Source organism: Benincasa hispida, chromosome 5, assembly GCF_027475165.1.
Source record: "Benincasa hispida cultivar pf3 chromosome 5, pf3_genome.v1.1, whole genome shotgun sequence".
NCBI classification, from domain to species: Eukaryota; Viridiplantae; Streptophyta; class Magnoliopsida; order Cucurbitales; family Cucurbitaceae; genus Benincasa; species Benincasa hispida.
The window spans coordinates 54,251,933-54,324,021 of NC_143482.1; the positions used below are offsets into that span (position 1 = coordinate 54,251,933).

The 72,089-nt window shown below is 37.5% G+C and overlaps 2 protein-coding genes across 3 annotated transcripts; one reads left to right on the top strand and one right to left on the bottom strand.

Annotated features, from left to right (window-relative positions):
- Nucleotides 1-5,803: 5,803 nt before the first annotated feature.
- On the top strand, nucleotides 5,804-8,866 carry LOC120078458 (OPA3-like protein). The gene is made up of 4 exons (XM_039032726.2): nucleotides 5,804-6,476; nucleotides 7,005-7,139; nucleotides 7,556-7,642; nucleotides 8,405-8,866. Exons 1-4 carry the CDS (start codon nucleotides 6,348-6,350, stop codon nucleotides 8,561-8,563), a joined length of 510 nt encoding a protein of 169 aa, XP_038888654.1. The 5' UTR covers nucleotides 5,804-6,347; the 3' UTR covers nucleotides 8,564-8,866.
- Nucleotides 8,867-9,312: 446 nt separating this feature from the next.
- Nucleotides 9,313-11,428, bottom strand: LOC120078456 (cyanidin 3-O-galactoside 2''-O-xylosyltransferase FGGT1-like). Of its 2 annotated transcripts, none has more exons than XM_039032724.2 (2): nucleotides 11,289-11,428; nucleotides 9,313-10,896 (listed from the first exon to the last, which is right to left on the bottom strand). In XM_039032724.2, exon 2 carries the CDS (start codon nucleotides 10,863-10,865, stop codon nucleotides 9,483-9,485), a length of 1,383 nt encoding a protein of 460 aa, XP_038888652.2. In that variant the 5' UTR covers nucleotides 10,866-10,896; nucleotides 11,289-11,428; the 3' UTR covers nucleotides 9,313-9,482. The 2 variants fall into 2 exon arrangements, with proteins under 2 accessions (XP_038888652.2, XP_038888653.2); XM_039032725.2 differs by having other exon boundaries at nucleotides 9,313-10,892; nucleotides 11,289-11,426.
- Nucleotides 11,429-72,089: the final 60,661 nt, after the last annotated feature.

The window sequence follows — 72,089 nt, forward strand, 5'->3', positions numbered from 1 at the left end:
GTCCTAAAACTCGTGGTTTGTAAGCAATAAAACTTGTTCTGAAAAATTCAATAAGTTGTTATTAAATATATGAATTGCTTATTTTATTTTAGAAATAAATCCAATAAACTAAAAGATCCATGACTATTACATGAATATTTGAACTCTATGTGGAGACATAAAAGTGGATCAGATTCAAGTAAAATAGTCAAAATGGTCTATAGTGTATGAATAAGGTTGGGTGTCTTATTCTAGTAACACTATTAGATGCAGCCTACTCTGTAGTTGTTACAAAGAGTTGTAAAGTGCTATAGACGAAGTGATCCTAATTCGTACATGTCATGACATGAGGAATGGGGGCGTCTTGTGCAATGAGTTTGTACACGATCGGACCACGAAATAAGCCACTCTTACTTTATAACGTTGTTTACTATTTAAGACTAACTATTTCAAAGCGATGACTTATGTAACTTGACCTTAATCCCGAGCTAACTATGAACTCTTGCTTATTCGGGATTATCCTTAGATTTGTATAGGTGAGGGTTGGGTCAACAACACCGACTCAATAAACATTCATTTCAGGGGTAAGACTGGGTAAATAGCTAGGGACATAAGGTGCAAGATGGAATTCACTCCTACTCGCATTTAGGATAGTACAGAGGTTGTTCCTTTAAGTGCTGACTCTAAGTCTTGAATAAAGGGCCTCACCCTCTCGTTGGTTCGAGAGGGACTCAGTTTGATGATCAGATCACAAACGAACTGTTCATTAGAGGACCAGCGGGATTTAAAGAACAAGAGATAATCTTGGGGGTAAAACAACCATTTGACCCAGTTGTTATTACAGATAACCTGTGAAGGGTTAACTTACTGATCATGGTCATATCGAGTGGACATAATATATCTACAGTGAGGGGAGTGCAACTCTGGGCTTTAGTGGAGTGACCCAGTAGTTAACGAATGAGGGTTAATTCAGTGTAAAGAGTTTAGCCAATTAATCTTGGATCGTTGGAATCCATGATCTGTAGGTCCGCGAGGTCCCCCTACTAGCTCACAAATGGATTAGCCTTAGAGTAAAGTGATAAGTTAATTTGAAACGTTCAAATTAGAATAAGGGAATTAGTAATTATATGTGATTTAATTACGCATTTAATTTGGAATTAAACGAAATTGGAGAATCAATCAATATTTAAATATGATTTAAATATTAAATTCATGAATAGGGATTCATGGTAGTGGAATTGGCGATTAATTAATTTAGAATTAATTAAATTATTAATTTTATTAGAAAAATTAATTTTGAATTAATTTTTGTAAAACATATTATTTCAATTTTAATTAATGAATTAAAAATTAAAATTAAGATTTAATTTGAAAAAGAATTTCAAATTAAAAAGAAAAAGAAGAAAATTGGAAAAATCCCAATTAGGATTTTCCCACTTTAAGCAAAAAGGTGAATCACCTTCTTACTCATAATTCTATTAACATTCAACATGATCTTCAAGCTAGAGTTGTAATTCATGCAAAAAAATGTTCTTCGTGCATTATATACTTCAGATTTGAGATAAATTCAGGTATGCAAAGGGTTGCATTTGGCTGAAAAATTGCTGTGAAGAAGTGTTCTTCACAATGTCTTAAACCAACGATCTTCTTCTCCTTTTTTCCTTAATCCAAACTTGTTTTGAGTCCCACAACTCAATCTAAGATACCAAGAAGATAGTAGGGAAGACCTTGAGGTGGTTCACAAGCCGATTTGGAGAAGATTTGCAACTAGAATTCGAGTTTCAAGTGTTTGTTCAAAGGTATATAATGAAACCCTCTTATTAGTTTATAAGCATGCTTAATTTAAAGAAAAAATTAATGAATTAGAATGCATAATGGTCTGTTTTAATTTCGCTGTATATTTTCTAACTCTAACACTCATACTAGAATCAAACATGCAGAGCTCACTACACGAAAAATGTTGACAAAAAAGGCATTGTTGGTCGGTAAAAGTCTACAGATGCAGAGAGTATTTATATTTATTTGATAAACAAAAACAAGTTAATCTTCATGGATCATTCAAGCCCAAATCAAAACAAACTAATAAGATTTGCTTCAAGTAGTACAACAGAGACATTCACTATATATAAACAATATAGATTTCCTTTTTCAAAAACAAAAAACAACAGAAATTATACCTATATCGCTTTCCAACAACAGAGTTCGCCATATTTATACACCTTAAACCTCCATCAAATGGACCAACTCTCACGAAACGAGGACTGAAACTGCACGAGAACGAACAGTAGGACGATCAGTGCAACTATGCCCTACGACGAGCTTCCTTCGGGCGGGAGGTGATGCGTGTGATGGCGATAGTCCCAAGGCAAGGAAGAAAAGAAGCTCGGATCGACAGAGAAGAGGACTAGAACAAGAACGATGAAGAGAATTGGTGTTGCAAAAAGAATCCAGTTAATCTAATCCTCGACAACCTCAATGGCAGACTCGTAGGAGAGCCACCAGCAAGTGCCAAGGAAGATGGAGACGGCAGCGAGAAGGAGGAGGATGGGATACGATAGAGGATTAATGAAAAATGTCGACTATTGGTGTGGCTATCGTCGAACTTCGATCAATGGCGTCTGGTTCCAGAGGAAGTGGAGCAACATTTTCACGAGGAAGAAGAACCTAGGAATGCCAAATCTGAAATGAAAGAGAATAGAGGGTTTTCAAGGAGAAAAGAGGGTTTGTAAGACAAGTGAAAAAGGAGAGACAAGAAAGGTAGTGAAATGAAAGAGAGAGATTTTTTTACTAAAGTTAAAAAAAAAAAAATGGGGATATTTAGTGTCGGTTTTAAACCGACATTGTGGCCTATCTTCAATGTCGATTTAAAACCAACATTAAAGATCTGTTTTTTATTTTTTAAACTGACATTATACATCCGGTTTCACTTTTTCCAACCGACATTAAAGCTCAAAATTCTTATATTCCTTTTCATAGTAGAAAATAATATAGAATAATATAAAATATAAACAAATGGTTCCATAAGCAAACTCCTCTAAATTCGCTAAAATTTTAAAAAGAATGAATGAAAATGGAAACCAGCATAAAATAGCCCAAGTGTACAAGCAGGTTAATGATATTGCCACATCGTTTCCAGAATAAAACAATCCAAAAAATTCTTGATCGGAAATACACCGTTGAAGTCACACCTTTAAATTGATTTGCTCGGGAAATCGAAAAAAACAAGATAGAAGTAATTATGAGAGATTTCACTGTGAAGAGAATGAGTGATCTGATAAAAAAAATGTTGAGAGTTGCACCTTTTATAAGATAAAAAAAAAAAAAAAAGCACGAAATTGTCAGAGAAGGGAATGGCAGAAGACTAACGGTTACTCCTCGCCTGTTCAAACACAATATATCTCCTCACCCCTCTAAAACATAGGTATCTCTCGGGGTCCAGACCCAAAGTCCAACATAGGAGTATAAAAAGGAGAGTGCATTCCCCAACTTAACCAATGTGAGATTCTCAAAAGCTAATTTTGTTTTAAAAAGAAAAAAACGAAAAAGTACCATTTGTAAAGTGAAGGATGGGATTGGAAAGAAAAAATGAATATGAGTGGTTGAGAAATAATTTTTACACCTTAGTATATTTCTGTGCCCATTTTCTACCATAGGAACAAGGTTGTACACACGATGATATGTATCGGAACTAAGGCAAAACAATTCAACTCATGGTTATGAATCGCAGATTCCATGTACCGTACGATTTAGAGTTGAATTGGAATGTTCCGATTCATCTTTTTAGAAAAAAAAAAACCATTTTCGAGTTGTATCATGTTAGAGAAGATGAATTTTCTTGCTCGAGGTCTTCTCTTCGAGTTGCAGTGTGTCGGATGGAAGGAGAGAGTTGAATCTTTGAGTTGTGCGTGCTAGACTGGATAGTGGAGAAGCCCGATTTTTGGACTTGGGGATATATGTGAAAACCCAAAGGAAGAGATATAAACTAAAAAAGATGTGCCAGTTAGGGTTGGCAATGGGGCCAGGGCGGGGCTCCCCATCCCCATCCTAGAAGGGGGTATTTCACCCTATCCTCGCCCCCACCCCCGCCAATTGAAGGCAGGGGACGAGGATTCCTTGCTGGGGAAACGGGTCCTCGCGGGGACCCATCCCTTTTTTTTTTTTCTTTAAAAAAAAATTAATCGGGGACGGGGTGGGGATACCCTCCCCATCCCCACCCAGTCCCCGATCGAGGACCTAGTTAGGATCCCCAGTTTGACCCCATCCCAGATCAAATCGGAAATTTTTCACCTCGATCGAAGGGATTTTTGCCAACCTTAGTGTTAGTCGAATGTTTCTTTTCATTTTCCTTTTTTTTTTAAAAAATAATATAATCTTTTGAAATTCTTTTGAAAATATAAGAACAATTAATGAATGTCTGATGGCAGGACCTATCCACATGTTTTTCATTATTATTTTTTTAATTTTTAAAATAAAATTAACTTTTCATTTATTTTGGATTAATTTTTTTTTTGAAAAAATATTTTGAATTAATCTAATACATGGCTATTTATTTTTCCTAATTTAAGCTTTTATATATATATATATATATAGTGTCTTCTTATTGTCTAGATGAATTTGTCCCGTGGGTTTCTCTATAGTTGAAGTCTTTTTTAAGTTTTTTAAACTAAAGTTGGAGTCATGGTGCAGAATATTAATCTATACTAACTAATTGAAACCAAATATTTCTCAAAATTTCAAAATTAGCAGGGATAAAATAATCCACGAGAAAATCTAAACAAAATCCTTTTTTTTTTTTTTTTTTGAAATATCTAGAAACGGGAGATGTGGCATTTAGTTAGAAGGTAAAAATGGAAAATAAAATAAATGAATCACCCCCAATCGATAGACATTTTTCCACTAAAAACAAAAAATAGATATTTTTCAAGATCACACTCTCCTTTTAGAAATATATTGCAATTTCTCTAATTCATTCTCCACCATTCATCCAACTTCGATCGTGATCGACCAGCTTTGAAAAGAAAAATATTTTTAGTATATAACAAACTAAACAAATATATATATAAATACTTTTATGAAACAGTTGTCAAATATATGTATTTTTATTTTAAAGAGTTTTTTTAAATAAAAAATGTTTAAATAAAAATGAATTTTTGAAAAACAGTTTTTTTTAAATCATTCCAAATAAGTCCTTAGTTTAATTGTAATAATGCTTTTTAAAATATAATTTTTCTTTTTTCTAATTTTTTTCATTTGGAGTTTTTCTTTTTAATTATTGTTATTTATTAGATTAACCTTTTTAATTCTCTCTTTTCTTCTTTGTTTATATCTTTCCTTTATTTGAGAATATTACATTTATTTTCTTCTATTTCTCCTAGCGGTAAATCAATCACTTCAAAAAACATTTTTTATATACTTCGTTTTGTATTATTATTATTATTGAATAGTAAGGAGAGCTAAAAAGAAAATTAGAGTAGATTTTTGTCTAAAACAATAGCCCATAGACTGCAATTGTATAATTAACTATATTTATTTAAGATACATTTGTAGAAAATCCAAATTTAATTAGATAAAATGACAAAAATCTATATAACATTTTATTTTAAAACCTAGTAAAATCAAAATATAAAATTATTAAAATAATAAATTAAGTAAATTTATAATTTTAGTCAAATCTCTATTCTAAAATTTAAAAAAAAAACACTTTTAAAATTTTTAGATTATTTTAATATTAACTATATTAAAATAACTAAGATGACAAATTTAAACTAACATAAAATTCAACCACTAATTAGATATAACGAAATATTCCACGAACTCAAGAGATATAATTCTCTACTCTATTCCTAAGTTCTCCAAACACATGTTTCGACTTTCTAAATCTACACCCAAACACATATCTTTTTAATATCTGTATTTTATGCCAAACTCCTAAATTTTTTATTTTGAGACTTGTCATTCCAAACATCCAAACGTCGGGTTTTTAGGCGGCCAGATTAGAAGGTTGAGTTAGGGCTCATAGGCCCATCGTCTCTAACCCGTAATTTTGTGGAATCAGTTGCAGATTGTAATGGCGGAACGAATCGAATTCTCGATTGTTCGGACTGGGATCCATCCACATCCGTCTGCATTTGATTTCTTCCCGTCGATTCGAATTTTCTCTCTTTTTTCTGTCTTTTCTTTTTCAATCCTCTTTCTTCTTCCCCACGCAATTATGTTTGCGGAATCGGCTACCCGGTCAACAGTGACCAAGTACACCAATCAACTTTTCTATTTCTTCCCCACCACTTTAATTTCCATCAGTTCTATGTTCTAAACCTCGACTCAAGTTTGTGTTCACCTCTTGGAAAAAAAGGGTGCGTTGGCTAGAAATGATCCTCCCTGTTGTCAAGTTGGGGGCCCTTGCTTTGAAAACCATCTGCAAACCCATCGCCAATCGCCTCAAGAAGGAGGCTGGATTGCATCCAAAGTTTAGGCAGTGTATTATCAACATCGCACAGGTTTCGTATCATTTCATGGATTTACATTCCTTTTAATGTAATTATTTGATCGTTTGTTTTCTTTAATTCTTTTATGATTCATTTTGCACAAATGGGTTGTTTATGAGAGTTGAAATCAAGTGAAATTATCATTGTCCATCGTTTATGTTGTGCTGTTGGTCTATTTTCTTTGTATAATTGTATGGTTTACGTTTGTATGTTCCATGAGTTGTAGCCCTTAGGAGAAAGTCGAAATGTAAACTTTACTGTTATAAAATTCTGCAGTTTAAGTCTTGTGCCAAGTAATGAACATGTTTATATATCTAAGCTTGTGAAATCAGTTGTTTCAAATTTGATGCACATGCATCCCAATGCTTTGATTACCCTTTTTCTAGAGACATGTACATCATATACATAGGTTAGGTGTTCATGGAATGCAGATAAGTTTATTGCTCATAAACCTTATAGTTTGATTTGTTAGCACGAATTCTTCCTTGTGGGATGGATTGTAAGATGTTGTCATCTTGTTCTTTCTTAATATTGAACCAGGCAAATCATCGGTTTTCAACGAATGTGCAACGAAGAATATATGGTCATGCAACAGATGTTGCCATTCGGCCCCTGAATGAAGAGAAAGCTGTCCAAGCGGCTGCAGATCTTCTCGGGGAGCTCTTTGTATTCTCGGTAAAATGATTTCATCTCTCTCATCTTTTTAGAAAAATTGTCTCAGCATATGTCTTTATGCTGCTTTGTAAAGAAGGATTTTGTTGTGCTTCTACTGGGATATCTTGATTTCTAGAAGTATATCTCTTTCACATTGAAATATAAAGATTACAATAGAAGTTGATTTACAATGTCCACCAATTCTGGTTTGTTACAATTGCACAAACTAGTTTTCCTTGTTTTACCTTTAGTGAGCTATGATAATGGACTTAAAAGTTAAAAATGTGAACTATCCTTTTGAAAAAGCACCATGTTATCCAGTGTGCCAAAAAAAAAAAAAAAAAAAAAAAATTTAGAGATCGATATACTTATGATCATATTGCTTCGTTAGAAGTGTACATTTCCCAGTTTTAATATCAGCTGTACTCTGCCCATAGGTTGCTGGAGCTGCTGTTATTTTTGAGGTTCAAAGAAGTTCGAGATCAGAAGCAAGAAAGGAGGAGCTCCGCAGGCAAGAATTGGAGGTATTTGGAAATTTTCTTCCTTTTTCTCGTTTCCTTTATTTGTTTCCTTATTCAAAAGAATTGTCTTTTTAACAGTGTGAATTCCTTCTGGTATATTTTTTTTTATAATCTTCCCTCCTCTAAATGCATAGTGCTTCTTTTGTTGGGGGTGAGGTGGGGGGGGGCTATAACTTTGTAATTTATGTTCATGACCTTCTTGGACGTAGTGCGTTCCGAATACCTGTATTCTCCTCAGGGTATATTCTACATATGCCTCCTTTCCCGGGGGAGGGAAGTGGTGGTGGGGAACATGACAAAGAAGCTGGAGTTATGGAGGTATATAGATTTAGATTAGGTGTTTGTAGAGTGACCGTTTAAAGTTTATTGTTGAACTAGGGCAAGATAGCTGGTCCAGATTTGGAAGTTATATTTTATACAATTTTCGTGCATTTGCTTCACTAGAACGGCAAGAAAAATAAAGTTAGATATTGATTTTAGTTTAGCTGATCTCTGTATGTTGTTTGGTATTTCCGAAATTAGGGAAAGACCCACCAACGACAATGCAATTTGTTCCACCAGAAGTTCTTGTTATCGTATTCTCTTGTATTATGTGCAGGCATTCTTTTCATTTTCTTTTGTTCTCATGTGCTGATTGAAAAATACTGAAAATTGGTCTCATTGCTTCACATATAAGTGCTTTTGATCTGACTTGAATTTAAACTAATGTTTAAGCATACTTTGTTCTTCTTCCAAATATCTTTACATGTTTGTTATTGTCTATAGGCGATGAAGCAAAGGGATGAAGATATAGCTCGAGAAATAGAAATTCTTAAACAGAAGATCGAAAATCTGGAACAGTTGTCCAAGGGACGAGGTCTAACTGGCTTACTTCATTTCAGGCATCCACATACTGCTGAAGCTGAACAGGCGAAACACTCTTGATCATCAATAAGATCTAGTAAGCCATGGATTAACTGAGCATTTTATTATCGGTTGATTGAAATTCAATATTTCTTACAGAGGCTGTTAATAAAGGCTTTTGTCGCGAAAGAAATTGCAGCCTTGTTAATATTTTGTCCATCTCTGGAATGTTGAAATGAAATTGAAAGAAAATTGATTAACTGATAATCCAAATCTCTAGATGATTGGCATGTATATGTCCAGAAATATGGACATCTTTATTATATGGCAATGTTTGTTTTGTATAGAAACTATATAATTTGAATAACTTGTTTGTTTTTGCAAGACTGGTGTATGAACATACACATGAAAATGGGTTGTCGGGACCTTGCTCTAGCATTAATTGTGCCCTTCCATATTGAGACATCTCATACCTTCTCGACCCTGTAGCTTTTTCAAACATCATTACGTGTACATTTTTCTAGGTGGCCTTTCGACAGAGTTTTCAGACCCACGTAATAAAAAACGGAGAAAATTTAACCTTGGAAGGCTTATTATGAGTCGGACATGAGAAATTACTGCACAAGAACATAGAAACTAATAAGACTCGAGTATAATCGATAATATGGACGTATTTCAGAGTCCGTTCGTACACGGGAACGTAAATTAGACATTATAAAATTTTATTTAACATTTTGCAAGTTCGTGGGATTGGTCCGATGAAACAAGTAAGTGATTAAATGCTTTCTAAAACTCTTCAACCTCCTTCCATGTATGTTGTGGCACATAGATGAGTAAATACTAATAACATACAATATGTCAATTTGAATGTAGTTCAGTAGGTAAAGCACTAGTCATTGTCTCGAAGATCGGAGGTTCGATCTCATTTTTATTAATATACAATCTAACTCGGTTTTGATCAACAACCAAACGCACACAAAACAGCCTGTTTCCTTGTTTCTCATCCAACTAAAGCTTGGAGATAGTTGATGAAATTGCCGATATAGGACTCCTCCAAATCTCTATCAAGCAATAACTCTCTTAACTTTGCACGGTTTGCTCTGATCTCTTTCCCAGTTTCATTCTCTTCATCCATCACTGTCTTCACTGCCTTACACACACTTTCTTTGTTAAAGAATCCATCTTCTTCCCTCTTCTCCACCTCTACACCAACCTTCAAACAACTACTCACTGTTCTTGCTCTAAAAAAATGGTCACTAACATGAGGCAACAATACTAACTGACACTTCTTCACCAATGCCTCAGATAAAGACCCTGCCCCACAATGTGTAACAAAGCATCCAATTGATGGATGCTCCAAAATGTGCTGTTGTTGAACCCATCCTCCATGCACCACCCCTCTCCCCTCAATTCTCTCTTCAAATCCTTCAGGCAAGCCAGCGGCCACTGTGTCAACCCCGAGCGGCGGTTTGAGTGCAGCGAAAAATGGTAAATTTGTAAGCTCAAATCCCAATACTAATTCTTGGAATTGGTCTTTTGTTAAGGTACATTCACTTCCAAATGCACAGTATATGACTGAACCAGCATTGAACCTTGATAACCATTCAGCCCATCTGTGTTCTAAAGTTGTCGTTGGTTCTTGTATGCTCCCATCAGGTCCTGAAAGTAAAACAGGCTTTTTGAATTCACTTATGAAATAATCTACAAAAGGCCCTTCAATCTCCCTACATGACTTGAATGCTATAGCATCAGACTCGCAAAGACCGGTGAAATGGCGATGAAAGAAACGGATATCACTGCCAAATATCATATTAGCCATGCATGCAATATTTTTGGCTTCATGAGTATGAAGCTTGACTGTGGAACTTGGGAAGCCAAGAGGTGGCTGCATAAAATCATCTTCAGTGAAATCATGTCCACAGAGTTGCCTTGATGGGGCGAAAATATAAGCAAATGTTGTTGCACTAATCACACTATAATAAATAGACTTAATGCCCAATTGAGATGCCAATTTTGGCATAAAGAAGGTGAAATCAAAGAAGATGACATGGGGTTTTATGTGTTGGAGAATGCATTTGATTTGTGGTTGGGTGAGATCCATTGCAGTCATGATGAGATTGAACTGTTGAAGAGTAGAAACATCAGCAGTAGTTTCAGTACCTTCAGGGAGACCATCAACATGAGGAACAATGATGGGGACAAAGGTAATGAGATGTGGAAAGTGATTGAAAGGCTGCAATTTGGCTTGAGTTTTTGATGGGATGAAGAAGGAGATTTTATGGCCTTTTTTGGCTAACTTGTTTGCAATTTGGAGATATGGAGTTAAGTGGCCAAAAGCAAACCAAGGGTACATTGCTATGTGCAGGCTGGAAGTGGCAGCCATTGCTAACACCTCTTTCTTTCCTCTTTCCTAGCTTTCAAGAGATAAAGAAAAAAACAGAGTAACATATCAAATTTATAGTGATAATCAAAAGGGGTTTAGTAACAGAGTTCTCATCTTGATCCTATGCAAACACATGACAAGTTGTTACCTCTTAGAGAAAATGAAAGAAAATGTAAGTTGAAGGATAACAAATGGTTTTGTTGAAGCAAAAGGGAAACGTAAGGATGAGCTACATGGATGAATTGATTGTTCCAAAATGTTCATGATAGTTTGAAAAGCACAACAAAGGAAACAAATGTTCATTTGGAATCAGATGCAAGTTAATTATTTTAGGGTTAGTCTCTGTGAATATTTGTAATTTTTTTTTTCCCAGAAGAAAAGAAGAAAATGGTTGAACAAAGAAATAAAGGTAAGCAAACATACCTGGAGCCTGGAAGGTTTTAAGTGGGAAGTTGCAGCAAAGAATTGTGAGATGAAGAGGAAAAAGCTTACAATTTAACAAGTAGTGTAAAAATTGATTGAGGAAGGCATGAGAATTGAAATCCCAAGACAGTCATGAGAATAAGACAAGGAGCTATGGCAATGAGTAATCAAAAGTAGCACATAGAGACAGATTTGTTGTTTTGTATTTCTTTTTGTGTTGGTACAATGAATGGACATTGATGGCCAAGTGAAGGGGAGAGAGGAAGAAAGGTGTCTCAAGAGCTGGAGGGGAAACTGAGTTAGATGTACTAATTCTCTTATCTACCATGTTTTTTTAGTACTACAAAATATATATATATAGACACATAGATGTAAGTCATAATAAATCTTTCATTATTTAGGGTGTGTTTGGTACGTGATAAAAATAGAAAATAGAAAGTTGAGTTGTATGCATAATGAATACCAACCATTGCCTTATTATCCAATCATTATTTTTTTTATTGACAATTATTGTTATTATTATTAAGATAAAATACACTCTTGGTTTATGAGATTCTCATTTGATGTCTATTTAATCTCTCAAATTTTGAAATAAACACTTTTATCTCCGAAGTATAGGGAATAGTTTTAAATGGTCCTTAGCATATTTTGACCGTTAGTTGGCTCGTAGAAATATGACTTGGCATTGAGGTTCATGATTTAATTATTGATTCGATAATTATATTAATTTAATATTCTTTTAAGGTCATGTCTTACACGTGACCTATTATCTTACCCTCCTCCTTTTTCCTTCTTTTCATCCTTTCATCTTCTAGCCTCAATGCTTCTAAGCCGTTCTAGTATTCTTGTCCCATTTTTTCACATTAGATTTTAATTTGATTCTCTGAATAATTGAAATTGAAACCATACCAAGTATATTGACTCTGTTTCTGTATTTTTTTTAAAAAACAAATATGATATTATTCTGTTAGGAAGAGACATTAATCTGTTTTAGTTTTGTTACGATTAGTTATTAATTACAGCTGCATTTCTAAGTTTGTTTTTCTGTTAAGTTGTAAACGTATTTACTTTATGTTATTAACAAAGTGTCTATTAATAGCACTCTGCTTTTGATCATTCTTTAATGAGAAAGAGATTAGTTTGTTATTTACTTTCTTAAATTTTCATTGACAGATAGACCAAGAAATCAACCATTAGACAATACCCACAACTCCATGTTTGCTCTCGGGGTTCGTTTTGTAGGAGTGTTACCAAAATTTTAGGGGAAGATACATTTTTTTGTTCTAGATTTGAGGTCTAACTTTTACTTGGTTCTTAAATTTCAAGATGTTATACATTTAGTTTTCAAATTTTTAATTTAGTTTCAATTTAGCCTCTAAATTTCAAAATCTTACAATTTTACTCTTAATATTTGAGTTTTGTTTGAATTTGATCCCTAGATTTCAAGACTTTACATTTTTAACCTCAATTATCTAGTGATGATGAAAAATAGTGAAATTAATTCATTATAATTTATTTAATTATTTTAAACATTAACAGGAAATGTTATAACAAAGTCAAATTGGTTAAGTATATATATGTTTGAATGATATAAAATATTTATTTGCTGATGATTATAGTGTTTTATAGTGGCCAAAATGTAAAATTCGAAAAAATGATTCCAACACATTTGTATTCAATCAAATTGGACATCAAATGAAGAAGCTTCATAAGTAGAAGTTAGAATTTCGTTAGGACTAGGTAATATAACATGAATTAATTCCATCAACTTAGTGAAACTCTTATCGCTCCATCCAAATTTAGTTTTCAAATTATATAACTTTATCAATGTAGATATTTTGATAAAAGTTTTACAATTTTGGTACAATGGTTTCTTCGTATCATCTAATAATTCTTTAAAATTATCGGGTTTTTCATTAAAATAGTTGTATGCATCCTCAAACATTCCAATTGAGTCATCAACATCAACATCATCCTCATCAATTTTGTCTCTTTCACTAGTAGACACACTTTCATTGTTTCTCTTATTCAGTGATGATTCACTGTAAAAAATCCATGTCTGATAACTTTGATTTAACTATTAAAAAATAAGTGATCTCTTATTATGTTCACATTTAGATTCTTTACGTTCACACACTTCAAACATGGAAAATTCATGACATTTGGTATATTTGAATGTTGTAGACCATTTTTAATAAACATCTCAACCCCTAAATCATACTCATCTGACATTTTATTCATTTCCATCCATGACTGTAAAATATGCAACTTAATCTACAAAGAAAAAAAAAACAAATAACAAGGTAAAATTACGTAATCGTAAGCTTGTAAATTTAACTATAATCAACAATAAGACCTAAAACATTAACAAATTGGTCCTAATATACACTTGAACCACACAAAGCAAGACTATCAACCAAATACATATTCTTGAACTAATTTCATTCCAACATTAACAAATTTCAAGAAGCTTAATCATTGAAATAAAAATAAAATTAATGAAATAACACTTGAACCACACCAACCAAGCTTAATCAACAAAGTAAAACCAAATTAGTTTATATATAATTGAAAAAAAAATGATTTCTCCGGCATCGTCTTCGACACCGAAGGGCTTAGTCGAGCTGCATTGGTATACACTTAAACCACACCAAGCAAGACTACCAACCAAGTATATATTCTTCAACTAATTTAATTCCAACATTTCAAAATTTCAAGAAGCTTAATCATCAAATAAAATGAATGAAATAACTTTAAATTACTAAATTAAAAATACATATGTAAAGAAAATTTTACCTTTCCAAGAAAACAACTTAAACAACCCATAAACTTGAAGAGATCCGAACTGGAGCTCAAAGATTGGAACGCTGAACCTTGTGAACATAGTTGAGATGGCAGATCTGGCAAAAGTACGACGACAACTGGATCGAAAGACCCATGAATAGATCGGACAAATAGACAATCGGATCGAAAAAATCCACAATTAAATCTATAGATCCAATGTTGCAACCCACCTCTACAACCGAAACAAGCTGGACGGATGGCGAGCTGACCCACCAGAATCTACAGATCGAAGGAGAAGAGAGAATTCCACCACTGATGGAATCTACAGACAGTGAACTCTACCATGCCGGTGATGATGACTGAAGCAAGTTGGATTGAATGATGACCCCAATCTATAGATCAAACCACCGGAAGAACGCCCACGACAACGACTAACCACCAGAAGAACGTCCACGACGATGACCAACCACAAAAAGAATGCCCATGACGATAGAGATCTAAGCAACGTTGGTGACAACGACGATCAGAAGTGATTCGCACGGCCAAGCTAAGGAGAAGAGAGAGTTTTGTAGGAGAGAAGTGAAAGGAGAGAGAAGATTTGATATGAAATGAAAAATAAGTTTTTTTAATAAAATAAAAAATAATAATAAATGTAGGCCTTTAATATCCGGTTTAAACCGACATTGTAGCCTATCTTCAATGTCAGTTTAAAACCGATATTAAATATCTATTAAAAAAAATCAACATTATACATCCGGTTTCACTTTTTTCAACCGATATTAAAGCCTAAAATTCTTGTAGTGAATTTGTAATAAGGTATTGGCGCACCTTGGTTGAGTTCAGTGATTTAATCTTAAATCCGAAAAGGGATTTGATTGTAGTGGCATGATTATGAACCCGATTAAAAGGATTATTGGGGTTTGATCTTGAACTTATTTAAAAAGATCAATATAGGTTGGATCCTAAACTTGCAAAATGATGGGTTGAGGGCTAACTCTTAACCTTAAAAAGATTGGTAAATCAGTTTGATTCTCACCTTTAAAAGAATCACGGCAATAAAATATCAAACAAAAAGAATCTTGGGGTGAAGTAAGAATTTTCAAACCACTATAAATTCATTGGTGTCATCTCTCTTTCTCTCCACTTCTTAATTTATGCAATTTAGTTCTTTCTTTATTGTTAATTATTTCATTAATTTATATTAACTTTCTTTGAAAAAAAGTGTTAATCCTATCAAAGAACCCTATTCATCTCTCTAGTATTAAACGATCTTATATATACTATAAAGAAGAGGAATAGGAAATTGTGAAGTTGCAGCAAATTGTGAGATGAAGAGGAAAAAGTTTGCACGTAACAAGTACTACAATGATTGATTGAGGAAGTCATGAGACTTGAAATTCTAGACTTGGTTTCGGTGGGTAGTGTTATTTAAGATGATTGAATGCGTGTCACACACCTAAATATTTATGGGGTGTCTGGCTCACCAACATGAGTTAAGTTGAGTTGGTATAATATACCAACTCATTGTTTGGCCACCAACTTTAAATATTGGTGAAGTTGGGTTGGTATATTTTATCTAATGGAATAGAGACATACACAGCAGAATTAAGATCTAATTACACTCTAATTGCTTTTAATTAAAATGAAACTAGCATGCAAATCAATGGAAAAATAGTAAATAAAAAGATAAGATACAACCTTTGTAGCTCCCGAAAACCGCTTTTCCTCGTTGAATCTCGACCTGAACTTTTTCGGACCACCACTAGAGTTGACCTACTATCCTCTAGACTCAGAACCGAATTGTGGGACCCGGTGGATGAAGAAACCCCAGAGAGAAAAAAGATGGAAAATAAGTTGAAATCTTGGGTTAGGTTTGGGTTTTTTTCCTTTTTTTTTTCAGCCCAATTTTGAAAACAAAATTGACAAATTGTCCAAACTCTTTTTATCCAAAATGAAAGCCCATTTTATAGAAAAAACCATGCAACATTTGCATGAAACAAAACCACAAAGACCCAACACCTAGAATTCACTATCTAAGTGGGCTTAATGTCACTACTATAAGCCAATACCTAGCCCACTATTTTGTTAGTTGAATTATCCAACAAAAGTTTGGATTTTTCCACTAACTTTAGTCAAAGGGCAAAATAGTCATTTTGTCAAAGTCAAACTTTGACCAAAAAGTCAACATTTTGAATTTTTATGATTTTTTCCGTATTGACTAATTTTAACCTCCCGAGCATGAATCTTCATTCATTTTCTCGAAATTCAAATCACATTTGAATATAAGGTCGGTCAAAGTTTGACTTTTCAAAGTCAAAAGTCAACTCTTTGACCATTTCCATTATTTTCGAGCTTTCAAATATGAACGTGTTCATATTCTTGATATTTAAATCACATTTAAATATTAAAGCTATATCTCTAAACTGAAAACCCGGCCACTATATCACATATACTTGTCGATTTCTCTCTCTTCACCTAGTTCGAACACTTCGAATTATTCTATCATACTGTTCAAAGTTTATTCCATATGAGCTAGTAGGGGAACCTAATGGACCTATAGATCATTGGCTCCAACGATCCGAGATTAGCTGGCTAAAGTCTTTAGACGGAGCTAATCAACATTTGTTAACTAACAGGTCATTCCACTATAGTCCCGTAGTTGCACTCTCCTCATTACAGATATATTTGTGTCCATTTGATATAACCATGATTAGTAAGCTAATCCTTCACAGGTTTTTCGTATCTTGGCTGGATCATAAAAACCGTTTTACCCCCAAGACTACATCTTGTTCCTTAAGTTCCACTGATCTTCTAATGAACAATTGGTTTAAGGTCCAACCTATAAACCGAATCCCTCTTGGGCCAAGGAGAGGGTGGGACCCCTTTTTCAAGACCTGGATTTAGTACTAAAGGAAATAACCTATCTACTATCCCTATAACGGGTAGGAGTGAATTCCGTCTTACACCCTATGTTCCCAGCTATCCACCCGATCTTACCCCTGAAATGGGAGGCTTATTGGGCCAGCGATGATGAGCTGCCCTTACCTATGCAGATCTAAGGATAATTCCGAGTGAATAGGAGTTCATAGTTAGCTCAGGATTAAGATTAAGTTACCTAGGTCATCAATTAACGAAATAGTCAGTTTTATACATAAAACGACATTTAGAATGTAAAAAGTGACTATTTCATGGTTCAATCTTATGCAAACTCATTGCATAGGATGCCCCCACTCACATATCTCTATATAAACGATTCAGGATCACATTGTTTGTACTAACTACAAAGTGGGCCCTATCCATAGTGTCCTCAGAATAAGGCACCCAACCTTATTCATATACTATAAATCATTTTGGCTATATAATTGAACTTGATACACATTTATGTTACTACATAAAGTTCAAACTACATTAAATAGCCTCAGGACCTTAGTTCATTGGATTCAAGATTACAATTTTAATAAAAACTTTATCGAAAAACAAAACAGAATATATTTATTAATTTATAAACTACGAGCTTTAGGACATAAAATCCAACATTACCAACTCACCCCAACTCTCCTTTCTTTCCATGTTTTCAATGGCTCTATCCATTGGCCAGAGTCACACTCTGAGAACTAACTCTGGGCTGTGACAACCACCTCCGATGACAACTCCGTTGACCAACTTTAGACTTCGACAACCACCTCCGATGATAATTCCGGCGATGAAATCCAAACTCTAACCACCATCTCCAATGACAACTCCGGCGATCAACTCTAAACTCCGAAAACCTTCGTGCGACCAACTTCGACAACAAATTTTGGCCTCCGACAACCACCTCTGGTGACCCAACTCCAGCGACCAATTGGCACTGACAAAAAACTCCGATGACCAACTCCAACAACCACATTCTAGGCTCTAACAACCACCTCCAACTACTCCAATGAAAGTCACCTTCGATGATCACCTTTGAGCAAGCAACTTCGATGACCAACTCGACGCTTCAACAACCACCTTCGATGACAAATGCCGAAAACGAACTCTAATACCACCTTCATGCAATTAACTTTGGGCTCCCGATAGTCACCTTCGATTACAATCTCTAGCGAAAGTCATCTTCGATCATCAACTTCGATGACCACTTTTGCCCGACCAACTCCAGGATTCGAAAACCACCTCCAATGACAAACTTCGACTACCAACTCCAATACACTTTCATGTGACCAAATTCAGGCTCCGATAACCACATCCGACTACATACTCCAACAAAAATCATCTTCGATAATCAACTTCGACAACCACTTCCGACTACTACAAGACTGATGATTGTTAAAGTATGTTGTAGGGTTGTTGATTATATAAAAAATATTATTTTGTCTACATTAAGTACAATATTCATACGTAATGAATTCACATATCAAATAAGTGTTAAGAATATTTCAACGAAAAGTATGTATGTAGTTAAAAAGTATGTATCATATACAAAAAAAAAAAAAATCATAAAATAATTTTTTTTTCTTGGAACATTTTCCAACAAGATATAGTGAAAAATACAGATTTGTTCTCTGATAATCCTCCAAATTTAGAGGAAATGAAATTGGAACAGTTGAAGAAATGTGGTGACATTTCATTGGCTGTTATGATGATGGGGGAGATTTAGTTAGAGAAAATTCATGACATAGTAAAAATATAAAGCAACAATAGGAAGAAAAAGAAAAAGAAGAAGATGATGAAATTCATGGAGAAAAATTAGATAGAATCAAAAGTTTTTATTTCTTTTTAGTTTCTCATTTAACCATATTTCTACAAGAAATGTAATGAGTTAATTGTTGTACATTGTCCAAAAAAGAAAGAAAGGAAGAAAGGAAGAAAGAGAGAAAAGTTTTAAAAATTAAAAGAACAAAATTGCAATCTATATTTTATTCAAACAAACATGAGTATAATTATTAAATAAAAAAATTTCAAAACTGAAATAGTAAACATAAAAACATATTATTTAGAGTTCAAAACTGTTTCAGATACCCAAACATATGAACTCAACTCTGCATCCCAAACACAGACATATGAACTCACCAAATAACTCTGCACCTAAACACAGACATATGAATTCCACAAATATAAGAAATCTACAGACATACGAATTCCAGACATCATATCTCAACTCAACGTCCCAAACAGCCCCTTAATGGTAAAATTTCAAACCTCAAATTTATAGCATTGCTAACAAATTTATATAAAATTTGATGATTAAACATTTAGGCTCCATTTGGTAACCATTTCATTTTTTTTTTTTTAGTTTTGAAAATTAAGTCTATTTTCTCTCAATTTCTTACATTGATTTACATCTTTCTTAAATACAATGGTTGAATTTCTAGTCAAATTTCAAAAACAAAAAGATTACTTTTTTTTTTTAATTTTCAAATTTTGGCTTAATTTTTTAAGCAATTGATAAAAAATTGATAACAAAGTAAGAAATTTGGAGGTGGAGATAATATTTATAAAATTAATTTTCAAAAACAAAAATAAAAGACAAAATGGTTACCAAAAGAAGTCTTAATTTTTAAAATTAGAGTTTTAATAATTTACATAAGTATTGTCAAAATATATAAATAAATAAAAATGTAACGACCCATATTTGTATGCATACAGGAAATTAAATGTCAAATATTAAGCAGGACGAAATTTTATTTAAAGGGGTGGAAATTTAGAAAGAAAAAAAAGAAAAAAGAAAAAGGGAAATTTATTCATTATCCAAAAATAATGAATATGGGAGCAGAATCAGGGAGGATTAATTGAAAGTTGGACGTTAGCTAATTCAGGAGACAATGGGCAGTAGATAACTTTTTGTTTGGACATTACTCATTGGAAGAATTGGAGGTGAATTAATTGCCCATATACTCTTAAAACTTGAAAGAGTTAAAAAGAGGAAGTGGAGTCCACAAGCAGTGAAGGCAACCACGCATGAAAACTAGCGAGATTGGAGAGAACATTGGAGAGAGCGAGAGTAAAGAGAGCGAGATTCTTAGCGAGACAGTAGGAGAGAGTGGGAGCAAGAGCGAGAGCGAGAGCGCGACCGAGACCAGCGAGAGCGAGAGCGCGACTAGCGACAGCGAGAGCGAGAGCAGAAGTCGTGAGAGCCAAACCAGCGAGAAAGCTGGAGACAGCAAGATTCTGAGAACAAAGAGAGCGAGATTTGGACAGAAGTACGGATTATGCGTTGAATTTGGCCACGATCTTATAGATTATACATAGAAAAACCCTAAAATTGAATACAAATAAAGAATGATGATGTAAGGGCAAATGTTAGCCAAGATTAGGTGTCTTATTAAGAGGAATCCTTAAACCCTAAGTAATTTTAAAGAAGCCACCTGTACGATGATTTGTCACACTGAGAAGAGCTCAAAACTACTATAAATAAGACCCTTTGCCTAAAGATTTAACCCATTTTCAAACAAATCTCAGTAACAAAGAATCGTGTGAAAGAGTAAGTGTGAGTGAGGAAGTTCTGTGAGGTTAAAAGAGAAAAGCTCGGGTAAGGTGTTGCCCAAATTTCTGCCCAAATTTCCTTCTAGTTTAAAAAGGGAAAGCTCTACTGATCAAATCATAAAGAATAATAAGGAATAATTAGATCACAGTAAGTAGTTTATCTCACCCTCTCTTTAAGTGTTCTATGGTAGTGTACCTTTATTATGTTGCATGGTTATGTTAATTGTTATATTGCATTACATGTTTAGAACACGTTTCTCTACAAGGGACCCCATGCATTATGTTTGTTCACGATTACGTTAAAATCAAGTTTTAATTAGGTGTAAGTTATGCTTCCAGTCCAATATTACGTTTATGCTAATGGTTGATGTTGGATGCGACTCTGGCCCTACTGACTGCATGACCCGCTAATCATTAGATAGGTTAGTTTTCACTTAGGTCCTCATCTTCCTATCAGGGCAGAGAGATTTATGTTGGAAGCATAACCGATCACTACATGTTATTATATGTTTTCGGTCCCAACCATATGTTTTCATGACATGTTGCTTGTGATTGTGCATTTGGTCACTACCTTACGTGAGAACTACTTACTGGGTATATTATATACTCATCTTATATTTTTACAGACTTTGTAGGTAAGAACACAGCGTAGATGGCAGAATTGGACGTCGCTCAAATGGCCAACCATCAAACTCACTATTATAAGCACATGCATTTTGTACCACCACGCTAATGTTTTATGGATCCTGGTGTTTTGATAAATAAACATTTGTTCTTTGAAATTTTCACCAAAACTCATCTCATAATAGAAAAGTCTAAGTATTCATGTCGTAGCGGTCGGATCATAATGTGTAAAGATCTGATCGTTACAAAAAATAGGTTACATAATTGTTAAATTTCGTTTTGATTTCTTCATTATCATCAAATTTCACAGTATTGCCCAGATTTTGCCTAGCCCACGACGGCGGCAGTTGGTGGTGCATGGCCGGAGCCCAGAGGAAGAAGGGTTGTAAGATAAGATCGAGACTATGATTCAAACATTAGCAACAATGCTCTGTTTTCACTCTCTTTCGCTCATAGCCTATCGTCTCTTTCTCTCTCTAACAGACCTCCAAATTTCTCACTTCCACGCTCTTGTATTATTAGAGTTTTATCTATCTTTTTCTTTTCTTCTTCTTTTTATTTTTTTTTAAAAAAGGATTTTGTTTGACTGTTTCTCGAATTCCACCTTGACCGATTAGAGTCAGATTGAAATTAGACAATAATGAAGAAGAATGGCACACCAAAGAGTTTGTTTGATAATCGTCCCGTTTCTTGTTTTTTGTTCTTTTTTTCTTTTGTTATTTATATTTTAAGAAATAGAAACATGAATATATTTGATAAGTATTTATTAGGGATATCCAAACCAAACCAACTCGAAAAATCGATAAACCAGCTGAACCGACATTGTCTGACCGGTTTTATAGGGTTTTTAGTTGACCGCTATTTTTTCAAATAAAAAAGTCGAATATGGTCGGTCAGATGTATGAATAACCTATTTTCGACCGAACCGACTGATTATATGTTAAATTCTTCACCAATTTGTCTTAAATAACATGTCCAATAAAGAAAATCTGTCATCCACATAATCAAGACATAGATTGGCATGAAATGATATGGGAAAATTAAAATAATATAGTAGTTTTGAAAACAATTTATAAAATTATTATAGTTTTGAAACTATTTACAAAAATATTGTTTTTTTTAATAGATCGAGGGTTGAAAATTCGACCAACCTAGGTCAAATTTTCGACACTCGACCTTTACCTTATTATTTTTTTAATAATTTTCTATTTTATAAATTGTTATTATTCTAATACGTCGAGTGTTGGAAATTCGACCTACCTAGGTCGAATTTAATTCGACCTATGTTTTTTTTTTAAATTTTCCATTTTATAAAAATAATTTCTAAAAATAATTTATTATTTTATTATTTTATTTAAACTCTAAAAAGAACAAATTAAAAAAATAATATCCCATAAAAATAAAAAAGTGTAAATTAAAATATCTCATTTATATAAAAATAATTACAAAAATAAATGTTGTTACACCCCATCCCAGATCACCCTCTTAGCCTAGAGAAGGGCGTGACTGTAGCAGTTATAAACCCTTAGGCTGACACTTACTACCTAAAAACTCTTGCGGAATAACTCTGATACCCAATACAAATTATATACAACGGAACGGCTGTAGGCCCACAATTTATTAACTTAGAAACTTAATATGTTTAGAGTATTTACAACATTAGATTTACAAGTCCCAAAACCCACAAACCCTAGTCCCTATATGAACAATAGTAACATGTGTTCAATATTAACAGTAACCACCTAGTAATGGTTACAAGTCTTTTGGTCCTTTAGTGGCAGAGCAGATACTGAGCTGTCTTCAAAGGATTTGACCGCTACCTGTGGGTGGGAAAAACAAAAACATTTGAAAACGGGGTGAGCTTACGCCCAGTGAGTGACCGAGAAAACATAGTAAATTCTCATGCATAATTTCAGAAAATAGTTTTATCTGAAATATAAACTTTTGCAGCATAAATAATTTTTTTATCTGAAATATAAACTTTTGCAGCATAAATAATTTTTAAGCGTAATGTATATAAAACTGTTTTAAACATAAAACAGTAAAATCATTTCTCAAATCAAAGTATTGTGTATCTGGTAAAATAATCCCAACACCAACTACTAGTCCAGAGAGAACCCTTTTGCTCAATCTCTAACTTTATTCACCTGTGGCCACACTAAGTACCTTCACACATTAGGTACTATTGCTCAGATACTTTCTCCTTGTACTTCAGTATCTAGTTGGGTGGATGCCTTCTCCTTGTACTTTGGCATTACATTTTACCAAAACTATTTATAAACAACTTTTCTCTTTAAAGCATGTACAGTATAACACATATACAACATGGCTTTAAAGTGGTAACGAATGCTGAATAAAATCAATATATATACATATGTAAATAGTTTTTCAACAATAGGCATGCGTTCACAACACAATTCAGAACTTGCTTGGAAACTACTTTATAAAATTAGTAGGCATGAGAATTATTTTCGCAAACATGCTTTCTATAAAACGTTTGCAATCAAAATAGTTTAAAAATGTTTTAGTTTGAAAACATTTTAGCCACTCACCTCGAATTCTTAGGAACTTTTCACTCTAGTAGCTCCTCGGGTCCCTTTTTTACCCCTAGAATCCAGATTCAACTTACAATTTAGATTATTTATAGTTTCAAACCTTATTTGGAAATACTTCCTTCTACAAATTTATTCTAAAATGTTTTAGGAATCTTACCCTAAACTTTCAGCTCATAATTTCTCGTGGTTTGGCCGGAATCTCAAAATCTTCAAGACTGGCCCAGACTAATCCGACAGTCTGACCCTTCTGCCTTCTTCTCAACCTTCAGCCTAGTTCCTTTGAGTTTTTTCCTCTGGCAGCCCTACTCTGAAAACTAGACTTCCAGAGCTTTCAGATGGCTTTGAAATCACTCCAAACGTATGAGTATATTGGAAGATCTCTTCGTCCAAAATTGACACATTCCTCTGAACCCTCACTGCCCTCTACTTTCTCTACGAAATTTATGATTTTTGTGTGATTTGAAAATGAAATCCCAATTCCCTATTTATAGGTGTTCAAATTGCTCGTGGGATTGACAACACCTACTTGGATGCATGGCCAAATATTTAATCCTCCCTTTATCAACGTAAGCTGACTTCATCTTGGTTTAATGTGTTCTTCCCAAATGCATCCAACACAATTTCTTAGGGTTTAAGAATTTCTCTTAATCGGACACCTTGATTTTAATTGGCGATTGTCTAATTGTAATAGCTAAACGATCATGTAGGAGTTTGTGGGCGATTGTGTAGTGAGGAAAGAGAGCACTCGAGAGGCCATCGCAGCGTGCCGTTCATCATATACTTCCACTATGCGATCGTGTAGCATTTGGTATACGATCGTATAGTAAAAGCTAGGCGATCGTATAGGTTTTGAGAAGGTGATCGTCTAATTGTAATAGCTAAGTGATCGTGTAAGAGTTTGTGGGCAATCGTATATTGAGGAAAGAGAGCTCTTAAGAGGCCATCGCAGCGTGTCGCTCATCGTGTACTTCCACTAGAAGATCGTGTAGTAAAGCTCAGCGATTGTGTAGTAAAGCTTAGCGATCGTGTAGCACTTGGTACACGATCGTATAGTAAAAGGTAGGCGATTGTATAGGTTTTGAGAAGGTGATCATCTAATTGTAATAGCTAAGCGATCGTGTAGGAGTTTGTGGGCGATCGTGTAGTGAGGAAAGAGAGCTCTCGAGAGTGGGAGTTCGGAAGATGTTGTCGCGGAGAGGCCATCGCAGCGTGCCGTTCATCGTCTACGTCCACTAGGCGATCTTGTAGTAAAGGTCAGCAATCGTGTAGCACTTGGTATACGATCGTATAGTAAAAGGTATGCGATCGTATAGGTTCTGAGAAGGAGATCGTGTTATAGTAATAGTTAAGCGATCGTGTAGGAGTTTGTGGCCGATCGCAGAGGATTTAGCAAGCGATCGTTTAGTCATACTAAGCGATCGTGGAGAGATTGTAAACGATCCTTTAGCATCTCATAAGCGACCAATTAATCTTGTTTGATTCCTATTGTCTAATAAAGAAGTTGTTCATTGTTTACTTGTTCTTTCCGGAGTTTACACCTATTGTTACGTTAATAAAGAATTACTAAATGATTGCATAGTAATTTTACTAAAATATAATTACTAAACGATCGCATTATAATCTATTAAACTACTAAACGATTATGTGTGATCGTGTATAATTACTAAATGATTCTCCTCCTTTTCTTTAGTTTTCGACAGGTCGAGGGTTGAACCCTCGTCCTCTTCTCAGGTCGAGAGTCAAACCTTGATCTCTTCTTTAATTTTCGACAGGTCGAGGGTTGAACCCTCAACAAAATATTTTAAACAAAATTCCCGCCTCGAAAACTCCAAAACAACCTTAGATTTCTAAATAGTTTCAAAACCATTATATTTCCCTAAATTGTTTTCCTAATCACAATATTAAAAAAAAAAAACTCCGAATGATATTATCTATTAATAAAATAAATATTAAAAAAATTCATTTTCTCTTTCTTTTCCATAATTGTGTCTTGATTCACGTGAAATCCGTAATTTATTAATAAAAAAATATTTTCTTTCCTTATTTTCCAACATTCATTTCTCTTTCCATCATTTACTTCTCTCTTCATAATTCACGTGTCTTTTCTCTTTTAATCATTACTTGTCATTTCTTCTCTCTTAATTAACTTTCCTTTTCACTACCCTTTTTTCCTATATTCTCTTTCTCAATTTCTCTCTCTTTTTTTCCCATCTCTCCCTTTTTCCAAACTTCTCCTCCCTTTTCTAACATTCTTCTTCATCTTTCTCTTTCTATTTTGATTCAATCTTCTCTCTTGGTCGTCTCTTTTTCTTTCTCATCTCTTCTCCCTTTTTTATAATATTTAATGATGTTACTAAAACCAATATTTTCAATTGATCTAACCATGTGCTTCGATGGTCGACATCTGTGCCATCCCCATAATCGTCGGCAATCGACCAACGAACACCGACTCATTGGCTAGCGGCAACAGTTGACTCCCCCCGCTCGATAATCACCCCTACTATTTATGTTTCTAGTTTCCTAAAAAAAGAAAAACAGAAATAGAAATTTGTTTAATAATTACTTCTTGTTTCTTGTATTTTTTCCTCACATTTTTTCTTGTTTTATAGTTTAAATGTAATTCAAAAATAAAAATATATAACATTCTTCTCCGATATATATATATACACACACACATTAAAATATTAAAAAACGATTTCAAAAATTTATATTATCAAATATAAATAAATTCTGATGTAATATTTTTTTTAGAATAGGTGATATTATTATACAACAACAAAGGGGATCCCACAGCCCGGGATCAAGGCATCAAAGTAGCAAATCACAAACAAAGACAGGGCAACAAAACCAAAACAAAGCCAACAGGATAAGACCAGAATAGAACCAACACATAAACGCAAACTCGCAATCCACCAAGATGAAAGACAGAGAAAAGAACCCAAACCCCCACAAACTAGGGGCTATAACAAAATAGAGAACAACGTGAAGTTCAAAAAGAAAAAACATCTGTACACATATTAGATAAGACCAAGAAGGTCAACCAACCAGGAAGTAGCACGAGCACGAACTGTAGAGACCATAAGGTGAACCAGAGCAGACACCGACCTCGGTCGGCCTCCATGCAACCACCGATCATGCTCCCGTCAGATGTAGTATATGGAAGCACAATAGAAAACACAGAACAACTTACTACGCACCCCCTTACCCGACCTCACTTAGCACAACCAACTCAACTTTACATCCCAACCAGCCACCCGATGCGTCGAACCCAACTGACGCAACACACTAGACCATACCTCTCTCCCAAATCCACACTCAAAAAATAAATGATCTCGCGACTCCACACCTCCCCCATACAGAAGACACCCTTCCTCTGACAACAAACCCCAACTCCTCAACCAATCCCGCGTACCCAACCAGTCCCTCACTGCTAACCACGCACAAAAGGAGTGACGTGGAATACTACCCCCCGCCCATAAAATACCAACCCAAGACACCCTAGGACGATGAGAACGTATACTCTCCCAAGCACTAGTGATAGAAAATCGACCACTAGAATCCGACACCCAAACCCAATAATCCTTTGCCTTCACCCTAGGCCCCACTGCCTAGATAAAACCCCAGATCTCAAGCAGCTCCCAAGACACTGTAGGCCACCTCCAACCTCCCTCACCATCCATGAACTCCGACAACCGCGCTTCCAAACTACTCCTTGCATCATGAACCACCATAGACCCATAAGAGTCCAAAATCGCGCCCCCTGGCAGCCAAGGATCCCACCAAACAAAACAAGACTGTCCATCGTCAATCATCAAACGAACCAGATGCTTGAATCTATCTCTACTTCGCAAGATAACTCTCAAGCACCAAGACCTCCATACCTCACTCCGAACAGCCCATAACGACCGCCCACGCAAAACATACGCCTCCACCCACACCACCCAAAGTGACCCCGACTAAATTAATATAAGCCAAAGTAGCTTCATAATAGTAGCCTGGTTCCAAGAGGCCATATGCTTCACACCCAACCTCCCCCTTTCCCAACAGCAAGCACACCTCATCCCACGCCACCCGTGCACCACCCCGACTCACCACACTACCCTTCCGTAAATAACTACGTAACAGACGATCAACCTCATGAGTTACACATGCAGGCAACATGAAGATGCTACTCCAAAAAACCTGAAAGGACTGTAAAACAGACCTAAAAAGCTGTAACCTCCCACCAAAGAAGAGGGACCTCGCTGCCCAGCTTCTAATACGAGCTGTAATCCTCTGTATCAAAGGTGCACAATCCACAGCCCTCAACCGACCTACCAATAAAGGTAAACCTAGATACCTAACAGGCAACTAACCAAGAGAGACACCCATATATGCAGCTAGCTCCTCTGCCTCCCCCAACTCCATACCCACAACAAACATGGAACTCTTCCTAACATTTGCTACTAACCCATATAGCTCTGCAAATTCTGTCAATACCTGCCTCACAAACTCTAATGAATCTCTCTCAGCTGCACAAAAAATCATCAAATCGTTTGCAAAAACCAAATGAGTTATGCCTAAACACTCACACCGATCATGGAACCTAAACCACACAGGAGGTTTATTCAACAACCTAGATAAAACCTCTATCACCATCACAAACAAAAAAGGAGACAGCGGATCCCCCTATCTCAACCCCTTCCTACCAGGAAAAAATCCTTCAAGGGAACCATTAATCATCACAGAGAACTTAGATGAAGTAACACAAGCCCTCACCCAACTAACAAACTGAAGGGGCTTACCTATAGCCAACAACACACCAAATAGAAAATCCCAATTCACCGAATCGTAAGGCTTTTAAAGGTCTACCTTTAGCACACAACGCGGCTTCCCTCCGTCCTCCTTGTAGTTCCCCACGAGCTCCTGACACAATAAAATGTTATTGAAAATAGACCTACTCGGAACAAATGCAGACTGATTACCACTGATGAAATCAGGCAACCACAACCGTAATATCTCAGTTAAGATCCTCAACATACACTTACATATAACATTGCAACATGAAATAGCACGAAACTCCTCCATATGTTCAGCTCCCCGCCTCTTAGGGATGAAAGTAATAGCAATAAAATTAACTCCACCAGGCAGGTAACATGTCTAAAAAAAATTCAGCATAGCATCACTGAAATCATCTCCAACTACACTCCAAGCAGCTCTATAAAAATTCAATGAAACCCATCAGGCCCAGGAGCCTTCCCAGACTTCATCGAGAATAAAACCTTCTGAATCTCCTCCCGACTCACTGGACGACCAAGAGCCTCCACCCCTTCCTCGAGCCAGCTAAACTGCACAATATCCCCAATTCGGGCAGTAAGATCCCTATGCCTTACATACTGAGCCCCTAAGCAACCCCAAAAGAATTATACCGCTACCCCTGCCACTCTGCCATGCACCGTCTGGCGAGTTCCCCCAGCATCAACAACCGTAAACAAGCCACTGAAGCTTTGACAAGAATGGACACAGCGATGGAAAAAGATGTGCTCATATCACCTAACTCCAGCCACATAACTCTAGCCTTCTGCCGGAGCGACGCCTCCTCCAATCTCGCCACTGGCCAAAACACCTCAGTGGCCTGAGCCGCCTCCGCACACACTGACTCTGACTCAGGATTCCTTTCTACCGCAGCCTGAACAACCTCCATAACCTGCCTAGCCGGCCGCACCTCATCAGTTAACACATAGATATGTCTACCAAATGAAGCACGAAAAACCCGTTTCACTACCTACAAATTTCGCACAAAACTAACCATAGGAGAAACATCCTCAGACCTCCTCCACACGGACCTGATAGTATCAAGAAAACCCTCTGCCTTTGCCCAATGAGAAAAATAATGAAACGTAGGAGGAGACCTATTCCTCGTCTCCCCTGTAGAAACCAGAAGAGAGCTATGATTAGAAATCCCCCACTGACCAAGTCTAACCTCCGAATACGAAAAAGTTACCTTCCACGCCTCATTGGACAAGCATCGATCCAAATGGTGCAAATACCATTCCCCTGAAGTTTACTAGTTCAAGTAAACCAGTTATCTGTCACACCCAACTCAACCAAATCCTCCTCCAATTACACCCCATCAAACTCCTCCATCTCCCTCAAGCTAAGGTAACCACCAAAATCCTTCGAGCTACTACGAATAACATTAAAATCTCCCAAAACAACTCCTGGAAGCTGCCATGAGGCACACACATTAGGTTACCTTGTTGAGCGCCTGATAATCAATGCACAAGGCTACCGCTTTTTCTGGCCGACTTAGCGAATCACTTCCAGGCTGGCATTAACCCTCTTTCTAGTGACTCGGGGAGCTGATCTGATAAATGCACTTCAAAGGGAGGGAAGCTAGGTTTCCCATATTGGTATGGCCGGGCATAAAAGATTGTTAAGTTAGGTAAAAAAGAAGAGGTAGAGAGAGAGAACAGAACCGATAGCCCCGAATTATGTCGGAGAAGGGTACGTTCTGTTACAAGGTGATGCCGTTTGGTCTAAAGAATGTCGGGGCGACCTACCTGCGAGCCATGACTGCGCTCTTTCATGATATGATGAACAAGGAGCTCCCGCTCCAGACTGACTTCCTGGAAAGATAGGATTGCTAAGACCACAAGTTCCTCCTCTCACTCACATGATTAGAGGCATATACAACACCAATATGTACCCTAGCACTAGATACAATATCCACTAAGGTTCCAGAAATGAATTGATCCCCATTGACATCAATGGAAAAATCATAGACACTCTTCTACCACATCATCCATATCCTCCCAACTTCTTGCACATTATAGCTATACACACAACTTCAAGAATCACCAAACCAAAATTCTCACGACGAACCCTTGTCTCAAGAAAACAACAGAAAGTAACAGATGAGAAAGCTAGAAAATCTACCACCACCCTACACTTGAAAGGGTCATTCAAACCCCTAACATTCTAAGAACATCAAATCATGAATCTTGCAAGAGCTCACACCTACCACTTCCCACTAGGCCTTCACCCAAACTCCCACACATCCCATCCAAAACAAACAACGGATCTGGATCTGCCTGCACTAGAGCCAATGCCAACGAGTCTCCCCCTTTATCACACAACATATCAAACTGATTATGATCATCAACATACTTTACAAACCTCGTTATTCCAGGGGACCCATAAACTACTCTGCTCTTTAAGGGCGCCATACCTAGTGACCCACTACCACCCTTATACCCTACACCTCCTCTATCACGCCTATGCCAACTAACCATAGTAGACTCTTCAACCCTCCCGGCACCCTTAATCTCATCCACTATGCCAACTCCCCTTGCACACATACCCCTCATTGATTGCCTTTCTCACACTCTTAATTCCCCCATTTTTCTCCAAACACCCCTTATTGATTGCCACAATACACAACTCCTGACCCTTCTCCACACCTTGTTGCTCACACACCTCCCTAGTATGCTCAAAAGAACCACAGCAAGAACACCTACGAGGTTTCCACTCATACACAATTGGAATAATAAACTCTTGACCCCACATTCTAACAGTGACTGAAGGAGGCAATAACGAATTACAATCCACCTGAACAAAAACCCTCGCATACGATAACCGTCGCCACTCTCTTGTTGCAACATCAAAAGAGATAGGTTTACCCACGATACTAGCTAACACTGCTAAACCCCTATCCGTCCAAAACTCAAGGGGAACATGTTCTAGTTTAATCCAGATAGGAACAGAATAACAAAGGTTTCAGGAACAATACTTGGAGACCACTGTCGTAATAAGATGTGCTTGCCACCCAAGTGCCATGGACCATTCTCCAGCACCCAATCTCGTGACTTTACCCTCTGAAATTTAAAGATAATCAAACCGTTATCCAACAAGGTAATAGTTGGCATCTCTACACGTCCCCAAATTCTTTAAATAAGACGACAAATAACAGAATACCGGAGTTTGGCATCCACAAACTGACCAACCAGAGATTTCTCTCGCATACAGACACCTTCATCAATAATCTCCTCACAAGGTTCAACAATAACTTTATCATTTTCAACCAATGGAGGAATGAACTCTAAATTACCCCTCAACTTAGACCCAAAAAGGCCTTTCCACGAATTTCCCCCTTTCACGCCAGATCCAGAACCATACCCATCCTCCAATCGAACCACCTTTGGACCAAACCCCCTAGCTAAACCGGTTTTCAGAACCGACTCCTCTTGCTCACAAAGGACTTGAGTGTTCACCAATCGCCCCTCACTTCCACAAAGCTCAGCCTGCGAAACCTCCTCACTGTCTAACTTCTGCCCCCCTAAGCCTCCCAACTCCGGCCCAGTACCACGTGGTCCACCTACCAAACCCCCTGTGCCTATCGACCCTTTCCTCAGCTCCCTCTGCACCATACCACTCCCTTCATTTAGCCTCAGCCCTCTCCTATCAGGCACGCTCAATCCAGATCCCTCAAGGATCACCTTAACACCCCTCACAACCCGGTTTTCATCTAACATCCTCAAGGCTCCCAGACACCCTATTCACTTCCTATCCATCAACTAACCCAATACCCAGCCCACCCGGTTCAACCATCACAACCTGAATTTCCTTCTTCAACCCAACACTCCCCATACAGACCCTTCACCTTCCTCAGAGCAACCGTCAAACAATCCAAAATCTGTTACCTTCGAAGAATGAGCACCCACTCCCACATCGATCTCCAGTCTAAGCAGACGAAAAAGTTGACGAGCAACTCGCCCTCCATTCTTCTCCTTCAGTCTTAGAGGCGACCACTTACGCACCATCATCACCAACTCTCACCGTGTTAAACCCACACCTCAATAAGATCACCGTCTGCAAACGGACAAAACCCAGCCTCACCAGTCGACCACAAACACTTCTACCAGCCACGCACAAAAATCGTACAGCTTCCAACCTACCAGTCAACAAGTTCACGAGCTTACCAATCAGTCGACGACGACCATCTAACTCCAGGAACCTCGATGACCGGCGAACGCGAAACGACACCATCAGTTTCTGTCAATCGCAAAACGAAACATGACCAGTGAAGACAAAACAGTGGCTTCTTACCTGGAGCGAACGTATCAGTAGCAACGAACCCTAGGTGAATCATAGACGAAGCGGCAACGACCCCTCACGAACCCTCCTGATGCAAAATTAACAACAAGAATACAATTGTTTCTGTTTTTCAATGTTGCTCAAATTTGATTTGCAATATCATTTCCCACTCAATTGTTTCTGTTTTAAGAGAAATTTATTTCGTGGAACTTGAACTTTGTATTTGTATTAGTTTTTTCAAAAATGAGTACAATCTCTAATACATAGTATTTTGATGCTTTCAAAATAAACTATAATCTTTAAGCTGGTTGATCTTCTTGAACGATCGGCCTTTTGGCTTATCGATCTTCTTTGTTGATCGACCTTTGGGTTTGTTTATCTTTTTGGATGATCGGTCTTTGGGCTTGATAATCTTCTTAGATGATCATCCTTGGGCTTGTTGATCTTCTTGGAAGATCAGTTTTTAGGCTTGTTGATCTTCTTGGATGATCAAATTTTGGGCTTGATGATATCTTGGGACGATCGACCTTTAGGCTTGTATCGACATTTGGGTTTGTTGATCTTCTTGGACGATCGGCCTTTGTGCTTGTTGATCTTCTTGGATGATAGACCTTCGGGCTTATTAATCTTCTTGGAGGATTAGTGTTCGCACGAGGGTTCTGGAGAAACTTGGTTCGTGGAGTTGAACTTAAGTTGGTGTTGATGTTGATGTTAATTTGATGTGATGTGGTTCGATCTCTAGTGCTTGATCCTCTGATTCTCTCTCAGTTGAATACGTACGCTTGATGTATAGAAGTGGGGCGTGTGGATGTTCTTGAGCTTTGAGTCTTGGAAGAATGCTTGTATTTTCAAAGGATTTCAGTCTTCAAATGTGTTCATAATGCTTGTATCTTCAAAGGACTTCAGTCTTCAAATGTGTTAGAATGCTTGTATTTTCAAAGGACTTCAGTCTTCAAGTGTGTTCAGAATGCTTGTATCTTCAAAGGACTTCAGCCTTCAGAATGCTTGCATCTTCAAAGGACTTTAGTCTTCAAGTATGGTCATAATGCTTATATCTTCAAAGGATTTCAGTCTTCAGAATGCTTGTATCTTCAAAGGACTTCTATCTTCAAGCGTGGTCAGCTTCAAGAGTCAAATAGTCTTCTGATTGTAGAGAATTCTCTCCAAGCTCTCTGGAATGCAGAATTGCTGACCCCCACAATCGAGGAAGGCCTCTCTATTTATAGAGTTCTTCGTTGGGCTTCATGGGCTTAGGCTTGGTTGGTTCATTGACTTGGCCCCTAGGCCCAACTAATTGGATTTGGGCCTTATTTAACATTTGGATCAAATTAAGCCTATTTTTGGGCTTAATTGGTCTTTTAACCCAAATAATAATATCAAATTGGGTCAAATTAGTTTGATTTGATTTAACGGTCATGATAAAACCATGTGGCGTCATCGAAATTTGTCTTCAAATTCAATTTGGGACACATGACACATTCTTATTGGTCCCATATTTGATGATTTGGAAATTCGTCAATAATTTAGTGAATGACGTGACAGCTTGTGATTGGTCCAAAATTTCTCGTTCAACAAATGCCCTTTCGAGATTTATACACATATATGGGTGGATGAATCTGGAAAAATGTAATTTGAAATTAAAGTATGATTTTGACTCTTTTAATTTCATGCATCATCATGATCAAAATATGAGAATTTATCTCAAAATTTTGATTTGAAATTTTGTTTGCTTGACACATTTTTCGCCAAATAAACAAAAAATGAATTTTAGTCCCTGACTTTCTTATTCCTGAGTAAACTCTAATTTGAACTAAAGTAGAATTTATTCTCCATTTTAATTGCAAATTGAATTTTGAGTAGTATCCCAAATTCTAACAACTTTTTTTTTTTGGTTCAGAATAATCTCAATTCTTCATGCAAATTTGAAGTATAATTTTGACTTTGCCTTTCTCTTGGCTTCAATTTTGATTTGGAGTAGAATTTCGAGTTCGTCTTTCTCTTTACTTCAACCTTGATTTGGTGAAGCTCGGAATGCATCTAAATTTTCATTTGAGGCAACACTTAAGTTATATAAAAGTTTCAATATTGGATAAAATTTTATTGGTACCTAAATAGTATTTTTCATTCCAATTAGGATTTGACATAAACTTTGGAATATGCCAAATTTTGTCTTCAGAAAATTTGATTTTGACTATAATTTGAATTCAAATTCAATAATTTGGTTCACATCCAACTCTCACCAATGTAAAATTTGAAATATACTAAAATTTTGAGCTAAAATTTTGATTTAAGTTGAATCTTGATAAAACTTGACAATTTCAAGTAAAATTTAGGTATTCAGATTATTGTTTGTTGTATCTTTTAACATAGTCAAATATGGATTTCAACCAATTTTGTTAACTACCCCAAATAATTGAAAGAATCTTAATTGAATTTGAGATAAATCTTCCAACAGTTCTGATTTCATATATATATATTTCTTTAAACTTAACCACTTCCTCATCTATAAATGGAGGCAAGTCTTCAAAGAGATCATATCCAATGTAAAAGCTTCTGATTTGAATGAATTTGTATGGTTCCAGAGTTTCTGTTAGATCCATTCAATGGCGAATTGATGGAAGCACCTGAACTTTTTATGAGAGCTTTTCCTCATTTGGATTTCTATTTTCATTGAGATTTTTCTTCTATTCTCCTCTTTAATTGATTTGTTTTCCTTACTTCTTGTTGCTTTCCATGACAAAAGATCTTCAATTTGATGAGGCAAGTTGAATCAATGGATGAAACCAACGATAGTTAAAGAAAAAAATTCCCTTTTTTTCTTATTCTCTTTACTTCTTTTTTCCTTTTGTTTTCCGATTTTTCCTTTTTTTTTTCCTTTTTTTGTTTTGTTTTGTTTTGTTTTTTCCCCTTCTTTTTTTACCCATTTTTTTATGTTTTGTTTCTACTTTTAGTTTCTTATCTTTTAGAAACAAGTCAAATTTAGGCAATGAATTGAATCTAACTTTTTTTTTTTGTGCAATTTTGCCCTCTCCTTTTTTTATGCTTAATTTTTTTTATTCACCATTTTTTTAACAACTTGCCCCCACTTTTTTTCTTGAATTTTTGAGATGAAGCGAAGCCACACTTGAATTTTGGAGATGAAGCAAAGCCGCACTTGAATTTTGGAGATGAAGCGAAGCCGAACTTGAATTTTGGTAATGAAGTGGAGCCACAGTTGAATTTTGGTAATGAAGTGGAGCTGCAGTTGAATTTTGGTAATGAAGCGGAGCCAAATCATGTCGATACTATGGAGATGAAGCGAAGCCGTGCCAGACTGTGGAGATGAAGGGAAACCGTGCCAGACTATGGAAATGAAGGGAAACCGTGCCAGACTATGAAGATGAAAGGAAACCGTGCCAGACTATGGAGATGAAGGGAAACCGTGCCAGACTATGGAGATGAAGGGAAACCGTGCCAGACTATGGAGATGAAGGGAAACCGCGCCAGACTATGGAGATGAAGGGAAATCGCTCCAGACTATGGAGATGAAGTGAAACCGTGCCAGACTATGGAGTGAAGCGAAGCCGTGCCAGACTATGGAGATGAAGCGAAGCCACGCCAAATTTTGGTGATGAAGCGAGCTGCGCTAGACTTTAAGAGATGAAGCGAGCCACGCTAGACTTTAAGAGATGAAGCGAGCCATGGCAGAATTTGAGAGATGAAGTGAGCCATGACAGAATTTGAGAGATGAAGCAAAGCAGCGCCATCAGTTTAGAGATGAAGCGAAACCATGCCATCAGTTTAGAGATGAAGCGAAACCATGCCATGACTTTGAAGATGAAGTGAAGCCATGTCATGATTTCAGAGACGGAGACATTGAAGATAGAGTCGAGCCATGCACACTGACCATGAACTTGAAGATGGAGCGGAGCCATGCACATCGAACTTGAGCTTGTATCTTCAAAGGACTTCATTCTTCAAGCGTTAGGAGTAAAAAAGTCTTCTGATTGTAGAGAATTCTCTCCAAGCTCTCTGGAATGTAGAATTGCTGACCCCCACATTCGAGGAAACCATCTCTATTTATAGAGTTCTCAGGTGGGCTTCATGGGCTTAGGCTTGGTTGGTCCATTGACTTGGCCCCTGGGCCCAACTAATTAGATTTGGGCCTTATTTGACTTTTGGGTCAAATTAAGTCTATTTTTAGGCTCAATTGGATTTTTAACCTAAATAATAATATGAAATTGGGTCAAATTAATCTTATCTGATTCAATGGTTATGATAAAACCATGTGGCATCACCGAAAGTTGTCTTCAACTTCAATTTGGAACACATGACTCCTCCTAGTTGGTCCCAAATTTGATGATTTGGAATTTCGTCATTAATTTAGTGAATGACGTGGCAGTTTGTAATTGGTCCAAAATTTCTCATTCAATATCTTGAATGATGCTTAAGGTTGGCAACGGGTTTAGGGAGGGGCGGGAGGGGGGGAGGAAGAGGGTCTTCCTTCCTTGATCCCGTGGGGGAAATTCACTTCAATCCTCCCCGTCCCTGCCATTTGAAGACAGGGATGGGGATGGGGATTCTTTGTCGGGGAAACGGGGTCCTCGCAGGGACCCATTCCCCGTTTTCCTATGAGAATTCTCCTATTAATTCCCTGTGGGGATGATTCCATTTTTTACATTTTTTTTATTTGAGCGATTTTATTTAAAATTTGACTTGTCCAAAAAAAAAAAAAAAATTAATGACTAATCTATGAAATAAACACAATTTTAAAGCTCACAGATCCATTAAATAAGTTTACAACTTAAATTAAATAAAGTTTGAATAAAAGTTGGAAGTCAATTAAAGGCAAATGTCTTATACAATGACAAATAAAGCAACTACAATCATAAATTGTTCATCTTTCTCTCTTCATCGATGATTTTACATTTAAATTTTTCTCCTTTCTTGAAAACATCTCATCCTTAATTGTGAGTATTATTCCTACATTTAAAATATAATTAACAAATAATGTCACCAAAAAAAAAAAAAAAATAGACAACAAGCTTTAAAAAATGTCATAAAAAAAATAATGTTAATCCTTGAGCATACCTCAGTCACCACTCCATCTTCATCGCATCTTCTAAAATAGTTGCTAAATATTTAACCATTTCTTTTCTATGCTAGTACCTTATATGTCACATATTTATAATAAAAGAAAATATTTATTAATATATTAAATGCTAAAAAGAGGTAAAAGAAAATAAACAAACTAACATACCTATCAAAACTTCAGTTGCAATTCAATTTTGAGCACACATCAAAACCTCTATTGTCTTCGGATGAAGTTTGTTACGATGTGGGCTTACAATCCTACCACAGGTACTAAAAACAGACTTTGATGCAACACTAGATAATGGGACGACTAATATGTCTCTTGCAATTTCTTGTAAAATGGGATACTTGGCTCCATTCAATTTCCACCAACTCAGAATGTTAAAATAAGATGATCGGGTAAGACAGGTTCATCCAAATATGCATCAAACTGTTGCTCCTGATTCATATTATTGGAATTTGATAGAAACAAGTCATAATAATTAAAATCATCAAATTCTATATTCTGTGATGTTCCATCTAAATTTTTAGAGCGACAATCATCAACTTCACCTTTACGCTTCAACTGATATTCTATTTTCAAATCTGAACAATTTTTTTTTTTAAAATCCTTTCCAACTCAAGAAAAAAAAATATCTCCATAAATTATAGTGAAGAAAACTCAATCAACTTCAGTTTATAATAGGTATAAAACTACAGCTACGACCATTACCCCATGAATTTTCTTCCAATACATAACAAACTTTGAAATCATATTTGAAGTCATGTCTCTTATCTCTTGAATGTTAGAACTCGTCTAGTCAGAAATAGTCAATTTTAGTTTACAAATTTTTGGGAAAAAAATATTAGCGGTAGGATATTTGACCCTATAACCTTTTGTTTGGTGGTTGGAAGTCCACATGTCCATTGTAAGAACAATTTTTCTTTTGATCTCATTCAACAATGTCATGGTTTTCAACTTTTCAATCTCATAAATTTTTAAAATCTCCTTCTTTATTGTGTTTCTTGACACCGTCTAAAATAATGGTTGGATGACATTACAAAATTCCCTAAAACCTATGCTCAATTATTGAGAGAGGATATTCATGTTTGATTATCATCCTAGCTAATGCTCTTTTTGTAGCTTCCTGTGTTAAATAATAATATGTTTAATTAAAGTTGAGCTATGTATGTGGATTAATAATTTATCACGGGTTATTTTATTAGATTGGGCCCTATTATGTGATCTAATTAATTAAGGTTCTAGTTTCCTAATTAAGTGTGGTAGAAGCCCATTCTTAGTTAATTAGGGTTTAATGGGAACCCTAATTGAACTAGTATATAAAGAGACTTTAGGGCTATGGTCCTCGATATACCAAAACAATAAGCCCTCAGTCTTTCTTGAATCCCATCTAGAGAGAGATCCCACTAAGGGCATTTGGAGTTTTGGTTGAGGAAGACCATAGTCATCCATCATCATCTTGAAACTATCATCAATTTTGCAATGGAATCCGGTATGTTATTCTTGACAATTTGACATGAATGATCCTAGGGTTTATCTATTCAATATAGATATAAAGAATTTATGCTAGTGGTATCAGAGCATGAATTTCATGTTGGATTGTTAGTTTATGCATTTTTCCATTGGCATTGTTGATTAAATTTTGGTTTCGGTAAAGAATTTAAAGAATTAAAAAAAAATGGTCGCTTACTATAGCAGTGTTGTAAACTCATCGACGGTAGGATGGAAATCTCGACGATCATTTTCTTTCTTTGGCAATATGTGTTCTTGCAACCCGTATTCTTATTTGTGATATTTGGCATACCCATCACCGATTATGAATGATGTGCCAGTGGTGTATTAAAGTGATTTTTTTAGTGATTTTTTTTTGTTGATTATTTTGATTGAACGTGGTTTCCTAATTTTTTTTAAGAAAAAAAAAATCTTAGTTCTATTCTTGTCAAAATTAAGGATGTTCAATTAAACATTCTTGACAAAAGTCCACCAATATGATGAAATTCACTGGAAAAAAGTTAAAGACCGATCGAAGGAGTTAGGTCTTTAGTTGCTGCAAGTTTTACCCATCAAGACTTTCGGTTAATGACTGACTGGAGTTTCCGTTGGGCGAATGTATCGATCAATTACCGATTAAAGTCTTGCCTACGGTTCTTGGTTTTAATTATCAGTTTTTTTTTCTTTAATTCTTAATGGAGGACTTTATGAGTTCGATTTTAAATTTGATTAATAATCCAAAAGTTAATGTTGTCGCTATTTTTTTTTAATTTTTTTTAACTGAAAAGTTATGTTAATACTTAATTGATGAATATGAGTTTCAAAAAAAAAAAAAAAATGAATTGTGATTGATAATTTTGGACACTGATGTTTTTTTTTTAAGGTTAAAAAAAAACTGATTGAATTTAGTTAATTTATTTTTTAATAGTTTGATAATATTGAATTTGTCAACTATTTGGATTAATTGTTGATTGAATTTCTTGCCTGCGTTTCTAAGTTTTATTGATTAATAACATGGTGAAATTCTTGAAAAGGGTTCTTAGTTCTTGATGGATAAGTTTGTGAATTAAAATCTACAATTTGATTGTTTTTGTGATATTCACATGTTTATGTTACTTTAATTGTATTATGTGTATGCAATTATTAGGTAAATTTTGTAAAAGATTATTTGGTGTTCTTCCTCCTTCATGTTTTGTACAATAATATTATTATATTATTGTATCTTATATTTTAGATTGAATTGGTCAAAAAGAATATGTTACCAAAGTAGCCTCTATTATCTAGATCATTTTAATTATGAAATATAAAATGTGCATATTCATGAATTTATGTGGATAATTATCAGCCCAAAGGAAGATAATTATTTGGCCAAATTGTGGGTATGCATGTGGTAATGAGTATGTGACAATTATAAGGATTGCTCATGTGAAAAGTAGTTGGTCCAAAGAAAGGCTTTTTTTTTTTTTTTTTTTTTTTTTTTTTTTTTTTTTTTTTTTTTTTTACAGAGTTAATTGTCAGTACTTTGATTAGTACGTTGAGAGTACCATTTACAGTTGGTGTTTTTTACCCAAAGGCTGGAAATCAATGTTGTGCTAGGTATCCTGTTAAAGGGGCCCACCACACTATGTGAAATTATTTTGTTATGTTTTAATTTTGAGCATATGTTTGTTGTTTATTGTTTCAGTTGGTCTTACTAAAATATCTGAAAATCTAAGTTCATCATCTAACTACGAGCAGGGTGCTCTTTCTTAGTCTAAAGTCATGCCCATTTGACAACGGATTTGCGATCACTTTATTTATGCATTGATCACAATTCCTACCTTCGTTTTGACTTGCCTCAACGAGTGTCATGCAAACATCCGACTACGAGTAGAATCCGATCTCAACGTTATGATTTTCGCGCCAATTTTTTATCCTTGCATTTTTTTTTAAAAAAAATGTCTAAAGGTAGCAAGGTTGAAAATAAATACCGGCACCCCCAATTTAAATGCAACAATGTCCTCATTTCTGATAGACTGAAATAAGTCATGCAATGCTCTTAGGAAGTTTCGTAAAACTCATTTTGAAAGGAAACTGGTGGACCACTAACTTCTAAAAATGTTTCATGAATTGCCCATCTTGAAATTAAGTGGAATCTAGCACATGCGATAAGAGATAAAGGCATGTGTTTCATCATTGAAATCATAATTGGTATGGAAAACATTGTGGTGACTAACTAAAATAATCATTATTTAATGATTGCGCCAACTAAAGAATATGCGATGATAAAACTATCAAAGTTAAAAATGAGATGCGAGAGTGCAAAATTTGGAATAAACAAAGTTACCTACGAATGCAGAGCTAAGTATGATAACCAACTTCTCAAAGGAAAAAGGTGGTAGAACTTGTTAAGCAAAGCAAGATGTACTTCTAGAGATAGAAATGACCTTACATTCTACAACACTTCCCTTTTTGACATCATAGAGATATGACTAGTGTGGTAACCACCGAAAGGTGTAAGCCAATGGGAAGTAAGAACCACGATCGCATCTCCTTTATGGATTAATCACTTCCAAATACCCTTCCCCCTAACCTATTCATCTTCATAGATTCTGTTCAAAAACTTGCCCCATTGCTCATCCGTTCACATCCTGCATCTATTAAACTTTTTGATACATCGCCTTTTATTAATGCATTTTCATTATCGCATTACCAAAATCAACGCATCTTTATTATTATTGCATGATTCATCACTTTACAACACTATCACATCAAATCCCTGTGTTCGACCTTGGGTCATTCTAAGACACTCGTTGCTAGGTTATACTTGGCTTATCAATGAGAAAACTTGTGATCAGTGCATGACTCTTGAAATTATTTGTACACAGCCATTATCGTCTACTCTCATTAACTTCAAGAATAATACATCCTTTTATGACAGAACAAGTTTTTGGCGTCGTTGCCGGGGATTTGCAAAAGAGAGTAAGTGTTGATATTGATTGTGAATTTGTGCAGACTTTTCTCTCTAGAGTACTACAAGCTTGGGCGAAAAGCTACTGACAGTATATGAGTACTGGGACAGATCTAGAACTCAATATTGACCCGAAGATTGAGAGAACCTTTCGCTAGATAGTATACCAAAAACTATAATACGCGTAGAAGGAACATGGCTGATAACAACAATTAAAACAACCAAGCAGGTTAAACGAAGGAATAGGTCAACCGTCGCAAGACCCCATCCTGCTGGCTAGCGATCGTAATATTCCAATGCGGAACTATGCAATGCCTAACTTGTATGACTTTTCAAAATGCATTGCAAGACCCACCATTGACGAGAACGCCAGGTTTGAAATCAAGGCTGTAATGTTGCAAATGATCCACACGCACATCTCACCAGTTTTGTCGAGATGTGCAACACATTCTCCATACCTGGCGTGACTCCATAAGAAATAAGACTTTATTTATTTCCATATACACTCAGAGATGAGGCCAAAAAGTGGGCCCACTCGCTAGAACCAAATGGTCTCATTTCATGAGACCAACTCGTTGAGCGTTTTATGAAGAAATTCTTTCCCCTGCCATCAATGCAAGAAGAAGACGAGAGACGTTAAATTTCGAGCAAGCTGATAACGAGATGCTAAGCACCACATGGGTAAGGTTTCGTCATTTAGTGAAGATATTGACATTTCGGATTGCGTCCTCATGGAAACCTTCTATAATGGCTTAAACAAAGCAATGAAGCTATTGCAGAAGCCTCAGCCACAGAGGGGTTCATGGAAAAAATTATACTGAAGCGAAGGTGATCTTGCATCATATTTCACGGAATACGGATGATTAGGTTAATGATGGGTATGAAGGCAGGACTACTGAAAGAATAAAGACGGAGGGAGCGATTGTCCCAGTCAACATAGTATCCTCATTGGCCGCGGAGATGGCCGCAGTCACTTCTCTCCTTCAAACCATGGCTATCAACCAGGGTGCACTGACCTAAAATGCTGCGTAAGCTAATACATTGATGCAAGTTTCTGCAATTAGTTGCGTTCAATGTGGTGAAGCCCATTCGGTTGATGTCTGCCTAGCTACCTAGCAATCCGTATTCTCCATTCACAATAACCCATTCAGTAGCACATATTCTTGGCTGGAGAAACTACCCCAATTTTAGATGGGGAGGTAACACTGATCAAGAAGGACAAAGGAATCTGCAATAGAATCATCAAGGGCATAGAGGGAACCCTCTGGGATTCCATTAAACATCGCAAGGCCACCAATAGTATCAAAACAAACAACCCTACAACCATCACCAACCATCTAGTAGGCTAAGGAAGAAGGATCCCTCGCGTTTTTCCTAGTTGCCTAAGGAAGAAGGATGACCACGAGCAATTCAAGAGATTCTTGGACGTCCTCAAGCAACTTCACATAAATATACCTCTTGTAAAGGCACTAGAACAAATGCTGAGTTATGTGAAGTTTTTTAAGAATATCCTTGCGAAAAAAAGAAAACTCGGGGAACATGAAACAATCACATTAACGTATGAGTGCAGTGCGTTATATCAGAATAATATCCCCAAGAAATTGAAGGACCCTGAAAGCTTCACGTTGCCCTACTCTATTGGGCGAAAAGAAGTTGGCAACGCATTATGTGATCTGGGAGCTAGCATTAACTTAATGCCATTGTCAATCTTTAGAAAGCTGAGAATTGGTGAGGAAAGACCCACCACCATAACCCTACAACTAGTAGATAGATCGATAATGCATCCTGAAGGGAAAATTGAAGATGTACATGTTCAAGTGGATAAGTTTATATTCCTCACTAACTTCATCATTTTGGATTACAAAGCAGACACTGACGTCCCTATCATCTCAGGGTGTCCATTTCTTGCAACAGGTTGAGCATTAATCGATGTTCAAAAAAGGGAATTAACAATTAGAGTTGACGATTAAAAAGTCAAATTCAACATCTTCAATGCATTGAAAACCCTCGATGATACGGAGACCTGTCAGTACATAGATGAATTACGAATAGTGCATTAGGATGAAATCCAAAAAAAGCTTAAGGAGGAAAAGGTTGAAAACAACACAATAATGGAAAAAGTCTATGTGTTGATGCAAACTGATCTTGGTTTTGAGTCTCTAAATTTATTCGAATGAACATCGCAAAAAATGAAGACATCTTTAGAAGAACCACCTACATTGGAGCTAAAGGAATTGCCAGTGCATCTCAAATACGCTTATCTGGGAGAAAATGACACTCTTCCCATCATTATCTCTGCTTCCCTAAACGAAGAAGATGAGAAGGTGCTATTAAATGTGCTAAAAATATATATTGGAGCAATCGACTGGACATTGACAGATATAAGAGGAATTAGCCCCTCTTACTACATGCACAAGATCCAGTTTGAAGAAGGCGAAGCATACTCAATAGAAAGGTGGCGCTGATTGAATCCAACCATGCGACAGGTGGTCAAAAAAGAGATCATTAAATGGCTTGATGCGAGAGTTTTCTACCCCATTTTCGATAGTAGCTGGGTCAGCCTAGTCCAATGTGTTCCAAAGAAGGGTGGGATGACTGTCGTGACCAAAGTAAAAACAAACTGATTCGTACAAGAACCGTGATCGAGTAACGTATCTGTATAGATTACCGTAAGCTAAACCAAGCTACCAAAAAGGACCATTTTCCACTACCATTCATTGATTAAATGCTTGATAGGCTTGTGGGTAATGAATTCTTCTGCTTTTTAGATGGATACTCGGGCTACAATCAGATTGCCATTGCGTCAGAGGCTAAGAAAAGACCACGTTCACATGCCCATTTGCCACTTTTGCCTTCCGTTGCATGCCATTCAGACTCTGCAATGCGTCAGACACCTTTCAGAATTCTTGGAAGAATCAGTAGAAGTATTTATGGACAATTTCTCTGTCTTCGGCAACACTTACAAAGTATGCCTTAGAAATTTGGAGAAGCTGTTGAAGAAATGTTAGGAAACAATTCATGTTTTGAATTGGGAAAAGTGCCACTTCATGGTATCTGAAGGCATTGTGTTGGGACACAAAGCATCCAAGGTAGGAATTGAGGTAGATCAGGCAAAAGTTGACGCAATAGCTAAACTACCACCGCTGGTAAATGTTAAGACACTTAAGAGTTTTTTGGGACATGCGAGTTTTTGCTGCAAATTTATCTGAAGCTTCTCCCAGATCACCAGGCCTTTGCAATAATGTGTGATGCCAGCAATTATGCAGTTGGGGTTGTACTAGGCCAGAGACAAGATAAGATCCTACATCCTATCTACTATGCTAGTAAAACACTAAATGATTTGCAGAAGAAGTATACCACTATGAAAAAGGAAATGCTTGTAGTACTATTTGCATTTGAAAAATTTCGTGAATATCTGTAGGGTCTAACAAAGTGGTATGCACTGACCACTCTACGATCAAACACTTGATGGCAAAGAGGATACAAAGCCTAGACTAATCCAGTGGGTCCTGCTTCTGCAAGAATTTGACTTAGAAATCAGAGATTGAAAGGGTACTAAAAATCAAGTGGCTGATCATTTTTCACGTTTGGTGAATATTGAGGTTCAAAGAAAAGAGAAGAATATTGAAGATTTCTTCCCAGACGAGAAGCTGATGACACTATGCGATGACGAACCCTAGTATGCGGACATCGTGAACTTCTTAGTTTGTGGCCAACCACCATAAGGATACTCTCATCAGTAGAAAAAGAAGTTGAGGCATGACACAAAATTTTACTTTTGAGACGACCCATTCTTGTATAAATTGGGGCCAGATCACATCATGCGACGATGTGTCCTTGAGCACAAAACCCAGTACATCCTAGAATAGTGTCACAAGTCCTCTTATGGAGAACACTTTGGGGGGGCAAAGAACTGCTGCTAAAATCCTATAGAATGGCTACTTTGGGCCAACTCTATTTAAGGATGCCCACGCCCATGTAGTGAAATGCAATAGGTGCCAGAAGACGGGGAATATGACTAGAAAAGACGAACTGCCATTGACTTTTATCTTGGAAGAAGAATTGTTTGAAGTTTAAGGCATAGACTTCATTGGCCCCTTTCAAGCATCTAAAGTCCACTAGTATATCTTAGTTGCTATGGATTTCGTCTCCACAAACAGATGGATAGGCAGAGGTCTCTAATAAGGAGATCAAGTCTATTCTAGAGAAGGTGGTGAGCACCTCAAGGAAGGATTGGGCATAGTGGCTAGATAAAGCCCTGTAGGCATACCAATAGTCTACAAAACATTTATTGGGATGTCCCCATATGCCCTTATCTTCAGAAAAGCCTGGCATTTGCCTCTGGAGCTGGAGCACAAAGTGCAATATGCACTTAAGAAGTTAAACATTGATCTAACCAGTGCAGGGGAAGCCTGAAACTTGTAATTGAACGAACTCACTGAATGGTGCACAACTACTTATAAGAATGCCAAGATTTATAAAGAGCAAACAAAGAGATGGCATGGTGAAAGAATTAGTAAGAAAAACTTTGTAGTTGGACAACAAGTTTTGTTCTTTAAGCTCGCCTTCGGTTGTTTCCATGGAAACTGAAGTCACGATGGTCTGGCCCATTTATAATTAAGAGTATCTTTCCACACGGAGCGGTGGAGTTAGCTAGCGAGGATGGGAGCAACATCTTCAAGGTCAATGGTTAATGCATAACGCCCTACTATAGGGGCTTGGTGGATCGCAACAAAGAAACCACTTACCTAGCCGGGCAAGCGTGATCACCTGCATGGGTGTGCCTTACAGTAATATGTTATACTCTTTTAAAGGCATCCATTCTTCTATCCTTTACTACTTTCGTTACTTAATTTTGATTCAGTCTTTGTTTTGAGCTTGTTGTTTTGAGAATGTGATTTTGCAATTGGGATAATTTATCTTTGAATGGTTTTGCGATAATTATTGCGATGTGTGGGGCGCTCATTGCACCCATCTTATTCCTAACTCGTATGAGAGTTATTTGAACGTTTACACGGGAATGTGGATGGTCGAAACGTTCAGGGTTTATAGGCATCATTAATGCACCGACAGACGAGGCGTCCTTTCATCTATTAGGCATTTAATGAAAAGAGAGTTTTTTTTTTTTGGGAATTCCAGAAACCTGCCATTTCTAATCATAGCGATTGTAGGGTTTCCCTAAATCTTAGCCTATACAACCCCCCGTCCAGCCTCATTTCCATTCATCTGCACTTCCAATGCTCAAGTATTCTAGAACTCTCAAGCCGTCTGCATTCAACTCATCAGTCAATCAAACCTAACCTTTCTTCTTCCCTCAACCTTCATCAGAATCCATGGCTGGTCATTCATCAAATTCATCTTCCCAACCTTCCTCCCCAACCAAATCCCTTACTTCTTCTCGAGAGGCAGCCATTTTACCCGACAGCCACTGCCTGACCACTCAACCTAATCCCCTTCCCTGAATCCCCACCAAACCTAAAGAAAAGTCTCTTATTCTGTCGGTGCCTCACCCTCTGTCCACCGTGAGGGGCCCGGCAAGAAGCGTGCCCTTACCACCAGCCTAAGGTGGTTATTTCCCAGCCTCCAACCAAAAGTGAACTGAAGTGAAACAATGAGAATGAGGTGTTTGGAAGTATTTTAAGCTCTATGGAATGAGATGGAGGGTTATCGGAGGGCAGAGTGTTAAACCAACCACTGCTTGAAGAACATGTGGCCATCAATGCTTCGTAAGGACAAGTCCTTGCGTTAACTAATCCTAAGGAGAATGTGCCAGCAGACTCTAATGAGGCACTAATTAGAGTAGTGCTAGAGGATGTGGAGTCGAAGAGAAGAGCTGAGAAACTCACCAAGGAGAAGGAGGACGCAGATGAAGCGGTGAAAGCTTAACGAAGAAGGGAGAGAAGGGAAAAGAAGAAGCAAGAAGATGATGGGGATGAAAAAGAGGCCCAACAAAAAAGGAATGGAGAGATAGAAGGAAGGCCGAAAGGAAACTATGCAAGCGCGAAGAAAAGCACCTCAAGCGCCAAGAGGAACATAGACCAAGGGCTGAAAGCCCTATTGTAGAAGGTGAATCAAGGACCGCAAGGGTGGATGGATTTGTGCCAACGCCACCTAAAGAGGAAGCACCGCAAAGCTCGTCCCCAATTATGTGCGACCGCCTGGTCACCTCAGGGGCCGAACCTAGATGCTTTGAGGAAAAAGATGGTGACACACCAATCACGCCATTTGTCCAGCGATCAAGAACACGGACAACAAAAGATAAGGAGGTGGAGACAGTGGACGCGCCTCTAATAAATCACTAAGAGTTCTCTGTGGACAAAGAAATCATTGAGCGCATAAAGAAGATGAAGGAAGAACGAGAAAGGGAGTTAAAAGAAGAAGGAACAAGCGTGCTTAGTCATCACCTCATCAGATTTGGCTAGACGACTTCACGATGGGGAGATGGGTCGAGGATGATTGGCGCATTGCTCTCTCTTTTGAGTAATTTGAGAGAGAGTTAAACAAGGAAGAGGAAGCTAAGAGGAGAAAGGAGGAAGAGAAGGAGTTACACCGAAGGGCAAAGGTCCAGCTCAACATTGAACTCAAACGCAACTGGACCTCAACAACAAATTTGAGCAGAAGCTGAAAATACTGGAACAGCAGCTCGACCACCTTCGCTTGTTTCTTCAATTACATCTTAATTTCAACCCTAATGACTCCAAAAAAATTACAGCCTCTTGCTAACACATAAACTCTCATCAAACAAGAGCCAATTACAAATTTAATTGAAAAATTAAAGAGAATTAAGATGCCAAACCTCAGAAAACCATAGCAGTGCATAAGTTTCATATATCTCATGGAAAAACACCCACCTCGCCAAAATTAGACTGAATTGAAAGCTTAAAAGATGCTCTGATACCAATTGAAAGAGTTAAATAACATGCAGCGGAAGTATCAAAGATCCATCCACTAATTTTGGCAGAAACTAAAGCATGCTTTTCTAAAAAGTGGGTTTTTAGATCATACTTTTGATGAACTCTCGAAGACACTATGTGTACAATACCAGTCTTCATTTGATATCACTGTGAACCATCTTAAAGACTTCCCTACTGTCCTCTTGGAGCTTTAGGCAGAGTTATGGGACTCAAGAACAGCTTGAAGAAGTGAAGAACCAAGAAGACAGTCTCTTCTCACAGAAATTTCTCTCTAAAAAATTCTGCATTCATCCTTCTCAAATGATGCAAATCTTCTTTATATATATAGTAGACAAACATGCAAAGAAGTGGAATGCATGCTTGCAGCTCATGCTTGGAGAATCAATGTGGAGAGGATAATGGCCTTTGTGTGAGCATGAAGATGAAGGTAATGGAAAAAAATTCAATCTCCATTTTGTGCAACCATGCAAAATAATTTTCCATTTTTCTTTTAAAACCATTTTAATTCAAAAATGATTTTCTTAAATTAATTTCATAAATTAATTTAAAATATTAATTAATTTAATATCAAATATTAAATTAATTTTTGCATAATAACCATCTTTATATATTTAAATCATATTTAAATATATATTCTATTATTCCATTTAATTTGAACGTTTCGAATTAATTTCTCAAGCTACCCTAAAGCTTATCCATTTACGAGCTAGTAGGAGGAACTCGCAGACTTACAGATCATGGACTCCAACGATTCTCCAAGCAAAAAGTATCCAAAACTCGAGTCAGTGTATATAGAAAACCATTGTTAATTGTAGTATATATTATGTAAATGGTTGCTCTAGAAAACAGTTTGAACACTTCACAACAGTCGAGTAATTCTTTGAAAATTGTTGTCGGCAGTATAAGACAAAATGGGTTTTTTAGAGAGAAACTTCTCTCTCTTCTCAAATTTCACTCGGTAAAGGACCATAATCTCTTATTGTGTTGCTAGCATCACATACAATATCAACTATAATTCTTTTTCTCTATTTTATGACATTTAATATAAATCATATTTATATTAAATTAACAACTATTTGAATCTCATTCAAATATTTATTCCTCCAAATACTGTATCAAATACATTATATCAAGGGTTGTTTTTAAAAATAAAAAAATAAATCAAATATTTACAAAATATAGCAAAATTGTAAAATTATCAATGATATCGAGTTTAATCGACTAAATTCATTAGTTCGATCTAACCCTCGTTTGTTAACTAATGGGACACTCCACTATAGCCCATAGTCGAACTCTCTTCACTGTAGATATATTATGTCCACTTAATAACCATAATTAGTAAGTCAATCCTTCACAAGTTGTTCGTAATCACAGGTAGGTCAAAAATACCGTTTTACCCTTTTGAACACATCTTGTTCCTTAAGTTCCTACTGATCCTCTAATGAACAATTCTGATTCATAATCTCTACGAATCAAATCCTTTCTCTACCATGAGAAGGCGGGGCCCCAATTGTTCAAGACCTAGAGTCAGCACTTAAGAGAACAAACTATCTACTAACCCTAAATAGGGTAGGAGTGAATTCCATCTTGCAAGGCTATGTCCCCAGCTATTCATCTGGTCTTATCCCCAAAATGGTAATCTTATTGAGTAGTCCTGTTAGACTACTCTCACCGTTTGCAGATCAAAGGATAATCCCGAACAAACAGAAGTTCATAGCTAGCTGAGGATTAAGATTGAGTAACCTAGGTTATATAATAAATGAAATAGTCAATTTTAACAGTAAATGGTCGTTATAAAGAAAAGTGACTACTTTGTGGTCCAGTCTATATGCAAACTCATTGCATAGGATGCCCCCACTTTCATGTCTCAACATGAATGTTTTGTGGATCACATCGTTTGTAGCACCTTACAACTTCTTGTAACAACTACAGAGTGAGCCGCATCCAATAGTGTTACCAGGATGAGATATCCAATTTCATCCATATACTTATTAGACCATTTAGGCTATATATTGTCAACTTGATCCTTTTTATGTCACTACATAAAGTTACAACATTTAGACTATAGCCAAGGATGCGTTTATTGGATTTTCATAATAAGATGCAAAATCAACAAGTCATTATTATTGATAAAATAGAATGTTTAACACGGACTGCGAGTTCTAGGACATTCCCAAGCAACCTACACGAAATAGAGGATGTGATAACCATCGACGGGAGGGTTGTGTTGTTCAAAACCCATGATATCAACCAACTTTACAAGTTAAAAGACTTTCTAGAGGCATCATGCAATAGGTTGTTTGATAATCCTGAAGACGAGCATTTGAAAGATGCTTTGAGAATATTGGTGCAACCGGGCACCACATGAACTGTCTCCCTGATCGGCATTCGAACACTTGCCTCTACCGTTTGCTGCTTGAAGCGTGCCTTTGGGTCTATCTAGTGAAGAAGGGACTCCTTCCGACAAAGCACGATAAAACCATTTCAAAGGATAGAGTCATGGTCGCATATTGTATTGCGTGCGACATTCCCATCGATGTTGGAAGATTGATCACAAGGCAGATAAGGGACCATGTTGGCAGGATTCGAGGACATTTCTTCTTCCCGTGGACAGTCTCCAGTGTATGTCTTTCAGTGGGCTATTGTATTGAAGACGAGCCCATGTCGGAGGTCCACGGCCTGATTAACATAAAGATTCTATGGATTTTGTTGAAAGATTCACCACAATGCCCAGAGCCTTCACCAAAATGACCCATCATTGGTTTGAATGTTCCATAACCTTCTCGGCCTAAAAGGCAGCGTAGAAATAATAAAGGAATGAAGGTTTGTAGGGCTGCTTTAAACGCAATCAACCTGATGAGCTCATTGACCAGCCTCTACCTTTGGTCATCCTCCCTCCCAGCCCCATTACCCCTTCATCCCCTCTCTCTGGAACTCTTACAAATCTCCTTCTCAACCCAAACTCTAATCCCCCATCACTAGTAACTTCATCCAGCCAACAATCACCAACCATCTTCACCGTGTACCTTGCCTCTTACTGATGACCTACATGATTTGAGTGTTGGCCCCTCAAATTAGCCCTAAATCGACGCTGGTGCGACATCGAAGGCATCTTCCCCCCATCACCCATCCATCGCATCCCTAGTTGCTGCAGTCAATGAGATGCGAGGCCTCCTCTCCCATGAGCTTTCCTTCTTCCGCCAATCGCTTGTGGAGTTGCATGCTAGCAATGATGTGCTACACTAGACAATGGTCAATGTACAACGCAAAATTTTCTCCATTCACCAGAACCAACAACAACTAGTTGAACGTAACCATGAATACTTCAACTTCCGAACTGCTTACCTTCACATATAATGTAAATCATATTGACATTAATTCCTCCACTTGATGTATATCATACATCACACCAATTATATCACATATAATTGAATTTCCTCTTGTTAATTTTCAACACTTCAAACTGACCCAAAAATTTGATTCTCGACTTGAACCCATTGAGCTATCGAAGGGACCTTATGGACCTGTATTTTGAAGCTTCAACGATACGTGAATAACTGACTAAACTCTTTAGTGTTTTGATCCACCATCCATTAACTGTCGAGCACTCCACTAAAGATCGACAACTGCACTATTCTCACTACAGATATGTTTTTGTGTCCATATTAATCAATCAACAATGCGATAACCTTTCACAAACCGCTCGTAAGTACAGCTGGGCTAATTTACCATTTTCCCTTTGTAGTTACATATAACTCCTTAAGTACCACTGATTTCTCTAATGAACAATAAGTCATGGTTCTACTATGACTATGTCCTCTCTTCCAAAAAGAGGGCGTGACCACTATGTTCAAGACCTGGAATCAGCCCTTAAGGAAGAAATCTATCTACTTTCCCCTACTTCGGGGAAGGAGTGAATTTCGTCTTTGTGTAACTAAGTTCCCAGCTCCCGAATAACACAAATCCCCAAAAAGGTAGGTTTGTTGAGTTGATAATTTGACCACTTTTGCCCATACTAATCAAAGGACAACCCTCATAAGAAGGAGTTCCCAAAACACTCAAGATTAAGGTAATGTCACATATGGTCATTTAAGTGAGATGTAAGTCTCAATTATCAATTGTGTTATATAAGGATACTAATCATATCGTGGTCCGGTCTTATACAAACTCTTTGTATAAGACACCTCCACTCGCATGTCTCCACATGAATGGTCAGAATCAGACCATCTGTACTAGTTTACAACAGTTGTAAACCTTTACAAAGCGGGCCGTATCCATAGTGTCACCAAGATAAGATATCCCTCCTTTATCCTTATACTACAGACCTTTTAGGTTATTACTTAAGGCATGATTCACTTGTATTTCTTATATACATGCTTAAGTTTACATACAATAACCATGGATCTTGGTTTATTGGATATGAGTAAATGCAAATAAAATAACTCTTATTTTATTAATAACAATGTGTACAAATTGTTTACAAAATACGAGACTCCGGGAGAATTAGGACACCAATCCTAATTATCTCCCACTTATCCTAATGCCTCAGGTGACCAATGTGCAATACATGAAAAACAAGTACAATATACAATAAACTAGGGCATACTCTATACCCCAACATCATCTCCAACTTGCCCAATACAAGAGGTCACATGTCTCGCAGACCCAAACTCTCCAGATGACCTTCGAGCACTTTAGTCGTGTGGGCCTTTGTAAATGGATCAGCAACATTGTGCTCCAATGCGATATTTGTGACTATCACATCACCGCGATGCACAATCTCCCTAATCAAATGATACTTTCGTTCAATATGCTTGCCTCAACGATGACTTCGAGGTTCCTTTGAATTTGCCATAGCCCCACTGTTATCACAATAAAGAGTGATTGACAAAGACATATTTGAAAAAACATGCAAATCTATGAGAAACTTCCTAAGCCAAATAGCTGATGACGGGCAGAAATGCACGTTATTACAGTGCTATGTTCTTAAACAATGCTAGCTTGTGTTGATAGAATATGTTAGATTGCATCCAAAAACCATTAAGTTCATAACATTGCGGTCACATGCGTTCATCGCATAGAAACAGTTAATTTTTATATTTTTATGCAGAATATGCATTGACGCAATGCGGAAAGCGCGATCACAAGAAATCAATGGTCGAGCGCAGCATTACTGCAAGGCTTTGCGGTGATTTGTGCTTGCAAACATCTGCTCAATAAGGATTGTTGCATTGAGCCAGCGCAACTTGGTGGGCGCATCTGCGTGAAAGGCATAATTAATCACGATGGGACAGAAAGCTAATGACGGTCGAATCCGAATTAAGTTGACAAGCCACTAACAATAACAAGTACACTCAGCTTTTCGATGAAAAATATTCGGCGCATCAGTCAGAGAATTAAAGCCATCCCATCTGTACAATCATAAAAGAGAAGCCGCCTTTCACACCGAAGGCTCTATAAATAATGAAGGCAACCTTCGAAAAAGGAGTTTGGATACTTAGATAATTTTCTCCATAGTTAGAATAGCCTTGTCCATAGTTTTCCTTTGTATTTTAAGGCGAAGCAAGAGAAGGGAAGAGATGCCGGAAGATCGCTCAAGGTAACTCGAGAGAGAAGTCGGAGGCGTAGAAAGTAGAGAGCGGGCTGACTCTCGCGAGAGCGAGACTATCTTTTGAACAAAAGTAGAAAAGACAGTGTAAAAGCCTGGAAAGCAAGAGATTGCTACCAGGCTCTTTATTCTCTTCTTGCAGGGCCTAGTGATCCGAAAAAGATGTATGGAATAGAAGAACTAAAGAAATTAGGAGCCACAGTGTTTGAGGGTTCCACAGATCTAGCTGACGCTGAGGTTTGGTTAAATATGCTTGAGAAATGCTTCGATGTGATGAGCTGTCCTGAGGAGCAAAAAGTTAGATTGGCCACATTCCTACTGCAGAAGAAGGCAGAGGTATGATGGAAATCCATATTAGTCAGGCGCAACGATGCACGTATGTTAGACTGGCAAACTTTCAGAGGCATATTCGAAGACAAGTATTATCTCAACACATACTGTGAGGTAAAGAGAGATGAGTTCCTGGGGATGAAGTAAGGGTCGCTTTTAGTGGTCGAGTATGAGAGAAAGTATACCAAGCTTTCACGGTATGCTGATGTGATTGTGGCATCTAAGAGTGACAAGTGTCGAAGGTTTGAAAGAGGTTTGCAGTTTTAGATACGTACCCCGATTACAGCTATTGCTAAGTGGACGGTTTTTTCTCATTAGTAGAGATTGCCCTATGTGTGGAGTAGAGTATAACAGAGGAGAAGTAAGTAGTTGAGCCTAGTCGTGGGGCTTCAATAGCTAGTGGTTTCTGAAGTCGTGAGCAGTGGAGGTTCACACCCAAAGTGAATTTTTCAGGCCGTCAAGACTTTAAGTGTCGGTCTGGTGGCCAGTCATCGAGGCAAATGAGTTCAGGTAGTTCCTATCAGAGGCAGAGCTAGAGAGCACCCAGTCAGTCTGCTAGTTCAGCAGCAAGACCGTGGATGGAGTCCATTGCTAGTGAAACTAGAAGAACCCCATGTGCAAGTTGTGGCAGGAATCATCGGGATCAGTGTCATGTTGGTGTCGATGTGTGTTACCAGTGTGGATAGCCAGGGCATTTCAAGAGAGTGTATCCACAGCTGAGAGCAACAGTTCAGAGGGACTAGAGCATTGAGTCCCACATAGTTGAGCAGCTGAGAGTCTTAGCAATTGCAGGAGAGCGCACCAGTGGTGCAAAGTAGAAGGGAGTTGTGGGGAGACCTAGGCAGTAGGGAAAAGTCTACACTGTGACTCAACAGGAAGCGGAGGATGCACCAGACGTGATTACTAGTACGGTTTTTATTTATAATGTACCTGCATGTATTTTATTAGATCCAGGTGCTATGCATTCCTTGAGTTATAAAGAGGAAGCGATTCAGATCCTCGACAGAAAGGAGCAAGTTTTGAGAAACAAAACAATCCCACTCGTGAAAGTCCTTTGGAGACATCATGGAGTGGAGGAGGCAACCTAAGAGTCAGAAGACCAGATGAGAAGGAGTTACCCGACACTCTTCACTTAAGGACTTCTAAATTTCGAGGACGAAATTTCATAAGGGGGAGGTAAGTTGTAAACCCGAGACTTTCCTTGGATTATTTGCTCTTGTCACACATTGTAGGATGTTGGATTTAAGTTATTGTTATTCCATTGTTGATCAAAATGGAAAAGCTTTTGGTTGAAGTTTTCTTTAATAATTTTGGAATTTATAAATAAAGAAAAGAAAAGAAAGGGAATAAAGAAAAAAGAAAAGAAAAGAAAAGAAAAGAAAATAAAAGGAAAAGGAAAAAGGGAAAAAAAAAAAGAAAATGAAAGAAATTGGAAACCCATTCGGTGCTTAGGGTTTAAAGTGAGAACCCACTCATTTCAGCCCATTTCTCCATCATTTCCCATTATATTTTCAGAGCATTTCGAGAGAGAGAGTGAAGGAAGAGGGAGAAGAAGTTTTTGCAGGTTGGAGGTTGAAGAAGGGAGGAAAAGCTCATGCAAGTGCAACCATGGATGAATTTGGGTTCAACCTACCTATCTCTGTTTTTTAAGTCGATTTGAGCTACACAAGAAGAACTAAGAGGTGAGCCATAAATTTCTTGAAATTTAATCTATTGTCTAACAAATTTCATGAAGGAAGCTTGAGCTAAATCTATTGTTAAGTTAATGGCTTTTAAAAGGAAAACAGAGCACAGAATTTTCGTGCAAATCAGAAGGATCTCTGCTTTTCTCTGGTTTTTTGAACATTATGGGGAGTACAGGTTGGATTAGAAGCTCAATTGGGTATGGTTGAAAATATTATTCAATTTCCTATAACTTTTGTGAAGAATTCGTGAGCCAAAAATGACTAAAAGTAGGTTTAATTTCAAGAGAAAGGTAGAGGGTAGCAGAGAAGCATGAATCTGTATTCGCTATGTTCGAGGGATTTCGGGACAAATCCGTTGGGAATCTCGTTTTTATTCCTTCAGGTAAGTTGTACAGGGTTCCAAAATGAAGATTTAATATATAGTACATTAATTTTGATCAAGTATTGAGGAAGTAATGAGTGTTGGAAGTTAGAGTATTGAATCTGGAAAATCTGGAAAGAAAATGTGAAGTGTGATGTTATTTCTAGAATTTAGAATTCATGAGCATGGAAAGACAAGACGATTTATAGTTCTGATGCTTGGTTTCGGTTGTTTAATAGGCTAAAAAGAAATAGGCCGAGTCAACAGACCAGGGAACTAGCCAAGACTGTGAGTGACAAAACAAATTTCAAAAATGATTTCTAAACTATAATTTATGCTTAAATGGTTTACATGCTTGAATATGAACTTATGAATCGTACATGATTTCTATGAATGGTTTCAAGCATAAGTTTTAAGCTTAGATTTTCTAATGAGGATTATATACGAGCACGTGATTATTGACTTCCGGAAAAGTAGTTGAAACGATACCATTTAAGGTAAAGTATGTATTAGCGAGTACTATTTAAAGATTTTCAGTTTTTCACGAGCAAGCCGAGTAAGCTTGAGTTTTACGAAAGATAAAGATAAGCAAGCATGTTTTCATGTTTTCATGTGGATTTTTGAGACTTTTATTGACTACATGACTGAGATATTGAGCCCGAGGCTATATGGTACCGTGTGCACACAGGTTATATTCCGTTGTTGACGTTGAGTGTACTCCGTGACAACGATACTGTCGGGAGTGCTGGGCGGGCCCTACTATGACAAAGACGATGGGAGTGCTGGGCAAGCCCCAATACATCATAGAGCTAGTAAATGTTGGTTGTACTAGGCGTGCCCTACACAACGTTGATTTGTCATGTCAGTTAAAATGTTTTATGTACTTGATATACCTTGCTAGATTTTAATGACGTACTTGCGGAACATTTGAGAAAGCTTTTAGCGTTACATGTTTATGTTTAACGCTTTGATTGAACAGATTTATACGTTTAATGGTTTATCACGTGTTCTGATTTGCGGATTTACAGTTTTAAATTTAGTCACTCACTGGGCTTCATAGATCACTATTTCAAAATGTTTTCCCACTTTTTAGGTAGAGATCGAGCTCCTGGTGCCTAATAACTGCCAAAGTCTATTTTCTCCTAAAAGCTTCCAGATCAAGCTTCATACGTGGGTGGAGTTGTACAGTGTGTCTGTTTATATTGTAAATGTCTTTGTAAGAACTGGATAGTTTATGGTTGTGTAAGCACTAGATGTCGTGGTTGCGTAAACCCCAGTTGGATATGTTTTTGGTTGTGATATCTCTATCAGGTTATTTTCCAAACCGAGTTATGTCAGGACCATACTTCATGTGTGTCTAAAGGTTTTCAGGGATTCCGCTGTGTTGTGTTACATGTAAAGTTTTTTTATATCTAAGATTAGTATGTTTATCAGGTTCAACGATTCAGCAGGGTCAATAGGTATCGTTAGAGGAGGACGACATCTATTGGTTTCACGCATCTCTCTGACTAAGCTAGTAGGTAGTCTGGGAGAGGGTTTGACATGTTCACTCTCTTAGCACGCATGAGTAGCTAAAATTATCAAATGGGTTGAGAAGAATTAAGCTAACATTACCTAGGATCTTCATCACATGCGATTATCTTGTTTTATGTTGTGCCCAACACCCCTTTAGAGCTACTCGAGAGAGAGTCTAAAGAAAGAACCTGAGTCTTGAGAGAGTTAGGTTAGAATTTAGACTCAAGAGAGCAAAATTAGATCTGCATTAACAAGAGATAGAGACTTAGAGATAAGCTCTGTTTGTCAACCTGCATCGCATGCATCCTAGAGATAGGTATGATATTATGTGATCGCCTTATTTGTGTGTGTGTCATTTTGTCATCACATAAATAAGAATATACGCTTATGTGTAGGTCCTATATACTTATCGCATATATCACATGCGTTCTAGCATTAGAAGCCGTAGCATTCGCATCGAGAGATGGTTTACTATTGTATGTGTGTTGCATGATCGCATAGCATGAACGCATCCTAGGAAGTGTTAGCCGAAACCCTTCTCAACTCGTTCACCGCATACTCATCGCATCTTCCGTTTTATCAACTCCTTTTGGAACTCTGCTGCATTTGTTTATTTTTATTACCGCAAACAACAAACCAAATAACTATTTGAGTTACTGGTTACCGCAAAGTTTCTTGGAAACTACCACTACAAACTGTTTTCCCAAGTCCCTAAGTTCAACCCTGTACTTACCAGGAAACTCAGTGGAATTTAGACTTGGATTCTGCTGAGAAATCTTGATTGCTCAACGTATTTCCATCACCGCATTTCATCCATAATTCCACCTCATAAAATATCGCATCAAGTTTTTGGCGCTGTTGCTGGGGGACTTTGGCAAATCAGTGTGCTAACGATAGTTTTTCTGATTTCTTTGCAGCTCCCAATCTCTGGCGAATTACGACCTAGAGATTGAAAGGGCGTTCAGATGGAGACTAAGAAAGAGCCACTAACCACAACAACAGCCAGATAAAGAAGATATGGCGGAGCATCCTTGAAACGGAGCACCAAACAAAAATAACGTCATGGCGAATCCAATCCTACTGGCAAACAATCGTAATAGGCCCATTAGAGACTATGCATCACCAAACCTCTATGATTTCTCTCCAGGAATCATAAGGCCTGCCATTGATGGAAGCTGATTCGAAATGAAACTGGTGATGTTGCAGATGATCCAGACTACAGAACAATTCGGAGGAAGGCGTGGCGAAGACCTGCATGCCCACCTCCGTAGCTTTATAGAAATCTGCAACACGTTTGTGTTCCTAAACATCTCTGCCGAAGAAGTTCGACTAACTTTGTTTCCATTTTCTCTGTGTGATCAAGCAAGAAAGTGGGTGTATTCCCTCGAGCCGGGAGAGATAACTTCATGGGAACAGGTCGTAGAGAAGTTTATGAAGAAATATTTTCCACCTACCGAGAATGCTAGACGAAAGAAACTAATCACTAATTTTGAACAAGACATGAACGAATCGCTTAGCGATGTTTAAGCGAGGTTTAAGAGGTTGGTCAGGGACTGTCCACACAACGAATTACCAGACTGCCTGCAAATGGAAATCTTTTATCACGGTTTAAATCCCACTTCGCAGACCGCTGCCAATGCGACAGCCACTGGTGGTCTGCTAGACAAAACGTATGACGAACTAAGAAAATCTTGGATCGCATCTCTAAAAATCACGAGGATTGGAGAGAGAGCGGTCAGAGACTGAGAATCAAGGATAACAACGCAAGTAATGGTGCTATTGCTTCACTTCAGAATCAGATGACCGCAATGATGAACCTGATTTAAGGAATCACGATCAACAGCCTAACACCACAAAATGGGCAAGTAAATGCAATTAATCAAAACACCACAAGGTGTGTGACTTGTAGTGACGGACACACAATGGAAGAATGCCCACAGAACCCACAGTCTATTTACTTTGTGAAAAATAATCCATTCTCTAACACCTTCAACCTTGAGTGGAAAAACCATCCCAACTTTGCATGGAAGAATCAGCAGCAAAATTTTCAATCTGTGGCGCAGAAAGAAGGGCCACCTGGATTCTTCTCGCAAAATAACGGTTAGATGAACAGTCAAGCTAGTAGCTCAAAATTGCCGCAATCTTCCTCCTTGGAAAGCTTGCGGAAGCAGTATATCGAGAAAAACAAAACTGTGCTTCAGAGTCAGGCGACGTCCATTCGCAATCTAGAATTACAGATGGGCCAAATTGCGAGCGAGCTAAAGAACAGACCGCAAAGGGCCCTGCCGAGTTCAACAGAACTCCAACACAACCTGTAGGGATCAGGTAGAGAGCAATGTCAAGTCGTGACATTAGGGAGTGGAAAAACTGTGGAGGGAGAAAAGAAAGAGCCTAGCCGAACTGCTCCCATTGTGTTGGAACCTGAGATTGCGTTGACTCAAGAAGAAGAAAGGGAAAAAGAAGTGATAGAGCCAGAAGTTGCGTCCACCTCAAAGCCAACAGAGAAGAGGACCGTGAGAGTGCAGTTGCCCCCTTTTCTGCAGAGACTCAGAAAGCAAAAGAATGATGAGGTACAGTAACACTTCATGTCTATGTTAAAACAATTACATATTAATATTTCGTTCAGTGAAGCGATTGAGGAGATGCCTGCATACGCGAAGTTTCTAAAGGATACGGTAACCAAGAAGAGGGGCACTAGTAAGTTTTCCACGATGGCTTTAACACAAAGCTCGAAATCAATAATTCCACTAGAGATGAGCGATCCAGAAAGCTTTACTATACCTTGCTCCATTAGAGGACTGTACATCGGGCAAGCATTGTGTGACCTTGGAGCCAATATCAACTTGATGCCTCTGGTGATCTTTAAGCAGCTGAGTATGGGGCAACTTGCGCCCACGACCGTGACTCTCCAACTTGCAAATAGATCTCTGGTGCATCCAGAGGGGAAGGTGAAGGACGTGCTAGACACCATCGACAAATTTATCTTACCAGCCGTCTTCATCATATTAGATTACGAAGCCGACAAAGATGTGCCCATCATCCTGGGGCGACCATTTTCATCAATAGGTCGTGCTCAGATTGATGTGCACAAAGGAGAGATCACTTTGAGCGTAAATGGACAGAAGCTGAAGTTTAACATCATCCATTGATAACTTGTAGAAATACAAGTAATTTATACTGCCTTATCTAGATATTGCGGCGAAAAGAGAATAGATATGCATCAATTGTATGAAAATTAGCTTAGATATACAATAATTCTAAATTATCACAATTGCACCCATTAACATCATTGAGATGGAAGAAGAGGAGATTTCTACTCTGTTTTGCAGGAAACCAAGTCACCGCTTGCGATTAAGGCTCAAGACAAACTAACCAACGCATCTCTGACACATTGCGCCTATCAATCAATAATGAAAAGACGATTAACGCAATGACGGCGTAATGCGACAGTCGATCTAGAGCTGTCTTTCAATTATATGCGGTAATAAAAACAACACCGCATGCGAACACTCGATTGAAAGATGCAGCTGAGCAACGCAAATTCGGAGGATTGTGCCACGTGTACGCCTAACGGTTGTGCAAATTTGACGGTCTAATTGGATAACAAAAGGAATAATATCCCTCCATCTTCGAAATTTCCGTAACAATAAGTGGGGACCACAAGGCCGGAGTTAAAGATCTTCACCTATAAATACCCGTAGAATTCATAGAAAAAGGAGGTTACTCGATACGGGGCTAATTGCTGCTATTATATTGAGAAAAAGGCTGAGCTGAGTGTTAAATTGAAGAAATTCGGGAAGAAGAAGAGACAAGGCCGAGAGGTGAGTCTCAGTGTTAATCTGCCAGATCCCCACCGCAGAGCTCTATACTCAGATCCCGGCTATCAGTTGAGCAAGCCTGAGAGGGAAGCTCATCCTTCCACACGATCCATCCATTATAGCAAGAAAATCTCCATCCAAATCGGTGTCGAGACGTTGGCGCTTGTTTGTATTTGTTTCTATCTCTTTTCATCATTGTATCTCATCTAATTTGACTCTTCATTCACACACCATGTATCAGACGCTAAATAGATATATTGAATGTCTCGATCGTTTTCATTACCACTTCTTTGTCTATTTCCGTTCCTCCGTTTATCGTTTTCTTCATGAAGTGTTTTTAATCCCCGGGTAGTCAATATGAATTACGAGTACTTTATCTTTGTTAGAGAGATAATTGCGTTTAGCTAAGGCATACTAGATGACATCTTCATCTGTTAGAGCAGAAGTGAAGATGTCATTCTGATCTATCGAGAGAAGGTTAGAAGAATGCGTTAACTAGAGCGAGTAGTACTTCCAAGAATGGAAGCAACCTTGTGTTCATTATGTTCGTCTCTGTTTCACCACAGAGATGAGGGAACGTGGCTGATCACTAAAAGGTGTACGCTAAGAGAAAAACGGAATCGTACTTATGACTTTAATGCAATTAAGGAACATGCGATGTTTATATTAGTTATCTTTCTCTTCCTGCTTCGTACATAAGACTTGCCATCGCATCACATGATTTGTGTATAATCTTCACAGCTAGCCTTGCCCTCAGTATTTTGTATCATGTCGCCTGTATCTTGTACCATCTTAGCTTAGGTTTACTACATTTTATTTTATTATCGCAATTTTACTGCTTTCCTTTACTTTATCGCAACTTTATATACTTGTACACAAATACATTTATTAACTTGAAAAAACCTGGTCGCATGTATCATAAACATACGCAATAACCTCAAATAGTCCCTGTGTTTGACCTCGGATCACACCGAGAAACTTGTGGTGGAATTATACTTGGTTCCAACGCAAGGAAACTTGTGACAACGCATAATATTCTACAAGAGCATCAATTAATAACACATATCTAGAAGTAGTATTGCATGAATTGAGTCCATTAACGTATGCATCATTAATAAGGAAGTAATTTTACCATTACATCCATGCCATGAAGTTTCCTGACGAAGAAGACTTGCATGAATCAGACGACGACTAGAGTTTAAATGACGAAGAAAATCCTGACAATGAAAATGAAGATGAGGATGCATGTGCATCCATTGCGCATGTAATGCGATCATAGAAAAAAGAAACAAGGAAGAAGAAATGATCGCAACCCAAGAAGAAGAGCCAACAGAAAATGAAGAAAGAAAAACAATGCAACCGTCCTTGAAAGAACCACCAACGATAGAGTTAAATACCCTACCGAATCACCTAAAGTATGCATTTTTTGGGCAGAATGAAAAGCTGCCAGTCATTATTTCCTCCGAGCTTAATGAAGATCAGGAGAATGCATTGCTAAGCATTCTAAGAAAACATGTGCGAGCAATTGGCTGGACGCTCGTAGACATTCGAGGAATTAGCCCCACATACTGTATGTACCACATTCGTCTCGAAGAAAACCACAAGGCATCGATCGAACATCAGCGCAGACTCAACCCTATGATGAAAGAGGTCGTTAAAAAGAAGATCATCAAATGGTTAGATGCGGGCATTATTTATCCGATAGCAGACAACACGTGGGTTAGCCCTGTGCAGTGCGTGCCAAAAAAGGGTGGCATGACAGTAGTCTCGAATGAAAATAATGAGATAATACCGCAAAGAACCGTCACTGAGTTGTGTATTTGCATGGACTATCGCAAGATGAATGTGGCAACAAAGAAAGATCATTTCCCTTTACCGTTCATTGACCAAATGCTAGATCTTCTAGCCAGAAATGACTTTTACTGCTTTTTGGATGGGTATACCAGCTATAATCAGATAATGATTGCTCCAGAAGATCAGAACAAGACCACATTCACTTGCCCATATGGGAATTTTGCTTTTCGCCGCATGTCGTTCGGCCTCTGCAATGTGCCGAGCACGTTCCAAAGGTGCATGATAGCATCTTTTCAGAATATCTTGAGGACTCTATTGAAATCTTCATGGACGACTACTCTATCTGTGGGCACACCTACGAAATCTGTCTGGCCAACCTGAAGAAGATATTGAAAAGATGCGAGGAGATGAAACTCGTTCTTAACTGGGAAAATGCCATTTTATGGTAAAGAAGGGCATTATGCTGGGGCACAAGGTATCTTGGGACGGATTGGAGGTGGATAAAGCAAAAATAAAAGCAATTGAAAAACTCCAACCTCCAACAAGTGTAAAGGTTGTAAGGAGTTTCTTGGGGCATGCCGGATTTTATAGACGCTTTGTCAAGGACTTTTTGTAAATAGCATGACCGCTGAGTGCGTTGATGGAGGCTGATAGAAAATTTGATTTTGATGACAACTGCCTCAACGCATTCAAGATTTTGAAGAATGCACTGACAACTGCGCCTGTGTTAATTGCACCTGATTGGACACTTCCTTGAATTAATGTGCAATACAAGCGGGTATGTGATGGGAGCAGCTCTGGCACAGAAGAGAAAAACAATCTTACATCCCATCGCATATGCAAGTAAGACGTTGAATCCTACTCAGACTAACTACACCACCACAAAAAAAGGAGCTACTTGCGGTAATTTTTGCATTGGAAAAAATTCGAGCATATCTGCTGGGAACAAAAGTGCTCATCCATACTGATCATTCGACAATAAAGTATTTAATGACAAAAAAAGACGCGAAGTCTAGGTTGATCAGATGGGTTCTTCTCCTCCAGGAATTTAACATAGAAATAATTGATCGCAAGGGGATGGAGAACCAAGTTGCGAATCACTTGTCCAGATTGGAAAATCCTGAGGTTAACCACAATGAGTCAAAGGTGAGTGTGGTGTTCCCAGATGAGCGGCTGTTCCATATTGAAGAATTACCATGGTATGCTGACATAGACAACTATCTAGTTTGTGAGAAATTTCCAGAGGATTATACTGACCACCAGAAGATGAGGCTCAAGTACGAATGCAAATCATATTTTTGGGACGAGCCAAATCTATATAAAAAGGGGGCAGACCAGATTCTGTGACTATGCGTACCAAATGCTGCTCAACAACGCATATTATCGCAATGTCATGAATCACCATATGGTGGGCACTTTGGAGGACAGTGCACCGCAGCTAAAGTATTATAGAGTGGATTCTTCTGGCCAACATTGTTTAAGGATGCAGTTGACTACGTGATGAAGTGTGATCAGTGCCAACGCACAGGTAACATTTCATGAAAACATGCAATGCCTATGAACACCATCTTGGAACTTGAGTTTTCGATGTATGGGGTACTGACTTCATGGGACCATTCCCTCCATCGAATGGAAAAAAATTATATTTTGTTAGCCGTTGACTATGTATCCAAATGGGTTAGAAGTTGTGGCATGTGCCGCAAGTGATACGACGGTAGTCTCTAAATTCCTGAAGAAAAATATTTTCACTCGTTTTGGCACCCCACGTGCCATAATAAGTGATGAAGGATCCCACTTTGTTAATCATACTATCAAAGAACTGCTGCACAAATATATCATTCTCCACAAAGTAGCCACCGCATACCATCTGCAAACGAATGGTCAGGCCGAGGTGTCCAACCGAGAGATCAAGCTGACACTTGAGAAGGTGGTAAGGCCTTCGCAAAGGGATTGGGCAACAAAGCTCGATGATGTGTTGTCGGCATACCAGACTACATTTAAGACGTCCATAGGTCTGTCCCCGTATGCATTGGTATTTGGTAAGGCGTGTCATTTGCCTCTGGAGCTGGAATATAAAGCACTGTGGGCGGTGAAGAAGCTAAACTTTGATTTGAAGAAAGCATGAGAAACAAGAAAACTTCAACTGGTCGAGCTGGAGGAATGGAGGATTGACGCATATGAGAACGCAAAGATCTACAAGGATCGCGCAAAGCGCTGGCACGACAAACACATATGTGGGAAGAACATCCAAGTCGGGCATAGGGTCTTACTATTCAACTCATGATTACGACTCTACCTTGGGAAATTAAAGTCACGTTGGTCCGGACCATTCATAGTTAGAGAGATATTTCCGCATGGCACAGTCGAATTATCTAATGATGACAGAACCAACATATTCAAAGTTAATAGGCAGCAAGTAAAAGTATATCATGGAGAAAACTGGCATCGCCAAGTCGACTTTGTGGAACTAAGAGACTCTAAATAAGAAAGAAGTAGGCGGTCCCTGCACTATCAGACGGTCGAAATTAATCAGGGACGTGAGTTTTGTAATCATGAAATCTTCAACTTTTCTCTACTCAGTATTTTCATTTCACTATATTTTCAGTTCTTAACGATTGTGGTAAAATATTTTGTTTTGTTTAATAATATTTGACCCTCTCGATGTTTTTCTTGCAAACGATCGAGGCGAACAATTCCAGAGGCGCCACACGAAGATGCAACTACTTCATTCCATGACCATAATCCAAAAGAAGAAGATCACCGCAAAGTAGGATGCGTCAACAAACAATGCAGGTGATAACGCAAATTTGGGGGTTGTATTCTTCCTTGACTTTATTCAAAATTTTGCACTATCACATTGCTTTTTCATTTTGAAAGTTTTATCACCCCATCCTTTTTGATTACCGTAATAATTTAACATTGATAATTTAGTAAGCCGTCGCATGCTTTCTCTTTGCCAATTATGATTTCAATGATGAAAAACATGCTTCTATTTTTTTCATATACACTAAAGCTTAATTTTAGGATAGTCACCTAATGAAATATTTCTAAAAGTTAGTGGTCTACTAGCTTTCTTTCAAACTCCCTTTACCAAACTTCCTAAGAACATCCCATGACTTCTTTCAATCTTTTGGCAATGGGGACATTGCCGCATTTTAAATTTGGGGGTGAGGTATTTATTTTTCGACCTTGCTACTTTTAGCTTTATGAAAAAAAAAATTGAGAATAACAACTCCACTGTCAACGCAATAAGGAAACCCATGTTGAGAAGAGTTAAGTTGTAAAGGGCACTTACCCGTAGTTGGATGTCCGCATGACACACGTGGGGGCAAGCCAAAATGAAAGTAAGTCACCAGGATCAACGCATAAATAAATGACCGCAACTCCGCTGCCAAGTAGGTATGAGTTTAGTCTGAGGAAGAGCGTCTTGCTCGTAGTTGGATGTCCGCATGACACACGTAGGGGCAAGCCAAAACGAAGGTGAGGTACTTGGATCAATGCAAGGTCAAAAGAAAAAAAAATAAAAAAGATAATAATAATGTCAAGAAATATGCAAGGATAAAAATCATTTGATACTCTGGTGGAAAAGTTTTCTTTTTGAAATAAATCATGCGATGACCCAGAATTTAGTAAAGTACTTTTGAAGGTTAAACATGTGGTCCCTAGGTTTTAGAAATATTTTAAGAAGAGACTTGAATAAGAATTAAGGAAATTTTGATGTATAGGATTTGAATGAAGTATCCTTGAGAAATATAGGAAAAGAGATTTGCGGTCGACTTTCTAAAGGAAATCTTTAGCTTATGCGTGAGGACAAGCATTGTTTAAATTTGTAGATATGATAATGGGCAGAAATGCACGTTATTACAATACTAAGTTCTTAAACAATGTTGGCTTAGGTTGATAAAATATGTTAGATTGCGTCCAAAAAGTATTAAGTTCATAACATTGCCGTTGCATGCGTTCATCGCATAGAAACAGATAATTTTTATATTTTTATTCATAATTTGCGTTGACGCAAGGCGAAAAGCGCGATCACAAGAAATCAACAGTCGAGCACAGCATTACCGCAAGGCTTTGCGGTGATTTGTGCTCGCAAACATCTGCACAATAAGGATTGCCACATAGAGCCGGCGCAACTTGGTGGGCGCATCTGGGTGAAAGGCATAATTAATCACGATGGAACAGAAAGCTGATGACGGTCGAATCCGAATTAAGTTGACAAGCCGCTAACAATAACAAGTACACTCAGCTTTTTGGTGACAAATATTCGGTGCATCAGTCAGAGAATTAAAGCCATCCCATCAGTGTAATCATAAGAGAGAAGCCACCTTTCACATTGAAGGCTCTATAAATACCGAAGGCAACCTTCGGAAAAAAAGTTCGAATACTTAGATAATTTTCTCCATAGTTAGAATAGCCTTGTCCATAGTTTTCCTTGAGACTATCTTTTGAACAATAGTAGAAAAGACAGTGTAAAAGCTTGGTAAGCAAGAGATTGCTACCAGTCTCTTTATTCTCTTCTTGCATTGTTATTTTGTATTTCAACTTTACATTTATACAATGGAAGTTCTTATTCTACATCTGTTCACTCTCTTAGCATGCATGAGTAGCTAAACTTATCGAATGTGTTTAGAAGAACTAAGCTAACGAGACCTAGGATCTTCATCACATGCGATTATCTTGTTTTCTATTGTGCCCAACACCCTTTAGAGCTACTTGAGAGAGATTTTAAAGAAAGAACCTGAGACTTGAGAGAGCTAGGTTAGAATCTAGACTCGAGAGAGCAAGATTAGATCTGCATAAAGAAGAGATAGAGACTTAGAGATAAGCTCTGTTTGTCAACCTGCATCGCATGCACCCTAGAGATAGGTATGATATTATGTGGTCACCTTATTTGTGTGTGTGTCATTTTGTCATCGCATAAATAAGAATAGAGGCTTATGTGTAGGTCCTATAGACTTATCACATACATCGTATGCATTCTAGCATTAGAAGCCGTAGCATTTGCATCGAGAGATGGTTTACTATTGTATGTGTGTTGCATGATCGCATAGCAGGAACGCATCCTAGGAAGTATTAGCCGAAACCCTTCTCAACCCGTTCACCGCATACTTATCGCATCTTCCATTTTATCAACTCTTTCCGGAACTCCGCCGTATTTGTTTATGTTTTATTACAACAAATAACAAACCAAAAAACTATTTGAGTTACCGGTTATCGCAATGTTTCTTGAAAATTACCACCGTAAACTATTTTCCCAAGTCCCTGAGTTCAACCTTGAACTTACCAAAAAACTCAGTGGAGTTTATACTTGGATTCTGCTGAGAAATCTTGATTGCTCAACACATTTCCATCACCGAATTTCATAAAATAAAATAACGCATCAACAGTCTCTTTAAAATAACGCATCAACAGTCTCTTTAGCAGTTTCACAAGCGACTACGTATTCATCTTCCATAGTGGTGTCCGTGATGCATCCTTGTTTGATGCTTTGCCAAACTACAACCCCTCCATTCAGAGTGAACACTAACCCTGATGTCGATTTCCGAGAATTTGTATCAGTCTCAAAGTGAGAGTTTGTATATCCTGTAAGGATCAAATCCTTATCTCCATACATGAGCATATAGTCCCTTGTTCTCTGAGATACTTGAGGATCATTTTGACCATCGTGTGGTGATCTAATCCTAGATTGGACTGATATCGACTGATAATCCCTACTACAAAGCAAATGTCAGGTCCAGTACATAACATTGCATACATTAATCTTCCAACAGCCAAAACATATGAAGTCTGTATCATTTCCTCAACCTCTTGAGGTATCTAGGACATTGATCTTTAGACAAAATAATTCCATGTCTGAAGGGTAATAAACCCCTCTTAGAATTCTGCATTCTGTACTTGATCAACATTTGGTCAATATACCATGTCTGAGACGAGGCCAACCTCTTTTTCTTACAATCCCGAATGATCTGGATCCCTAGAACATACTATGCCTCTCCCAAAACTTTCATTTGGAATTGGGCGGCTAGCCATTTCTTAATGTCAGTCAGAAAACCAACATCATTCCCAATGAGTAGGATATCATCCACATACAATACCAGGAAACTACTGAGCTATTGATGATTTTCTTGTAAACACAAGGCTAATCAACAATCTGATCAAAGCCAAACGATTTGATCACACTGTCAAATCTAATGTTCCACGATCTAGATGCTTGTTTCATCCCATAAATGGACCTATTAAGCTTGCAAACTCTTTGCTCTTAATTTGGAACTAGGAAACCCTCGGTTGAGCCATGTAAATGGTCTCTTCAAGATTACCATTAAGAATGGAAGTTTTGACGTCCATTTTCCATATCTCATAATCATAAAATGTGGCTATGGACAGAAGTATCCTAATAGACTTCAACATGACAACAGGTGAGAAAGTTTCCTCATAGTCCACTCCCTTGACCTGGGTATAACCCTTTGCCATGAGTCTAGCTCTAAAGGTCTGCATCTTTCCATCTACATCTTGTTTTCTCTTGTAGATCCATTACACCCTATAGGTTTTACCCCATCAGGCCGATCCACAAGTTCCCAGATAGAATTGAAGTACATAGACTCCATTTCTTGGTTCATGGCTTTAATCTACTCATCTTTGTCAACATCATCCATTGCTTGCTTATAAGACAATGGATCCTCGACCCCATCATTAGACATGATGTTTTGGGCTTCAGTCAAACCCATGTAGCATTCTGGTGGGTTCGCAACCCTCCCACTATGTCAAGGCAGTCTCGACTCTTGAGATAGTTGACAAGATGAATCGACATCAACAACTCTTGTTGATCTAGTCTGTTCAAAAACTCTTGTTGAACCCTTAGTAGTCTCACTAGAAATCTCATGTAAAAAAAGATTCCTTCGTGGCTTATAATCCCTGATTTGGTATGCTTCCAAGAATATAGCATTTGTCGATACAAACACCTTGTTCTTACTCGGATCATAGAAGTATCCACCCATTGTTTCCTTGGGGTAGCCTACAAAGAGGCAAACTTTCGAACGCGGTTCCAACATTTTAGGGTTAGCCACAAGCACGTGGGTTGGGCATCTCCAAATTCTAAAGTGGCATAAACTACCTTTATGGCCTCTCCACAGCTCAAAAGGTGTTTCAAAAACACTTTTTGAGGGAATGTATTTCAAAATATAACATGCAGTCTCAACTACAAATCCCCAAAATGAGTTTGAAAGATGAGCATAACTCATTATAGACTGACCAATGTCAAACGGGATTCTATTTCTCCTTTTTGACACAACGTTCTGATGAGGTGTACCTAGGGCTGAGAGTTGGGACGTAATTCCATGTTCTATCATATAGTTCTGGAATTCGAGGTCCATATACTATCCACCACGATCAGATCGTAGTGTTTTTATCTTCTTACCTAACAAGTTTTCAACTTTAGCCTTATACTCCCTGAACTTGTCAAGGGCTTCAGACTTATGTTGGATTATTTATAGATACCCGTATCTTGAATAATCATTTATGAAAGAGATGAAATATTCATACTCACCTCAAGCCCTAACATTCATCAGACCACATAGGTCTGAATGTATAATCTCCAAGGTTTCCTTGGCTCTATAATCTTTTCCAGTAAAAGGTCTTTTGGTCATCTAACCTTCAAAGCATGATTCACATTCCGGCAAGGAGTTTTCCTCTAAACTCTTTAGAAGTTCACATTTCACCAACTTCTCAATCCTATTGAGGTTGATGTGACCTAACCTT

Coding starts and splice junctions, on each gene's coding strand:
- LOC120078458 (XM_039032726.2), top strand. CDS start 6,348: ATGATCCTCCCTGTTGTCAAGTTGGGGGCCCTTGCTTTGAAAACCATC. Junction 7,140..7,555: donor GGGAGCTCTTTGTATTCTCG/GTAAAATGATTT, acceptor CTCTGCCCATAG/GTTGCTGGAGCTGCTGTTAT. Junction 7,643..8,404: donor TCCGCAGGCAAGAATTGGAG/GTATTTGGAAAT, acceptor TATTGTCTATAG/GCGATGAAGCAAAGGGATGA.
- LOC120078456 (XM_039032724.2), bottom strand. CDS start 10,865: ATGGCTGCCACTTCCAGCCTGCACATAGCAATGTACCCTTGGTTTGCT.